We start from the raw sequence: 72,089 nt of genomic DNA, 5'->3' as shown, positions 1-72,089 counted from the left end.
AAGAATACAATACCTAGGAATATGATTCTGTGTTTTTTATGATGCATTTTATGGCCATTTACATTTTTATATCTTGTTGAATATTCTTAACTACTTTCTAAGCATTTGAAAGGCCTTTCTAACTCGGTTTCTGCAAAAATATTGTGTAAAAAATTTTGAAAGGCTTTCTTAATTATTTTTTTTCTTTTATTAATTTGGCATTGGATTGATACTGTGAAGAAATAATCCTCAAGAGCTGAGGAAATCTAAGGTATTGCTTAGCTTTAGATGTTCAAACCTGTGATTTGAAGAGAGAAAGGAAGAAATTGAAACGACAGCATTCTGGGAGGAGTTTAAGTAATTCAAGAAGGAATAACTGACACACGTGAATGACAAGTGTGGTTGTTAAGTTAGTTATGAGAAGCTTAACTGTGATTGGTCCACGCCAGCAAGGTTTTCCACATCAGCTCTAAATAGTTATACATCTAAACAGTTTTTCTTCTTCTTCGAGCTAGAGAATCACAGATTTACAGAACACATGTTGAATTGAGTTTAGGGTTTGAAAGAGAGAGAAAATTTAGTTGTTTCTTTTTTCTGATTCAATTCATTGTTAGGTTCTATAAGTAGAATTGTTGTTTTCTTTGTGGAAACGTTGAGCGAATCTGTGTGAGGGTGTAAAGGGATCACGAATTGGTGTTTGGGTATTCTCTATGTAAATCACCATTGGAGACTTTGTGAAGCTTGTATTTCCTCATCAGATAATAAAAGCATAGGCTCAGACTTGAGCATCAAGGACGTGGGCATTTTCTTGGCCGAACCTCGTTAAACTATTTGTGTTCTTTACGGTTTTTTCTTGTTCTTGATTCTCTGAAATCCACAACAAATATGCTATTTGTTTTACTTGTGTGATGTTATTATGGATATCTTTAACTACTAAGAGCCATTTTAAGTTTACTTACTGTGAAAGTTAAAAAAATTCAAAATTATAGATTATCTTTGAATATGAGTAGGCATTGTTTATGGTGCATTTAATTGGTTCATACATCTTTATTGCTTTATGCCCAGTTAAACATCATTAACTTATATTTCTAAGTATAATATGTATTTGATAAGCTTTTTTAATTTGGTTTCTGGAATTGCCAAGTAAAAACAAAAATTGTTCTTGTTCAATACATAATATGTTTTTCCACGGTAGGTCATTTTTTTGTTTTGAATTGTTTGCCAAAAACAAATAAAGTGTCAGTTACTAGGTAACTTGTAGAATAAAGTTCTCATTTTCTAAGTAAATTGTTTGAAATAATTTTGATAGTTTGGGAAATGTAGTAAGGTCTCATTTGGTCTTTTATTATTCTAAAAATATCTAAAGTTTTATTTTGAAGTTTGGTTTCAATCCAATTGTTGCTTAATGTTCCTATATTAAATCAAGCACTAATGTCACCAAGGTTTAAAATATCCGATATTTCCATTTCTTGAAAGGGTCAAAATAAAATTTAGGATCGAAATGGAAATGGATAAAACTTCCATAATATCTATCCAAATTTTTGAAATTTTGCCGAAATTTCCAATGAAATTTCCGTAAAATATCCACATTAAATCCTTAACGATTTGGTTAAAAAATTCATAATTTCCATAGAAATTTCTAAAATTTCAATGAAATTTCCAAAATATCCATGGAATTTTTAAATTTTTTTTTAAAAAAATTCATAAATATTATTTATATTTAGTAAAAAAATTTATCAAATTAGCTTCATTGATAATTTTTTTGCCATTTAATTGTTTTTTAGACATTTAGTGATATAAGTAAAACTAGTCTATTGTTATTATAATATGAAACTCAAGTTAAGGGATATGGAAGCTGAAGAAGAAAATCATTAAGACTTGGATCCAACAATAATATTTGAAACTATAATAGAAGATGATAATGAAGAGGGCAACCAAATATACCAATGGATTAGAGATGTTCATTTAGATGATCATGAAGAGAATCCTGATCCAAAGATTACTCAACAAGCTGAAAAAGAGGGAATAAATGTTCAAAAAGTGATTGCTGGAGAAGTAAATTCTAGTAATGGTGATTCATTTCAAAGGCTTATGAGAGAGACAACTAGAACTACTAGTGCTTCAGCTCCATCAGGTGGTACACATTCACAATTTGAGATTCTTAGTAGACACTTAGCCCTAATGATGATAAAGATAACTTCAATAAATTATCTGAATTAGCAGTTAGAAGATGAACAATATTACACATTGCAACACAAAATGTAGATCATGGAAGTATAGATGCAGGTTAAGGATTTGGTGCTATTGGAAAAGACTATATACGTAAAGAGAAATCTATAATGGAGATGTCACAATAAGAAGAATATTTTATTTCTATGAATTTTGGATCTATGAGGGTTGAAAGTCATTTTTATAACCCTTATTCAATGGATATTTATGGAATGTCATCAAGTAGTAACTCATGGGTACCATCTCAAACTCAACCATCAGAGAATAGTAGATATACACATAGTCAACTAATAATGCAAGACCCATATGGTTGGCATATTAATAATTATATACAAAATTATTAGGGAAATCCATCTTTTCATAACTACTTCTCATATTTCACATCTCAAAATCAAAATGAGGAAGAAACCGATGATTTTCAACCTCCCAGAAGTTTTATGTGGTATTAAGATGACTTTTATGAAATACAACGTAATTGTAATAATCGTTTTATATATTTTAATTGATAAATAATTTCATCATATATGTATTTTTTGACATATTTTTATTAATAATAATTCATTTATGATCATTAATGCTTATTATAAATCAATTCACTAAGAAGAATATAACATCCATTCAATATTTTAGCAAGTTTTATAATCAATTTGATAAAGGATGGATTAAATAAGCTAATTCTAAAGTTTAAATAAAAATTTTTATTTTTTAAAACAAATTTCCATCATTTTTTATAATTTTTTATCGATATTCGATATTTTCCTATATTTCCATGGAAATTTTCATATTTTAAACTCTCGATATTTCATCGATATCGATTTTTTGAACCTTGAATGTCACTAATATCAAGAAACACCTAAGTATGGCTTGTATAGGCAGCTAGCAGAGCATATGGCTTATATAGGTGGCTAGCAGAGCATTGCAACATGTAACTAAACACTGAGTCTTAGATTTTCCTTTCTGAAATATGGTGGGGGACACTCTGCATATTGACTCATTTTAGTTTGACTGGTTTTGCTAATCATTGTGAAATTGCTTAATATGGATTTATTTTATTTTCTTTTCTAGGGAAGTGGATTGTAATATATCTAGTAAGGCAAGATTTACGGGTTCATTGTCAAATTTTGGTTATTTTTTAAAATTAAAAGTGCAAGTACTCTGCTCCATAGAACAGATAGCGGTGCCTATTACTTGTATAAGCTGAAGAAGTTCAGCTGCATCTGTTATTCATGTTTATATATAACTTGATTCATTACTAGCTTGCTTTGTTTCCTTTTAGTGCTGGGCTCCAACAAAGCCATTGTCGTAGTTAATTTATATGGTTCTGGCATTTGTCTGTAAATCACATGAGCTGTGAAGTCTTTGACATGGTCTTGAAGTTAATTACAATATTGGCATGTCCACTTTAACTTTAAGCAGTGTTTCTTCTATAGTCACTAAAATGTATGAACACTCCCAAGTATTTTCTCTAAAACGTTTGTGCTGATTTCAACTAATATGCTTGACAGTGAGATTCAAATCTAAAAATTGACACTTTTTTTATTTACGCAGTGAGAAATTGGGTCTATATGTGTGGGCTTTGAAGATAATCAATAGGCCTTTAAACTTCCATTGATCTTTCAGATTGTTTGATTATTTATTTATCCCATGTGTTCCTTCTTTTTTTCTTTCATACACCAGAAGTATTCAGTTGATGCGAAGATTATGAAAGCAGTTAATGTGAAGTTGTTGCTCTAATGTACGAGGAAGAAGAAAATCATAAGATCAATCAAAAGTTAGTCTAGCAAATTTTTTTATTCTTAGGTAAATCAATTTAACTGATTTTGTTTTCATTGCAAAATTAATTTGTAGAAGTTAATATACTCTGTTTACAACATTCTATGCACTTAACATTCTCAGTTTACAACATTCATTTCATAGTATTTTCATTGTATTAATTTATCTTCTACTTTTACAAATTATAAGGTAATTTCTAAAGGAAAGGTTTATTTTCTTTTGTTTGAACTTATTCGTTGGGAGAAGTATTTTGACAGATTTTTCATGTATATTTATTGTGAATTTTGTTGATCCACAAATTTGGCGTGTCTTTTTTACTTTCAGGTTATGAAGAATATTTTTGTGAGCTATGCAGACACTAGCTTCGAATGACTGGTGTGGTACCTTGGAAAAGTTCTCTCTTCCTCTTGTCTGATTTCTGATCATGGCATTTGGATGGCCTGTTTTTGTGATATCAGTATGAATTTCTTTAACCACTATGAGCCACATGCATACATTTGCTGAACTAAGTAAACAAAATAAACATTAGAGTACACTATGATTCCGATTTTAAGATGACTTCCAAGGGTAAATACATCTTTTCATCCAGTTGAACTTCTTAAACTTTTTTCAGACTATCATACTGTGTGTGTATTTTAAAGGCTTTCTAATTTGTTACTAAAGTACTCAATAAGCAGCAAAGTAATTTCTTACTGCAATCTTATATAGGATACATGTTAATAATCTAGTCTAGTACGAGTTTTGCTTTGTTGCCTTTTAGTAGTATTCCAACAAAGTTATTTATTTATTTATTTTTCGTAGTTAATTTATATGGTCCTATCATTGTCTGCAAAATACTTGCATTCCTATTTTAAACAGCGTATGTTCTTAGTCTCCACGCATTTTCTTTTTCTATAAAAGGTCTGTACAGATTTTAACAGCCACTTGACAGAAAGATTCAAACCTAGAAAATGTTACTATATTTCATGTGTTTCTTTCTGTTTCTTCCGTGTTCTAGAAGTATCCAGCTTCCTATGCAAAGATGCCTATGATAAAACACGGCCTTAGTGAAAGCAAACTTCATTTATGCCTATGCAAAGAATGTGTAAGATCTGTAGAAGGGCCTCAATTTCTTCATCATTTTTATGTTAAACATGTCATAAGGATGAGCACAACTAAAGCAAGAATCACGAGTCTCAGCATATTCATTACTTGACTTCCTTTCTTTTTGAACCAATTAAACAGATATCATCCAACTTAAGCTTGAACTAGAATTCATCAAAATTCTGCAAAGTCATATGTATGATCCAATTCTGAATTCTGAACTTGGAATAGAAATGGAGTAATGACTCCAATTGTGTCAATGAGGGCCAGGTAACCATATATATGTATATATGTATGAGTAATGGAGAGAGTGCATGAAATAGAAAGAAACAGATGTGGCACTGACACACCACATTCATATCAGGATCATACACTATCATTAAATTATTAATTCCAATGCTCAACTTCTGATAGTTACTTCAATATTAGAGGCCCCAGTAAGTATGCTAATTTGATTTCTATTCTCCTACTTGATCCAAGTTTATAATTCAGTTCCTCATCAAGTCCATTACTGGACCTATTTTTCAAGTACGTAACCATGGATAAGAGCTTAAGAATTGAATTTTAGTGGAAGCTAATGTTAATTATTTCTTGTGAGAGCTAACTTACATGTTGGGTCCATTTCTTAAGCATTAAAAAATTTCAAGCTAATGATAACTTAATATGGAGTCAAAAACTTTTTCCTCTGTGTCTTGAGGAATCCTGAGTTCGAGTGATTCAATTTGGTGGGAAACAGGTGAGATTCTAGTGAGCTTATACAATCAGTATGATCAACTTCCTTTCTACTACTACTTCCATACTACTCTGCCTCTCTCAGCCTGCTTCAAGGAACAGAGATCTTATAGACCAATTCAATATATGTAAATTTAGATAATCTTAGCTTAAGCCATGTGGTAATATTACAGGCGATACAAGTTTGGTTCAGGTACGTCCGTCCCTTCAAAATCTTCACAAGCTTACTTATCTATATTTGAATGCTTGCTCCAAACTTAGTGAATTTAAAGACATATCATGGAGCAGATGGTATTTGGATCTTGTAAAGTTTGGAGGTATTAAGAATTTTCTAAGCAACATTTGTCAGCAGAAGTTGGCATTTTTTAAAAGTTTTACAAACAATATTTCGTCACTCTCCTCACCCGGATCCCACATTTGCCAACAGTTTCCTGTGAATTTAGCAGTTTTATGTTTGCAAAGTTTACCTATAGAAGCAGTGCCTTTATCAATTGTGAGTCTCTTTGGTTTTGTTGAATTAGATTTGAGTTGTTGCAAAAGACTTAAAAGTCTTCCAACCAACATTTGCAAGTTGAGAACTCTTGAATTACTAAATCTGTATTGTTGCAGCGAACTGGAAAATTTTCCTTAAATCTTAGAGCCTATGGAACACTTGACAAATCTAACCATATTTGGAACAAGGATTAAAGAGTTACCGGAGTCCATTTATAATCTAATTTCCCTCCAAATACTCCAACTAGAAAGTTGCAAGGAAATTTTCTCCCAGACAGGTTGTGTGATTCAAGGACACTTCATTTCTTGCACCTCAGAAGGTGTTCAAAACTTCAAAAATTGCCTCCCCTTCCACCTGCTTTGTTATATTTGAAGGTCCCATATTGTGATAGCTTGAAATCACTACCAGATCTTCCATTATTTTGTGAAAGCGTGACATTGCACATCACTGGAGAAAGTATCAGATTGGAGTACTGCAATCCAACACATCATTGAACAAATTCCTTCAAAAGTTGGATCAGTATACCCTCAACACCATCATCCCTGATAATTCAATTTTTAACATACTTCAATCGGTATGCTTACCATCATCCCTGCTTGTCAAGTTTTGTTATCCAGGTTCTTAGTTTCCCATTGATATATGGTACAGGCCAATTCAAATTCAGATGCTGAACTTCGTTATCCGGGTGACCAAATTCCAAAGTGGTTCAGGAATCAAACTTCAGGGACTTCACTAAAAATTACGCTTCCTCTATTTTGGAATGATGACAACTTCTTGGGTTTGGCTCTCTAAGTTGTTCTTGATGCGAATAAAAAGAAACCTTATGCATAAGTTCGTATTAATTCTAAACTCAATTTCAGAACCATTGATGATGACTGTCCTCGTAAATTCCATTCAAATATGCTGGTTCCGGCAGACAAATGTTTCGATCACGTGTACATTAGGCATGTCCCAAAATGGTTATTCTCCTTGCCATCGCCGTTGCAACTTAAGAGTTGTGTCATCGAGGTCTCTTTGCATGTTTTCCCTTCATTCCTTGACTATGGTGATCCGTCTAATCCATATGGCTTTTCAACTTGGAGAATGAATATTGCGAGATAAAGAAGTGTGGAGTTTGGTTCATAAACAAGGAAGACGTAGAGAGATTTAATACAGAAACTGTTCAATGCAAGAAAAAGAGACAACGTTTTGATGATGAAGGTTGTGAAGCAAGTGGAAGTGGAAGTGGAAGTGATGAATTTGTTCCCTCTGGCTCTCATGACGAAGAAGACCATCATGATTAGTCACATTCTACCATTAATTCAATGAAATACAAGGTTATGTGACGTCACTACTATAGTGTCTTACAATTGCAAACAAACGAGTGGAGTTTGCTTCATGTGAATGATGAAGAAGCAGAGCAATTGGATGAAAGACACCGACAGAAAATCCTAAAGATTACTTTGTCAAAAATTAATCATATTCTGTGGCTGCTTTGGTAAATCAATTTCAAAACAAAAATTTAATTTTACAAGTTAGTATTCTTTATTTTCAATATGCAATTTGAGGTATTTTAATTTTATTTATTTTGTATGCTTAGTTTACAAATTATAAGGTTATTTCAAAATGGAAGCGCATTTTATTTCATTTGAAATGATACAAGAAAAAGATAATGCTTATTTGTATTTTCTATGGATTTTTCAGTTTCAGGTTATGTAGACATTCTGTGAGGTTTGCAGGCACCACAACATTTAATAGAAAAGTCCTCACTCTTCCTCTTTTTTGGTCCTGGTATTGGAATTGGTATACCCTGTATTTGTGCATATATCCATATGAATTTCTTTAAACATTCTTATCTTTCTTAATATCAGGTTAAAGAATGTGTATTTGAAAGGCTTTCCAACTTTGGTTTCTGGGAAAATTTTCGGAATAAGAAAGAAACAGTATTCTCGATTGATTTTTAATCCCCGCCCACCCCAGCCCCCCAAATTCTCCGCCTCATGGTTGGCAAAATGTGTTTGTGTATAGTTGGCGATCATTTCTGTGTTTGGATGTTTCCTTGAATGATACTGTATATTTTCATTTAACAATTTGGTATACATTTTTTTTTTCTCTAAAACAAATGTGGCCTTGGGAAAAGGTCCAATAGGCTTGTAAATTTCCATTTATCCTTATATGGGAAGGGAGAAAAAAAAAAAAGACGAAAATGGTTCACCACTGCAAAAACCCCTCAGATTCTTCAAAATTTGCATGTGAAAGTACATGGTATAAGGATAAGAACAACTAAAGCAAGAATCACCATTTTCAGCGTATTCACTATTTCTACATGAAGTCTGCACAGATTTTGACTACCATTTGACAGCAAGATACAAATAAAAAAATGATATTTTATTTCATCTGTTCCATCCTGTTTCGTTCATATATCCCCCACGGAAAGAATGGCTAATATAAAACAGGGCCTTAATAAAAAGAAAATTCATGACTACAAGATCTGCCAAAAAAAAGCCTCAGATTCTTCAAAATTTGCATGTCAAACATGTTATAAGGATGAGCACAACTAAAGTAATGATCACCAGTCTCAGCATATTCATTATTCTCCAGTGGAACATACATGTGACAAAAATGCAGATCATCAAAATTCTCCAAAATCATATATATGATCTCTATTTGAATCCTGATCCAACCTGAACTTGTGAATAGGGACTTATTTGCTTTTGTATAAATCAAGATCAGCTAATAGCTAGCTACAAATGAATGGTGTGGTGCCTTCGTACAAATGAAGAAACCGTGCGTGAAATGTCAATGCAGACACGTTTGACACTTGGCTACAAATGAACGGTGTGGTGCCTTGCCTTTCTATGTAAGGACGTCGACATTTTCTAGCAGGGTATAATAAAAAATTAGATATATACACATTTGGAAGCCATATATCTTTTTTTTTTCTTGTGGGGAACACTAAAAATGCATATTGACTTATTTCATTGTGACTGGTTTTGTCAATGATTTTGATTGCATGAAAATGTTGTTGGTTTTTGAGGCAAATAAAATGAATTATAATATTTGGTAAGCAAGTTTTTCTGTTTTTGTAATGTATAAAAAAAAAAAGTGTAAGTATTTTCTCCACATATGTGGCAACAGTGCAAAGGTTATACTGCTACATATTAGCAATGAGAAGATAAATATTTTATCAAAAAAATAGAAGGGAAAATGAATAACCAAGGAGGTTTTTTTTTTTTTTGTCATAATAATTACAATAATTTCCTAATATAAAAGTGAGGAAAGCATTACTTGAATCTGACTAAATATATGGATATGGATGTAAAGAAACATAGGGTCAACCTCATCTATCGAACAACAGACAACTACAATTGTACATGACCAAAGGGAGGATAACTATTTTTTTTCCGAAAACCTGATATGTGCAAAAGAAAAAAAAAATAGAATTTCAAATCAAAACGTTAATTCACCTGTGGAATACCAGCAAAAGCCAATATGGGTGGTGCTCATATGGAATTTATTTTTCTTCTTTTTGTTCCTTAAAGCTTAAACTTGCAATGAAAGATTTTTTTTTTGTTTTCTTTTTTTCTCTTTTCCTTTATCAGCAATGAGAAAACGAATGCTAGAATTAAAGAATAAGAAAAGCACTAAAGCAGTAATTGAGAACAACAAGAACTAAGAAACTAAAATGTCAAACAACAAGAACTAAGAAAATAAAAAGCAATCCAGGTTTTTGACCTTTTTATACAATAAGTGAAGCTATAGAGCAGTCAATCAACCACCAGAAACCAGATAAGATAAAAGACTATCAACCAATCAAAAGAGGGCAGTGAATTGGAATGACTAAAAGCAGATGTGGAATTAATGCTTGATGTGGAATGCAAAGGTGGACAATTTCTAAGTCCCTCTCTCAAATGAAACTGCACCAAGCACCAAAGCAACACAGAAACAGCAGCTCTACTAACTACAAATAACGAATGAAATGAGGTAGAAAGCAAAATTGTACAAGCAGACGTATAAGAAATCAATGATAACTTCTAGAATGGAAAAACAGGAGAGTCCAGCCTAGATCTTCATATATATATATATATATATATGAAAAATTCTATTATTCAGGAATTTTTTTGTCCAAAGTTACACTAGAATCGTTGTGATGTTTAACTTTTAAACAATTATATATATAGATCTACAAAAGCTAGTACAAATATATGAACTTGAAGAACGGTTCAAGGACATAGTGGAGAAGGTTGGAACGATGCTTTAACAGAAGCATCCATTATATATCTATGTGTCTTGGATTCATATATATATATATGGACATATTTCCATGCTACCTCTGAAAGTCTCTCCAAAATTCCCATCAAAATTATAATTAAGACCCTCTTGTCTTTTTTCTGACAGAAAATAAAAAAAAATAAAAAAAAATAAAAAAAAAACCTCTGTTTCTGTCTCTGTTTTTGTTTTTGCTTATTTTTGACTTCTCTCTGTTTCTGCCTCTGTTTTTGTTTTTGCTTATTTTTGTATACTAATTTTAACAGTGCTTTTCTTACGGACAAATGGGCACAACAAACGCAGCAATCATCAGTCTCGGCTTATTCATTATTTGACTTGCTTTATTATATTATTTGAACAGATATGTGATCAAAATACAGATCATCAGAATTCCACAAAATCATATCTATGACCTAAAGTTTAAATCCTGGTTCAACCTTAACTTGTAAAAATGGACTCATTTGTACATAAAGTTTGACTTTTAAACTTTACTGTTGTCGTATAAATCAAGACCAGGTAACAACTAGATTTTACTTTTGTGTGGGAGACAAATAAAAGCAGTGATACATCAATTCTATCTCTTGTTAAAAACAATAACTTGTAGTTCTATAAAATTCAGCAACTTATTCATATAGAATGAAGTGTTTCACTTGGGTACTTAATATGGAAGAAAACTTGTGATTGGCTAATAATATTACTTAAACTTACTTATTGGTCTTTTGGTTTGTTACTTGGTATAATAATAATTTATGTAATTGATCAAATGAAAATTTTCAACATTAGCGACTATTGCCTATGAGATATTCATGTCATATAGCAGTTCAAGGAAGATTTTCACTAAAAAACTGACCAGTGTTCTTGAAAAGCACCTACAAAGGTATTGTTCCATCCCCCATTAAAGGAATATCCGCAATTTAAATATGAAGAGAATTTAAGTTATTTGGCAGAAAATATGTCCATTTGCTTTTATGAGTGGTTTCCAAACAAGCCCAGAGATTAAGTGTCTAGCCAATTTCGATAAAGCAAAACACTATCGAAAGGTGAAGAGTTTTCTGAGCTCAAACTCTATCAATCTAAAACCATTTTTTGCATTTGTATTCTGAAAGAACTTTTGGCTTGATTCTCTCAGCTTAGAGCTAAGAAGGAATCCAGTAATAAGCCCCTTGAAGTTTTCAAAGAGAATAAGCTACCAGCAATAACTCCATTTCATCTGATACAAAGTGTAGTTCGAAATCAAACTTTGGATCCTTAGATTTCCCAACATTCGTCAATGTAATCTCTGTCTGTTCTGGAGCCTGGACCGACCTCATTGTAGAATATATTGCACAAGCCTCTTCATAGTCAGGACCAAGGTATGGCTGAGGCAAAACAGTAGCTCTGCAACGGTCCAAGCTTGCAAGATACAGAGCCATTGTTCTCTCTGCATATTTAATAGTTCCAATGACGAAGACTAGAATCGTTGGAGCCCATAGATCGTTCTTTGGAAGTGTTAGGAAGAAGCTACAGCCAGCAGCAATAACCTGCAAAATCAATCCAAACAAGTGCCTCAGCCAAATGTAACAGCCCAGACCACCCGCATCAGGATATTGTCCTCTTTGGCCCAGGGTTCACACCCTCTCTCCCCCCTGGCCTCAAGGTTTTGCTCACAAAACGCGTCCTGAAGGGAGAGGTATCCACAGCCTTATAAAGACCGCTTCGTGCCCCTCTCCAAACGATGTGGGATGTTACAATCCTCCCCCCTTGGGGCCCAGCGTCCTCGCTGGCACACCGATCCGGGTACTGGCTCTGATACCACTGTAACAGCCCAGTCCACCCGCATCAAGATATTGTCCGCTTTGGGGTATTCCAGGCCGTAGCCCCCCTCACGGTTTTGTTTCTGCCAGTCCCACTGGCAAAAGGCCTCTTGAAGGGAAAGATATCCACATGCTTATAAGCCATGCTTCGTTCCCCTTTCCAACCGATGTGGGATGTTACAATCCTCCCCCCTTGGGGCCCAGCGTTCTCGCTGGCACACCGATCCGGGTACTGGCTCTGATACCACTGTAACAGCCCAGACCACCCGCATCAGGATATTGTCCTCTTTGGCCCAGGGTTCACACCCTCTCTCCCCCCTGGCCTCAAGGTTTTGCTCACAAAACGCGTCCTGAAGGGAGAGGTATCCACAGCCTTATAAAGACCGCTTCGTGCCCCTCTCCAACCGATATGGGATGTTACACAAAACTCATTGTCCTCAAGAGCAAAAGAAGTAATGCTATCGGGACCGCCGAGATGAAGCAACAGAAAAGAAGCCCAGAAAGCAAAATGGTCTTCATTTCTTCTGTGAGGGTGACAAGTGTTGGTGTGAGTTTTGGTCATCAGTCCAATAGCAACTGCGGCCACTCAGTCGGCCATCAAGCACACCGACCATATGATCATGAGAAGAAATGTGTTTCTACTTCTTTGCCTTAACGATGAAAAAAACACTAAGAAAACTTGTAGTGAAAGGCTTAAAAGAATGAACAACCGGACGTCCCACAAATCCCATAGCTTCTTGAGATTTTGGCGGATTAGTGTCTCCATTCGTATCCTATATCTTCTTCCTTTCTTTCTCTGCCCTTTGCCTTTCTCAGAGAAAAAGTATGAATCAAAAAATGCAGCAAATGGTTAGCAATGGCTGAATTATGGACGGAGGAAGAAGAAGATACAGGGGTTATGGCCTTATGGGAAAAAAACAAGGGCAGGGCATGGAAAAGCAGAGTAAGTGGAAAGAGTGAGAGAACAAGATGGATTAATAATTAAGAAAATGTATAAGAGAATAACAATTGAGTGAAGAGTTAATGAAATCATATTCTTTGTTAATAATTTAGTCCCATTAGTATTCTTGTGTGTGTTTCACATTAAATATATAAATTTTAACTTCTAAAAAACAACCTTTGCATATATATACATGGATAGGTGGAAGAATGACCAATATTTCATATAATGTAATATAATATAAATACGCAGTGTTTCAAGGTCAGGTAATAAAGGAGTAACAGATCATTTGCACAGCAATGGCAATGCTGCAGTGCTTAGTTAAAGACTATTCCTGAAGAAGTTTACTTGCATTTGTTCCACTATTTTTTTGTTACTAATACTACCTCATAAGCAATAGTGGAAACTATTTCGCTACAAATTTGTTTGTGATTGAACTGATTCTTTACAGTTTCTCTTGTTGCTTCTAGCATAACTTGGCTCCCAAGAAAGTTTTTTTTTGGTTAATTTATAGGCTATGCTTTCATAAGCAGCGAGATACTTCAAATCTTCTGGACATTTCACAAGCAATGGGAATTCTTGACAAGTCCTTCATGTTAATTATAGATGACACAAAATTTATAATATTTCCACCAATATTTATGAACTCTTCATGTGTTTCCCTATATAAGCTAAATTGTAACAAATCTCAACTGCAACTTGATGATAAGATTCTAATCCAACAAAGATAGTTTGGATATGCAATGAGAAATTTGGTTCATATATATGGACCTACAGACTTTCAAACTACCATAGCTTCATCCCTTCACCAATGCATGCAGAGTCTGCTACTGTTCAGATTGTAGGGGTTCTCTTCCATAGAAGTCCTGGTATTTCGACGAATAAAACCACGTTTCTTACTGCAAGATCTGCAAAACGGCACCAGATTCTTCGTATGATGTATGTAAAACATGTTATAAACTTACAAAAATAAGGTCTTTATCTTTGAAAATATGAGTATCAAATCTTCAAAAACTAACAGCTTGAATGATGCCATGGAGGCATGTTCACAAAGAGGGGATTCACCTTTCTTAGGGACTTGTAGCTACATTAAGCTGAAATGGAGCACAAGTGAGTCTAAATATGCAGAATGACTTCTTCCATTGCTCTTGGCAACTAAAATTTGTTATCACCAGAAGGTCCTTTCTTATCCAATATACTTGAACAAAATTGTCTAAATCTAGACCCAGATAACCAGCAATTTTAGGCACAATCCACATCATATGTCTCATGCATCATCAAGATCTTACTTACAAATATTATTTGTTTAACGCACAAAATTTTGGTCACTAATTACTTCTTACTTCAATATTGGGGTCGTTGATTAGTAAGTTTGAATTGAATTATGAACTTTGATCTAAGTTTTTTAAGTATAATTCGATCCTTCAAATGTATTACTAGACCTGTTTTCAGTACTTAATCTTTGGCCCAAAAACAGCTTATAGAATTTCTTTTAAGTTACTTTAGCCAAGTTGTCTAATTGATGTTCTGTTGGTATCCTGAATTGACCTTAACTTCACAAAAAGTTCAAATATTTTCAAATTGTAAAAGGTAAGAGGACTACTTGGGAGAGGAAAATTCAGTTGAGTGTCTGATTCGATTGGATGAATTAATAAGTGTAAGTGAGTTTATTTTACAAACATCAACTTTCTTTCAGGTTTTTCTCCCTCAGACTCATAATCAACTGCTAGATCCTCTAGTTTAGAATAAATTAAAAAAGCAATCATTTAAGATATACTATACAAATGACTTTTAGAGGGTGGTTTTCAACAACTAAATCATCCCACCATTGTAAATTTTGAGATAATTTTCCCTCTAAATAAGGTTTATATTCAAGCACAAAGACATTATACATTTTCTTTAACATTGAAGAGAAAAAGCAGCATTCAAATGCACTCAAAGAAAGCATGTCTTACATACATTAGAAAACTAAGGATATGCAAGCATATATTGATGAACTATATACCAAAACAAACAAACAAGCACAACAAAATCACAAACAGAAAAAAAAAAAAAAAAAAAAAAAAAAAAAAAAAAAAAAACTTAATACTGTATATATCCAAAGAATCCGTGTGTGTGCACTATGCAGGCACCAAAACACTTGTTTACGAATGAATGGAGAGCTGTCAATTTTGACATGAACTATGCAATCTCGACACATTAATTTTGTCTACATGTTCTTGATGTAAAATATACCTATCTTTTTTCTGATCATGGCATTGGAATGCCTTGTTTTTGTGATAGCAGTTTAACCACTAGGATCCAACCAAGCTTTTGTTGGAGTTAATTTATATGGTTATCTACAAAATACATGAATTGGAAATATTGGCAGCAATTTGATCCATGTGTTCCTTCCTGCGAAATATTCTACTACTACTCGACAGCAAGATTCAAATCTTGCAAGATTCAAATCTAGAGAATGACAATTTATTCCATGTGTTCCCTCCTGTTTCTTTTATGTCCAAGTAATATCCAGTTCCTGTGGAAAGAATGCCCAAAATTAAATAGACCCTTAATAAAAACCAACTTCATTAGTGCAAGATCTGCAGAAGGGCCTCAATTTCTTCATAATTTGTTTGTTAAACAAGTTATAAGGATGAGAACAACTAAAGCAACAATCATGAGTCTCAGCATGTTCGTTATTTCACTTGCTTTCCTTTTATACCAATCAAGCAGAAATCACATCCAACCTGAACATGAACTTGAAATCATCAAATTTCTGCACGATCATTTCTATGATCTAAGCTTGAATTCTCAATTAAAGATTTTCCAAATATAATTGAGTAATGGAGAAAGTTCATGAAGTAAAAAGAAACATATCTGACATTGACACACCACATTCATCAACACGATCATACTAAAATAAAATTATTAATTATCACCTACCGTTTGTACGAGAGCCATCTTTGACAGGATCCACCCCGGGAACCCTCCCAGGATCTTCCGAGTGATCCCGCCTAATGAAGTCTCACTAGACAATCCTTAAAGAATATCCAATGGAACCTCACCTTAAAACGTGTACAACGAACACAAACAATAACAATAATACCTCAATATATAAATATATATATATATATATAAACAAATCCATAATAGTGTAAAATCCATAACCGGCTTACTGTACTACAGGCCATAACTACACACATAAGTACCATGGTCTCTACTGAGTCCCATATTTAAAATCAGAGTATTCTAAGAGTGTCAATGATGTTTAGGAGTACAAATAAGTAATAAATAAGTTCAGAAGATAACAATAGATAAAGAAAGGATAAATACAACTGCTGTCGTGGAAGGAAACAACCCATAAGTTGTGTGCGAGTTAGATTGCTACTAGCTACCTGGGTCTAGAGGAACGAATTTAAAACAAATAAAATGTGAGATAAAGAAATCTTAGTGAGTGGCATAGTATAATAGAAAAATAATAATTTATTTATGAAAAATCTTTCTCTCAAGACCTCTCGTTTCACTCGTTTAAAAAGTTTCCCATTTAAAAATCATTTCACAAAATCCAAACTTGTACCCCAATTTAATATCATAAAAACCGATTCTCAAAAGTATAAATGAACGATCATTGTAATATTATAAAATGTCTCAAATCAAGATATAAATATTTGAGCATAAAATATAATAAACATAGTTCCACCAAATAAATATGAAAATGAAGAAATCACCACAATATTTGTAAATCAACGATATATTCAAACGTATACAATGTACCATACGATGTACCAATCTGTAAATTGTGGGATACACCCACCTCAAGACCTTCAATATACGAACGGTGTCATGGAAATAATAAATAACCATCGGGACATATCCAACCTCATGGTCCATGGCAATAATAAACCGTTGGGTGAAACCAACCTCACGGCACCATGGTAATAATTATAAACCATCAGATAAACCCGACCTCACAATCTGTGGTAATAATAAACTGTTGGATAAGACCAACCTCACGGCACCATAATAATACTAATAAATTGTTGGATAAACCCGATTTCATGGTCCATGGCAATAATAAGCCGTTGGATGAGACCAACCTCACAGCACCGTAGTAAACCCAGCGCGCTGTAATATAATACTGAATCGAAACTCTAGTACTACATGGTACATCAATTAAAAACAGCCAATACAGTATCCCTAAAATAATCTCGTAATATCTCAAATACTTTTCCAAACAATACTATATCATGAGTCCTTAATTGATTTCCAAATTTATCTGCTTATTTAAATATTAAAAAAATTTCAAATCATCATTTCATATAAAACCAAAAATACGACAGTGAAATATATTCACCATAAACCAATTTTAAAATATTTGATCATGCTTAAAATCATATGATTTTCAATATGCTTTCTCAAATCAAATAGTTTCCAAAATGATTTAAAACCTCGATTTAATTACCAAGATATTTAAATACCATAAGTCCATTTATGGACCCATTAAAATTGAAAATCACTTAAAATATTATCAAAAGTCATATAAAATGATAGCACATATATGTGAAAGCAGATATTTATATATGCACAAAACAACATTTCAATCAAATGGTATATACGTAAAATATTTAAACTACATATATATTATACTATATACCCAAAACATTTAAAAATGGTATAAACACTCACAGTACTATAGATGCTCATTCCTGCTCCCCTGTAGGACCGCCTCCAAACTCAACATGGAGTGTCTGTAATATAATAAAATATTTTTTAGGCCCCAACAACTAAACCCAAAGACACTTGTATGACCGAAATGTCTCAAATTGATTTATACTACTATAAAATTATATAAATTGAATACTGGAAGGTCCAATTATACTGCCTGTCCTTAGGACCCGGTACCCAAAATTGGGGCTTTTCATCCGGAAGCTAATTTTTTGAAATTGAACCTTCTAATGGATCCTAATAATATCTAATTTCACTAATCCAACTCTAAGCTTATAGAATTAACCAATTTTGTCTAAACACAATCCGAATTTATCCGAAAATTAACTAATTCATCCAAAAATAGAAAAATTATCAAATGACCTCCAAAATTCATAAACTTTATATTAAAAAAAATCCTAAGAGACAAGGAACTTGCCAGTATGCTCACCTTGGTCCAAAAGTTCCTCTAATGGCCGAAAAACTTTGTTGAAGCTTTTACCAAAGTCCAAGTTAATGTATCTCTCAAACGGTGAGGAATCTTGGAAAATGGACTGCGGAAATGAGTTCAAAGGGCCCAAAAATGGTGGAAAAGGTCTACGGTTTGGCCTGAAGTGGCTGGAAAACGGCCAAACGGTCGAAAAACATCAAACTGTTGCCGCCGGCTTCAAATGGTTGATCTCGACTCATCTAGCGGCGGTTTAACCTAAAAGTTTACCCGTAAGGTTGCCCGGGGGTGTCTCAGAAGGTTATCATGTGCATGCATAAGGAGGGTGGCTGGAATCAGGCAAAACAGCAATGACCCAGTTAGGTGAAAAACAGGTTCGAAACGGCCAAGTTCGAGTCCGTGGGTCAAGTTTGTGTGATAAAATGGTTATTTTGGAACTTGTTTCTTATAGAGCATGCTTTGCCACATTTATATAAAATCTTGGGTCACTAACAGATGAAATCTGAAACTAGTTTGGACACTAATATAAAACTTATATTGAAAACTTCTCAGAATCATAACTTTTTATCCGTAACTCAGAATTTGGCATGCCACTAGTCTATGAACTCGTATCGAAGAGCTCTACACAATGGTAGATCGGTCAAATAACAATATTATCCATAAAAAAAGTTAACTTTGGCCCCACATACTATTCATTGGTCAAACTTGTTAAAATATGTGTATTTTTGGTACGGGGTGTTACACAACTTACATAATATGCGTCATTTCTTAAGAGTTTAAATTTCTAAGCTAGTGATAACTTAATATGGTATCAAAAACTAGTTGTCTAACTAATCTTCTGCTTGGATCCTAAAGTTCAAATTGTATATATAAAAATGATGCGGTTATAACTTACAACCTCATCATTTTGAGCTGTTTTTTCCCCTGTGTCTTGAGGAGCATGAGTGATTCAATTTGGTGGAAAATAAGACAGATTTTTAGTGAGCTTGCTAGTTGTGATTTAATTGAGAGGTGTTCAAGGTCAACAGTTGTTGTATATATATATATATATATATGTGCTCCAGTTATGAAAACGGTGCTGTTACACTTAAGGAATTGGTTAGGATGAGTCAGCAAAGTTAGTTCTCTTTTTTGGAGGCATATAAAAGTGGCATAACTATAGAAACAGAGCAGTTAGTAACACAAGCTATTAGTTCTCGATAAAAGCCTTTGTTCTTTTTTTTTTTTTCTCTTTTCTTCTTGTAGCCTATTTCTCTTGGTATTGTTTAGGATCATTCTGGGTGAGTGATTTGTAAGAAAGAGAGAGGTTGTAAAGGGTTTTCTGGTTTGGTTTCTGGGTGTAAAGAATCTGTATAACCAAGAGAAATTGCTGCAATGGTGTACCTGATCTTTGTTCACAGTGCAAGAACTTCTTGGATGGAGTTCACCAAGGATGTAGGTCATTTCTAGACTGAACTCTAAAAGTTGTGTGTTCTTTCTTTCTTTCTTTATTGCTGCTTTGAGTTGATTTAGTATTAAATTAAGTTTCCAGTGGTATCAGAGCAATCCTACATACTCATTTCATAAGAAAGAAGCTTATATTTACCATCTGTTTGAAGAAATTCCTGAGTGACGAACCAGAAGTCTAAATGGGATCCAAGGTAGAATTAGAAGTCTTCAACAGAAAAGGACATTTCCTTTTATGGAGGTAGAAGAGGAAGGCAGTTCGGGTACAACAAAAAGTTGCTAAAGCCATAGATGAGTCTTTTCCAGAGAGTCTTAGGGAAGAGCAGAGGAGAGACATGGATGAGATTGCTTACAGCACCATCATATTGCATATCTCTGATAGCATCTTGAGGAAGGTAAATGATTCTAAGACTGCATCTAAAATCTGGAGTAGATTGGAGCAATTATATTTTGTTAAATCTCTGCCAAATAAAATATACTTGCTGGAGAAATTCTTTGGTTTCAAGATGAATCCAACAAAGGATTTAGAGGAGAATCTTGATGAATTTAACAAATTGGGTTTAGATTTGGCTAACTGTAATGAAAAGTTCACTGATGAACATCATGCAGTGATTTTGTTAAATTCTCTTCCTGATAGTTATAAGGATATTAAGAAGGCAATTAAATATGGAAGAGAGATCTTAGCTATAGATATTGTTTTAAATTCTTTGAGAGCAAAAGAGTTGGAAATGAAAATTCAGAGGCCTAACACTAGTGGGGAAGGTCTGATTACTAGAGGAAGAAATCCTCTTAGAAACTCGAAAGGCTTTAATGACAATTTCAGGGGAAAATCCAGAGACAGGTCTAAATTTAAGTGAAGAGGTAAAGGAAGGAAATGTTATTATTTCCAGAAAGAAGGTTATCTCATTAAAGATTATTACAAGAGGATAAATAAAGAAAATAGAAGAAAATGTTCTGAAAATGGAGATGCTGCTGTAGTAAGCAATGAGGATGACATTGGAGATTTCTTGGCTGTTTCAATGGATCAAACTAGTCAAGAATGGATTATGGATTCTAGATGTACCTTCCATATGTGTCCAAGACATTATTGGTTTATTAATTTTCGAAACTTAAATGGTGGTCAAGTGCTGTTAGGCAATAATCAAGCTTGCTTCTGGGCTACAAAGAAACCTCATTTCACTTGGAGTCTTGGATGAATCTGGTTATAGTTGTAAGTCTAAAAATTGCTCCATGAAGATCAGTAAAGGTGCTTTTACTGTTATGAGAGGAATCAAGAGAAATGGGTTGTATGTTTTGCAAGGAAAAACAGTAACTGGGATTAATGCAGCAGTTGTGGGTTCGAATCATGATGAGACTCAACTTTAGCACAAGAGATTGGGACATATCAATGAGAAAGGTCTTCAGATTCTCAACAAGCAAGGGCTGTTTGGTAAGAACAAAATTAGTAAGATGGAATTTTGTGATCACTGCATATTGGAAAGCAACACCGATTAAGTTCCAAGTTGGAAACTCATAAAGCTACTTCAACACTGGACTATACACATGCAGATCTATGGGGACCAGCCAGAACACCTACACATGGAGGTAACAGGTATTTCCTTTCAATTGTTAATGACTTTTCTAGAAAAGTTTGGATTTTTCTGTTAAAGCATAAAAGTGATGCTTTTGTTAAATTTAAACATTGGCATTCTTTAGTTTAAAACCAAACAAGAAAAAAATTGAAAGTGTTAAGAACTGATAATGGGTTGGAGTTTTGTGATCTAGAATTTGACAATTTCTGCAAAGATGTTGGAATTCTTAGGCATAGGACAGTTAGTTATACCCCTCAGTAAAATGGAGCTACTAAGAGGATGAACAAGACCTTACTAGACAAGGTTAGGTGCATGTTGGTAAGTTCTGGTCTACCAAAACCATTTTGGGGTGAAGCTATCATGACAACAACCTATTTGTTTAATAGATGTCCATCAACTACTATAGAATTTAAAACTCATGAAGAAATGTGGACAGACAAACCCGCGGATTATACTAGACTAAAAATCTTTGGATGTGCAGCATATGCTCATCAAAGTGAAGGGAAAATTGAGCCTAGATCATTAAAGTGTGTTTTTCTAGGTTATCCCGAGGGAGTCAAAGTATATAGGTTGTAGGTGAGAGACTTGAAAGGCTTTAAATCCATCATAAGTAGGGATGTTATTTTTAATGAAAATATTATGCCTTGCTTGAGTAATAAAGATACAGGGACTGAAATTTCCACCAAAGATAAGTCAGTTCAGTTTGAAGTGAAGCCATATATGAAAGCAAAAGAGGACCAAATAACCCAAATGGAAGCTGAAGCTGAATACAACTTCCAGAATCTGTAGATGAGCAACTAGATCAAGAAACTAAAGAAGAATCAATTGGTGAAGGCTCTAATCCTCTACAACAATACCAGCTGACCAGAGATAGGCAAAGAAGAATGGTAAAACCCCTTGTCAAATTTATTTCTTCTAACTCCACTATGTTTACTCTAGTATGCTTTCAGAAACTTGCAGATGAGGAACCTAAAACCCAGTCTGAAGCTATGAAAAGTAAGCATTCCAGATTGTGGTATAAAGCTATGTTGGAAGAATTGAAGTCCTTACATAAGAATAAGAAATGGATGTTGGTTCCTGAACCTGCAACTCAGAAGGTAGTCAATTGCAAATGAAATTTTAGAGTGAAAGAGGGGATATCAAGTGCTGATCCAGTCAGATTTAAGGCACAATTGCTTGCCAAAGGATTCATACAGGTACAAAGGATAGATTATACTGAAATTTTCTCACCTGTGGTGAAGTACACAACTATTAGGATGATAGTAAGGAGATGGTTTGCTTGCTGAAGAGGTCATTATATAGTTTGAAGCAATCACCTCGGCAGTGGTATAGAAGGTTTGACATTTATGTGTTAAAAGTTGGATTTAAAAGGAGCAGCTATGATAGTTGTCTGTATTACAAGGGTGATAACTATCATGAGTCAGTCTACTTACTATTATATGTAGATGACATGTTATTAACTGGTAAAAATTATAGAGAATATCAAGGTCATTAAGGATGAGTTGAAGGCTAAATTTGACGTGAAGGAGCTTGGACCAGCAAAGAAAATTTTAGGCATGAATATTGAAAAGGACAGATTGAAGAATCATCTTTTCTTGAATCAAAAAATATTGTCTAAGTTTTCTATGAGTGCTACAAATTCAACAACTGTACAACTTGAGAATCACTTCAAGCTATCTGCCAGTTTGTGTCCTAAAATCGAAGAAGAAAAGGAAGACATGAATTGTAACATCCCGTCCCGAAGTACATCAGAAATTTTTGTCACATTGATCGAGGTTGATTGGGTTTGATTGTCGTTGACAGAGAAGGGTAAAAATTTGACTTTTTGCAAAGTCTGCATCGACCCAAGTCTATAGACTAGTAGCAAGTCAAAAACAGAACTACAGTTTGAAAGGTATGAGCAAAAAAAGTTGAGGTCCGAATTGTTCAAGGGGTGCCGAAGTTGACTTTTTGTTCGTGCAAAGTTGAGCTTTGACTCATGCATGGTTGTAAAGTACTCATCTATATGAGTTCATAGACTAGTGGCATGCCTGAAATGGATATATGGTTTAAAAGTTATGAATTTGCAAAGTTTTCTAATACATCATTATTTTATTATTATTTTATTAATTTCTTTTCCTTTTATTTTTTCTTTTTCTTTTTCCTTTATTTATTTTCTTTCTTTTTCTTTTCTTTCGGGCACGTGAAGGAAAAAAGGGGAAAAGGGAACACTATTCATCACCCCCTCCCTCTCCTTCTCTCTCTCTTCCCTCTCTCTCTTCTTCTCCCTCTCTCTTTCGGGTCTTCCCATTTCTAATTTCTCCAGCCATCGAAATGAGGCACAAGCTGGCCAGTGTGACATTCCATGGCTGGGCGACTTCGGCGGCCAAGTTTCTGGCCGAATGGCCGACTGACATGCCGGGATCAGCTCCCCAAAGTCGGCGGTCGGCAGTTCTCCAGTCGGCCATTTTTCGGCTGTTCTTGGCCGTGAGACCGGTCTTTCCCCCTAGATTTCAACCCCCTAGTTCCAAAAATAACCTTCATTTGCCTAAATTTCGAGCCGTTTGTGAGATAGAAGAGGGGGAAGTTCTACCAAAACCTTCCGTTCACTTTCCGGCTACTTCCAGTTTAGTTGAGTCCAATGGAGGTCGGTAATGTGATCCTCATCCCCTTAGCTTTCTGTTGATACCTTATTTACAAATCTTGGACACCGTTTGTGTTAAACCCCTAGGTACCGGGTATTATTTATTCGAATAAAATATTAATTTATTTGATCCTGTGTAATATTATTATTCTAGGAGCACATGTGAGTCGTAAAATTGATACTATAGAAGATCTTAGTTGGATTGCATGCTCGAGGTGAGTGATCCACCTTCAAATTTAGTTTTGGATGTTTAATTATATGTATTTTGTGATAAGTGATTATTTGAAAATGTAATATTTCATGTGTTAATTGTTTAGTAAATTATAATTGGAATTTATGCCAAAATTGAAGGAAATTAAGTTATTTGTGTATTATAAATATTTTTTGGGTTTTAAGAATTTTCTTGAATATGAGGTTTAATTAATAATTATTGAATTTTGTTGTTGGAATATTTTATAATTAAATATTTGAAAAATATGTTTTATGTAATTAATATTAAGAGAATTTCCATCTAAATTAGATTGCCAATTTATGTTATTTTAATAAATGTTTGGGTGCCAAAAATATATTTGGGAATTAAAAGAAATTGTGATTTCAATTTCCTTTAATAATTGTTATGTTTATTATGTGATTAATTATATTTTGAATTTTGAGGAATTGAAGGAATATTTATTTTAAATTATTGTTAATTTCATTGATGGATTTGAAATTGATGGAATTTATGCGATGGATTTATGGCGATGATTTATAAAGGAATTGTGAAAAATTTACGGGTTTAATTGGATGGAATAAACCAGGTGGTACTTATGAAATTTTCGAGATTTTGAAAATGTATGAATTTTATGATTTTTAGATGCACCATATACGTACTGGTATTCTGTATACATAGATATGATTAGCACACAAGTGGATGTGATTAGTGCACAGGTGGGTGTGAGTAGCGTACAGCTGAATTATGGGGTTGTCCTATGGTTACCATCAAATGAGGGTAGGTCGTCCCTCCATGACCGGGACACCTATTAGCAGCAGTACAGTAGGACGTCACGCGACGGTATGCCAGTTTTTCTTTTTAACCTTCTGTCTGGCGATGCTTAGGACGCTGGATACCGTTGGCGCCACTGGTATATAGTTGATGCATCAAATTGTTTTCATGACATGATTTTAAATTAAATGTATTTAATAATGTTTTTACTATTTATTTAAATTTAAAAGTTTTACATAAATTTTATGAAAATGTTATCGTGATTTTATTACCTATTCTCATTAATGTTTTAAAAGGTATTTGCCTTGATTTTATCATTTAAATCGATTTGGTATTTAAGATAATATCTATTATATTTTTATCATTTATTTTAAATAGATGTTTAAATTGTTTTGAAATGTTTCTTTGATTATTTCATTGATTTAATTAATAAATTTTAAAATTTATATATTGGGTTTATTTTTGTTTTTATACCAAATTTCTTGAATACAAGTTTATGTATGATTTTATTTTATTTTATCTAAAGATATTTTATTTCCATTATAATTTTAGATCCTTAAATTCTTGTATTTTATTTGAAATTTATTTGACTAATTATTTTCTGAATCTTGGGGCATAAAATATCGGGTTTTGTGAAATGTTTTTAAAAAGGAAATATTTCAAATTGAGTGAAAAGTAAGGGTTTTGAGAGAAAATATTATTTTCAAACACTTAGTAATTAATTACTTATTTATTATTAATTAATCAAGTTTATATTATTGCTATACGATTATTATTTGTTTCTCTGATTAGTAGATTGGGTCACTCACTGAGATAATTACCATCTCACGTTTTTAAATTCCGTTCCCCTAGGCCCAGGTAAGTCAACGTTGATTGTCCGGGGGCGAGCTCGACATCTTGGTTTGTTGCCGAAAGTCCAAGAGGCTTGTCCTTCCTTTGCTTTCTATCTTATATTATTTCTTTTATTCTTTTATTGTATTAAACTTCATAGTCAATTGTATTTGATAATGCTCTGTATACTATTTGAACAATTATTTATTTAATTATGCATTGGTTCCTTGTTGATTATTGAAATGCTACAAATTGGTGGAATTGAATTGTAGTAAGAAGGGAGGAATAAGGTGGTGTATGTAGAAGTGTGTTTTAAGTATGGGGGATTTGTGATAAGTCCAACCCTTAGGGAAGTTTCTACCGGATTTTCCATTGGAGGGGTCGATAGGGTTTTCCTGGGATCAGGGCTTGTCTAGGGTTCCGATGAGGGATCTTGGACGGATCCTGACATGAATAATGTGCTTTATGCAAGTGCAATAGGGTCTATCATATATATGATGATCTGTACAAGGCATGACCTAGCTCATGCAATCAGTGTTCTTAGTAGATATATGGTAAATCCTAGAAGAAAACATTGGGAGGCTCTTCAATGGCTTCTAAAATACCTTAAGGGAACTTGTGATGTTGGCTTGATGTTTAGTCACTGCAAAGAAGGTGTGGTTCTCAAAGGATATGTAGACTCTGATTATGCAGGTGATAGAGATAGAAGAAGGTCAACTAGTTCTTATGTATTTACACTTAGCAATAACTGTATCAGCTGGAAGTCTAGGCTACGGTCAAGAGTGGCATTATCATCAACCAAAGCTGAATATATTGCTACTGCAGAAGCTATGAAAGAGGCTTTATGGTTAAAGTGTTTGCTGCAAGAATTGAAGCTTTTAGATGGTGAAGTTACTATATATTTAGATAGTCAAAGTTCAATTCATTTGTGTAAAAATCCAGTTTATCATGATCAAACAAAGCATGTTGAAGTGAAGTACCATTTCACAAGGGATGTTGTGAATGAAGGAGTTATAGGCTTGGAGAAGGTTGCAACAACATATAATCCAGCAGATATGGGAACCAAAGTCCTTCCAGTTAGCAAACTTGAAACTTGTAAAAGTTTGCTAAGAGTTGAACTTGGTTGATAGGTTAAATCAGTGAACTGAGAAGTCCAAGGAGTCTTGCACACAATTTTTCCCTCTCACTTGAATCAAGGTGGAGTATACTGGTTGTGATTCAATAGAGATGTGGTCAAAGTCCACAGGTATTATATATATATATATATATATACATATATGCTTCAGTTATGATAACGGTGCCGTTACACTTAAAGAATTGGTTAGGATGAGTTAGCAAAGTTAGTTCTCTTTTTTTGGAGGCATATAAAAGTGGCATAACTGCAGAAACAGAGTAGCTAGAAACACAAGTTGTTAGTTCTCGATAAAAGCCTTTGTTCTTTTTGTTTTTTCACTTTTCTCCTTGTATTTTCTTTCTCATTGTTTTTCTCTTTCTCTTGGTATTATTTAGGATCATTCTGGGTGAGTGATTTGTGAGAAAGAGAGAGGTTGTAAAGGGGTTTCTGGTTTGGTTTCTAGGTGTAGAGAATCTGTAAAACCAAGAGAAATTGCTACAATGGTGTATTTGATCTTTGTTCATAGTGCAAGAACTTCTTGGATGGAGTTCACCAAGGATGTAGGTCATTTCTATACTGAACCTCGTAAAAGTTGTGTTCTTTCTTTATTGCTGCTATGAGTTGATTTAGTATTGAATTAAGTTTCAATAAAGCTTATTCAATTAGTATCATCAACTTCCTTTCTACTAGTTACAAAATACTCTGCCTCTCTCATGCTCCCTTAAAAAACAAAGATCTAATTGACCATATTCAATGTATATAAATTTAGATAATCTTAGCTTAAGCCGTGTATTTCAGGTTTTCTTTCAAAACTCGAGTATTTTGGACTTTATTCCGACACGATATTATTTGTAAAAAGAATAAAAAATAAAAAATAAAAAATGAACAATATCAATTCTCAACAGCCAGCTCGCAAAAAGATTTTAACATCAAAGACTTTCATATACTTATTCCAAATTTGTGGAAGAGCTTTCAGCGGGAAAAGAATTCAACAAATAAATTAAAGACAGTGGGAAACCTGACCGTGAGTAAGGGTAAAGGGGAAAAAGGAAGAGAATCTTTTGCAAAAAGTTCGAAACGTGTGGAAAAACACAGAAAATTTGGTCAATTTTCCGATCCAGCTACCATGCACACAGCTGATAAATAATGGATTTAGAAAAATTATAAATAAAATAAAATAGAGAATGTATTTTAAGCTTTTTTTTTTTTTTTAAATAGATATACTATTTTTTAGATATTAAGAAAAAAATCACTTAAATATATATTTGACCCCCCTAAATAAAGAATTAACTTATCTATAGACATTATATTCTTTTTATATTATAAACACTTTTAGTTAAATACAAGACATTATCTTTTTTTTTTTTTGGATAAAAGATACTATTTAAATTATAGACTTAATTAATTTAATTATTAGATAATATTGTAATTATTTATTAAGTTATTAGTGATAACTTTCAAGAAGTGATCAGTGATAATTATTCATATTTACATATTTATTACTCAATATTAGTTTCCAAAAAAACAATTATAGCTAAATATTTAATTTAGTTAATATTCATAGGAACTTCTGGTATTTTTTCCTTAAAAAAAAAAAGATTTGGTATTCTATTGTAAAATAAAATTAACAACTTTTTTGTGTTAAATATTAAATTATATTATTATTTCTTAAAAAATAATAAATTATAGTTTGAGCCTTCAGAATTATGATTGAGTTATTTGATGAGTGCTGCAGAACAAGCCAACTTGAAAATTATTAATTATATATTAAACAATTGGCACTGACAGCGTGTTATTTATTGATGTGTTTATTTTTTTAAAGTGTATATAGTTTGTTTACTTTATTATGATTATTATTATTATTATCAGTATTGGTATTGGTTACGAAAGTTAGATATTTTTATTAGTTGTAAACGTAAGAAAAAAATATATATATAAATACAAAATCAAAAACAATTTTAACTTGTGTTAGTTTTTAATTTTTTTTTCCTTCCTTCATATTTGGTAATTAATTAACATATTTTATCATTAACTAATTTTAATAAATAATTAAAATAAATAAATTATATACAATTTAAAAAAATGTATAAAAATTAAACATGTTAACAACCTCAGATTTTTATTCAAATTAACTATTCTTTGTCTGGTTATGTAATTTATTTTATTGTTTGTATTGTGCTTTAATTTTAAACCAACAAATCACAAGGATATTCCATGTTTATATAACCTTAAGCGAATAAATAAATTTTGGAAACATGTCTGATCTGCCGTGGGCTCCACCTTTCATTTTATTATAATCAGAACCGAATGACCAGTCAATATGTAGTACAAAAGTGGGTCTTCCTTGATAAAGCTAACCTCAATTATATTGTTCTCCGATCTAGTCTATAGTGAAGTAGCGTAACTATTTTCTGATAACTTTAATTAATTATCTCTGCGCATCTTCCCGGAAGAGGAGAGTTTTCGATCTGTCATCTCTGAGTGCATCCTAATATACATAAAATCTGGCTGAGAAAACTTTGATTTTACCATTAACATTTTCCTTCTACTTGTGGATTTGCTGCTGGTTATAGCAAGAGCATGGCTTCTTCTTCTCTTTCTCTTGAAGAAAAGTACGATGTGTTTCTCAGTTTCAGAGGTGAGGACACGCGTCATACTTTCACTAGCTATCTTTATGCAGCTTTATCCGCAGAGCAAATATTAACTTTCATGGATCACGAGCTTGAGAGAGGGGATGAAATTTCACCAACACTTAGCAAAGCCATCGAAGAATCCAAGATTTCGGTGATCATTTTCTCGGAAAACTATGCGTCATCCACATGGTGTTTGCATGAACTTGTGCATATACTTGAATGCAAGAAAACAAGAGGGCAGATTGTTATGCCAATCTTCTACGGCGTAGATCCATCGGTTGTACGAAAACAGAAGGGAAGCTATGGAGCTTCATTTGCCGAACTTGAAGAATGTTTCAAAGATAGAATGGAGAAGGTGCACCTGTGGAGGTTTGCTTTGACAGAAGCCTCTAATCTATGCGGGTTGGATTCGAAGGATTTCAGGTAACTTTCTATTCTACAATCATTAACTACATCTCCTTAAATGAATGATAGAAAATTGATAAAATCCATTTTAAGGTGATAAAAGATATTAAAATAATCTAATAATAATGAAACGTAGTCAATAAAAAAACTCTGTTCTCATTTCAAATTGGTCAGAACCACAATGAAAATAGCTAAATTGCTTATTTCAAATAAATTAATAAATATATTACTAAAGTTGCTACATTTCTTTTTTCACATAAGACACTTTATATCTATATGAATTTATGTCAAGTTTTATTTTTCTAACAATTATATATCTCTTTCGATCATTTTTGTAGGCTTGAGAACAAATTAGTTCAAAAAATTGTTAAAGATATTTCAAAGAAATTGCCAAAATATCTTTCATTAAATATGCATATCAATGGACATCTCATTGGAATTGAAAAAAAGATCAAGGAAATTGAATCAAAATTATGCATTGGCATAAAAGATGTTCGCATTATAGGTATTTGGGGCATGGGAGGTATTGGCAAGACAACCCTTGCTAGTGCTGTTTTTCAAAGATTGTCGTATTTTCAATTTGAAAGTTACTGCTTTCTTTGGAATGTTAGGGAAGAATATTTAAGGCGTGGACCAAATTATTTGAGAAAAAAACTTTTGTCTGAGTTATTAAGTGATGAATCTATTTTGAGGATGGATACCCCATTTGTAGCATCACCTTTTATTCATGACAAACTCAGCCGCAAAAAGGTGCTCATTGTTCTAGATGATGTGGATAGTTCAATCTACTTAGAAGCCTTAGTAGAAGGATATGATCACTTTGCACCTGGAAGTAGAATCATTGTCACAACTAGAAACGTGCAAGTACTGATTAAAAAAGAAGCTGATGATATTTACAAGCTTGAAGGGTTAAATGAGACTGAATCTTTAGAGCTGTTCAATTTGCATGCTTTTGGAAAAAGTTCCCCTTCAAAAGATTATGAACTGCTGCTAAACCGTGCGACAAGCTATGCTGATGGAAATCCATTAGCTCTTAAAGTCTTAGGTTCTTTCCTTCACTCCAAAAGCACAGATGAATGGGAACGTGCATTAAAGAAACTGAAACCACTCCCAACAAGGACATTTTAGATGTTCTGAGAATCAGTTGTGAGGGACTAGATGATAAAGAAGTCAAAAATCTATTTCTTGACATTGCATGTCTAATTAATCAGTCTTTTACTAGAGATGATGCAGAAAACATGTTAGATGCGGGTCATTCTTTTGTGAAAATAGGATTAACTGTTCTTATTGAAAAGTCTTTAATTGAAAGTCGTAAAGACAACAAGTTATGGATGCATGATTTGTTGCGGCAAGTGGGCCGGACAATTGTTCTTGATGAACATAGAGAACCTGGTAATCGTAGCAGATTGTGGGATGCCAGAGATGTTTGCCATGTTTTCGAAAGAAATACGGTAAGTGCAAACGCATTATTGATTTTTTCTTTCTTTTTTAAATGACAGATAACTTCTTACAAAAGAAATAATAAATACAAAATCATTTCCAAGAAACAAAATTATGAAGTGTATATAAGATTTCTTAATAGATATCCTTAATTATCCTTATCTATGTTAGTGTTCATATGATCATCAGGGAACTGCAGCAGTTGAAGGCATCTCATTTAACATGGTCGAAATTAGTAAAGATGTAACATTGTGCCATGCAGCCTTCTCAGAGATGTATAATCTACGAATTCTCAAAATTTATTGTGACAATATTGATGAGAACAAGTTCAAACTGTACATTCCCCGAGGTCTTGGTTCTTATCTTTCTGATAAGCTAACATATCTTCGGTGGGATTTATACCCTTTAAAATCTTTGCCATCAAAGTTTTCTCCTGAAAATCTTGTTGAGCTGATACTACGTGGCAGCCATGTTCAAAAACTTTGGAATCATCATGAAGTTAAGGTATGCTTTATATGTCTACTGTAATTAGATATTAACTTGCATTCTAATTAACTCTAATCCTTTTTTTTTTCTCCTCCTATTACAGTCGCTTCCAACATTAAGGAGGATCGATCTTAGCTATTCCAAGTTCCTTACTCAAATACCAAATCTGTCTCTGGCTCCGAATCTGGAAAGTATAAATCTTAAAGGGTGTAAAAGTTTGGTTTAGGTTCTTTCATCTCTTCAAAATCTTGACAAGCTTACATATCTAGATTTGAGTGGCTGCTCCAAACTCAGAGATTTTGAAGAGATATCAAAAAGAACAGAGGGGTACTTGGATGTTGCAAGGTTAGGAGGCATTAAGAATCTTTTAATTAATTTCACATCTCTCAGAAGTTGCATCCAAAGTTTTACGGGCAATTGATGTCTCTGCTCATCTCAGGGTCACATTTCTCAAAAGTTTGCACCCAATTTAAGATGCTTACTTTTAAGTGAGACACCTATAGAGACAGTGCCCCCATCAATTGGGCATCTTTCGGGTCTTGTGCGATTAGATTTGAGTTATTGTAAAAGTCTTAAAAGTCTTCCATCAAGCATTTGTCATTTGAAATCTGTTGAATCACTGAATATGTCTGGTTGTGAGAAACTGAAAATGTTTCCAGAAATCTCAGAGCCTATGGAACACTTGACATCTCTTAATTTAGATCAGTCGGGGATTAAAGAGTTGCCAGAGTCAATTGAAAATCTAGTATTCCTCAAAGAATTATCTATGCATGGATGCAAAGACCTTGAGTTTCTCCCCAACCGTCTATCTAAATTAACGAACCTTGAAACGATAAGGCTCAACCACTGTTCAAAATTTCTAAAATTGCCTTCCCTTCCACCGTTTTTGCTCTACTTGTCTCTGGATTATTGTGAGAAATTGAAATCTTTACCAGAGCTGCCATCACTATGTTTGGATTTGTATGCAAGAGGCTGCACGTCACTGGAGAAAATTTTAAAATGGAGGGCTCCACTATTAGACGATCTGGATATTGATATCACTGGAAATAGGGGTGATTCTGTTCAAACTTTTGACTTTTATGGATGTGAGAAATTGGAACAGAACACATGCAACACCATGCTCGATAATAGTGCAGTAATTCAAATTCTGTCTCGTCTAAAATTTGTAAAAGCTGTATGTATATCTATTTCTCTTCGTTTGCTGAGATGCTTTATGATTTTTAAGCTAGTTTATTAATTTCCCACGTTCATGAAACAGGGCAACGATAACATTAATGTTCCAGTTTTACGCTATCCGGGATATGAAATTCCAAAGTGGTTCAGCTATGAAACTTGTGGGACTTCAATCAATAATATTATGCTTCCGCCATATTGGAATAATGATGACTTCTTGGCTTTGGCTTTCTGCATTGTTCTTCGTCGGAATATAATTGACCCTGAGATAGACTTCGATATTCACTGTGAACTAAATCTCAAAACTATCGATGATGGTCATCTTTACAAATATCATGATTATTCTTGGTGGGTATCGGAAAACAATGTTAGATCAGATCACGTGCTCATATGGTACGTAGAAAAACGGTTTTTGCAATATTCTAAATGGAATATACTTAGCAAAGAAATGGATGGACTAAATTGGCCATCTACTTGTAGCACTGAGACCTCTTTCCATGTCTGTCCTTGTTATTATGATAGTGAACAAATTTTAGACATTGGAAGTGATCAAACAAGACATGGGTATGGTGAGATTAAGAAGTTTGGGGTTCGGTTTGTGTACAAACAAGACATGGAGAGATGTAATGCAGAAACTGAAAGAAAGAATAAGAGACACTTCAATGAATGTTGTGAATCAAGTGGAAGGGATGCTGTTGACTCTCTTGAGGAAGAAGACTCTGATCATGAATCACATTCTAAGAAACTAAAAGTTATATGACTGTTTAGAAGATGCAGAGCAATTGGACGTTGAGGAACCTAAAAAACAGAACAACTTGTGCTACAACTTCAAGAAATGCTCTGCTACTAATTATGAAATCATTGTTAGCTCTGATATATATGGAACAAGAAAATCAAAAGCATATTCTGTGTATCCTAAGGTATATCCATTTTATTTTATTTTTTTGGCAAATTAATGTGTATGAGTTAATATACTGTTTACAACATGCATTGTGTAGTATTTTAATTGTATTAAGATATAAACTAATAAATTTACAAATTGTAAGGTAATCTCTTAAGGAAAATTTTGTCTTTTGTTTGAAATGATACACACAAAGGGAAAATAAAAATATTTGCTATGAAAAGTATTTTGATGGACTTTTCATGTACATATTGGTGAACTTCGTTTATCACCATTTGGCATGTCTTTTTTAGTTTCAGGCTTCGAAGAAAATGTGTGTGAGCTATGTAGACACCATGGCACGTAGCTTCAAATAAATGAATGGTATGGTAAGTTGGAGAAGTTCTATCTTCCTCTTGTTTTTCTTCTTATTTTGGCATTGCATTACTTAATTTTATAATATCAATATGAATTTCTTTAATAACTATGAACCATTTTACATATATTTGCAGAGGAAATCAAATAAAATAAGAATGTATTGCATAAGAATTATGAGCCTGAGTTGTTTTTGATGCATTTTATGGGTAAGTACATCTTTACATCTTGTCGAACATTCTTAACTTTCTGAATATAATATTTATCTATTTGATTTAATTTCTTGCTTTGTTATTATTCTCTGCAAAAGTGTTTGATAAAACGTGTTTATGAATGGTTGGACATTTTTGTGTTTTTGAATTGTACTTTGTCATAACAAATACTCTTTCCATTACGAGCTAAATAGTAGATTTCTGAGTCAGCATAGATTTGGTTTTGAATTAGATGATGTCATTTTGCCAAAATATATCGATTTTATGATCAATTGCATTCAGTATGCATGCATTTGAAATATTAGCTTGATTACTACCAAGAAGTTAAACAACCAAGCATGATATATGGGTTAGCTAGGAGCTCTTTTCTCTTCTAATTTGTCCCTTCAACTAATTATTTTCTCTACAGAGTTACATCAAATATCTTTCTACATGAGCAGTACTACCATTAAGTTAATACATGGACAGCATTGTAACATCAAGCTGAACAATTGGGTGCCTTTGTTTTTTCTTGATAAAATATGGTGTGAGTTTCTATCTATAGTGACTCATTTCATTTTGACTGGTCTTGTTAAGATTATCGTGAAACTGCTCAATACGAATTGTATTATTTTTCTTATTGATGGAAACAAACTGTAACATTTAGTAAGCAAGTTTTATAGGTTCATTGTCAAGTTATGGTTATGTGTCAAATTAAAAGTGTAAGGATTCTACTTCATATTGAACTGGCAGCGAAGCAGAGATGCAGTTCCTTGGATATAACTTAATCTGTTTCAATAATTTTGTTACTATTAATACCGAATAAGCAGCAATGCAAATTTTTACTTCTTTCTTTTCAGAATTCTGATTATGTTTTTATGTATAACCTGATTTAGTACTTGTTCGCTTACTGGGCACCAGCAAAGCTTCTGTTGTAGTTAATTTATATGCTTCTGTCATTGTCTGTACAACATATAAATTGGGCAGTCTTCACCAAATCCTAGTTTTGTTTTTTTATTTTTTTCCTTCTCTCTTTTTTCGGTAATGACCAAATTCTTGAGGTTAAGTAATTACAATGATGTATGAACTCTCCAAGTGCTTTTCTATATAATAAAAAGAGGAGAGACAAGAAGATAATACTTAAAAGGAATAAATAATTGAGACTAATAATTTATAATTAAAGCCATATCATATGATTAAAAAAAATTGGTTGTCTCTTGAGTCTTGGGAAACGATTTTTTTGAGATAAAGAAGTGTGGGATTTGGTTGGTAAACAAGGAAGATATAGAACAATTGATGCAGAAATTAAAAGTAAGAAGAAGAGACACTTTGATGAATACTGTGAAGCAAGTGGAAGTGAAGTTGTTTGCTCTCATGAGGAAGATGATGATGATGAATCGCATCCTGCAATTAATTCAAAGAAATTCAAGATTATGTGACTGCTTACAAATAAACGTGTAAAATTTGGTTGTTGCATGTATAATGCAGAGCAATTGGATTCTGATGAGCTAGAAAACAGAGCAACTTGCTGCTACAACTAGGGGACATTTTTTGCTAATAATTATGTAACCAGTGCAAGTGAGTTTTTTGTTGATGTATGAGGAAGAAAAAAGGGACAGACAGATTATATCCTAGGATTAATTTGAAAATAAGCCATCCTCATCCTGTGGCTGCTTGCAAATTAAAGGTAAAAGTTAATTTTCTTTTGTTTGAAGTGTTATACTTAAAAAAAAAGGAACACAACTTATTTGTTTCAAAAATTGTTTTATGGACTTTTTCATGTGTGTGTGTATATATATATATATATATGTGGGGGAACTTTGCTTATTCTTAATATGGCTTCTCTTTTGGTTTCAGGTTATGAAGAACCTGCGTGTCAATTGTGGAAATGCTTTGACACTATGCTTCAAATGAATGATGTGGTACCTTTGAAAAGTTCTCTGTCCCTCTTGTGTCTTTAGTTATTTATTTATTTATTTATTTATTTATTGGGGCTTGGAAGCAGTGCTCCTTTCTGCAGTCACCAATATCTAAGAACTTTCATAACGGATTTCTGCGTGACAGTTGGATTCAAATCTTGAAATGACACTCTAGATAGGGGAATTTGGCCCAATACCCTTGTTTTAAAGGCTCTAATGAAAACTACCCACCCGTTTCCAACCTTTTTTGTTTTACCCTTCTATTTTCAAATATCCCCATATTACCCTTTGCAAATGTGAAAAGGAAGAATGAAGATGTAAGGTTACGCCATTTTTCCCCTAAACGGAGCACGAAGAAGAAGAGGAAGAGAAAGTGAGAGAGAATGGCGAAGCGTTTTGGGACAATTGGAGTTCTTCAGGAGGAGGAGCTAGTGGAGGAAGCATCCAAGGCTCAGCAATCAGCTCTGTCATGCCCTTCTCGGTCTTAACCTCAGAGTCGACGAGCTGGTCTACAACAAACTCCTCCTTCCTCTTCTTCTTCTGCTTCTTCTTCTTCTCACCACTCTTCCCATTCCTCTGCTTCTCACTCACTCACTGAGACAACTAAAACAATAACCTCATCAGGTGACGATGATCATTCAGCCCCCTTAAATCTTCTTTTACTTTTTGTTCCGTTCAGTTTTTTGGGTCTGCTTTTACTTTTGTTTTTATTAGCTGTTCTGGAAATTTTGTTAATTATTACAATTGAAAATATTAAGTTAATGGATCTTATACATGGGATATAGTAATTATTAATTACTGAACTTGTTTTTAGAATGCTATAATTTTTGGGTTTTATTATTTGGGGCCAAAATCATATGCATTTTAACTGTTTGTTGATATGTTTTATTGGGTTGCGTGTGTGTGGTAGAAATTATATAATGCTTTTGCTCATACAAATGAAGAGAAAATTTTAGTAGTGAAGCTATTCCATAACCTATTCTGTTAAAGTCTTGGATGTGTCTATATGCTCAGATCTTCCTAAGATCTTATTATTGGCTATTTCCTATGCGTCAATTACGAATTTCAATCTCCAGTTCCTCTAATCTAAGAAAATTTTATCATATATAAATACATGATATGTTGATATACTTTTAATTGGTATTTTAGGATGATGGATCTGTTATATGTATATTTTCTCTTTCTGGAAGTAATGCCCAAGATGGACATTTAGCCGCTGGTCGTAATGGTGTAAAGCGCCTCAGAACTACAAGTTCTCATCTGTTTTACTCTTTGATGTGGTTAGTATTTTTCTTGAGAAAGTTCTTATTCTCTTTGGTTTCTTGGATCGGTTTAAATATTCTTCTATTTGCAATTTTCAATATTTTGGTTGCTACTTTTTTGAATTTAGATATTAGCGGATTGATGCATTGTGGATTTTCTTGTCACATTCACCTATCAAAATCAAAGAGGGAACTGATATGAAAGATTCTCACATCCCTGAAATTTGAAATCCAATAATCTGATAAAATTTAAGTGTAATATTTTTGTAAAAAAATGTTTAAATTTTTGATTTTATCAAGCATTAACTCAACATGGTTGTTTTTTCAGAGTCCATAGATTTTGTTTGATAGTATGTCTATTTTTCTAAAGCTTTAATACATGTTTTGTTTCCCTGTCTAGCTACTTTATCCTTCTGTTACTAGCCTTCTGTAAAGGAATTTTTCGGCGATACCTACTAGTATAAAAAGGTCACATTTGTTCTTTTCAGGTCAAACAACCAAATATTTTATCATTCCTTTATAGTATGGAGACTAAAACTTTTTGTGGTAATACGACAAAGGTTGCTATCTATATTGTCATAGAGCCTGTTGTTCCACTATTAGAAAAGATCAAGGAACTAAATTTGGAAGGTACATAAAGGTATAAACAATCTGGTCTTCCTGGTTGGTATTGGTTGTTTGATTGGATTAATCTGATTGCATGATACACTTAATTCTTCTTGTGCTAAAAAATGTTTAAGGTACTTGCATTAATGGTGATAGCATATGAAGAATCTTGGAGAATTTAAAATTACTCTTTGACTTTTTCTTTTGAAAATGGGAAATCTAAATCAATATTAGCCACCCGTTTAGTAGGTTATTGGAAACTCTTCCTGGCCAACTTGGTTTCTTTGATTCATTTAGAGAATATGTTCTATCAGTGTGATGTTAACTTTTGTTTTAGTGCTTCTCTTTATTTAAAAATTGAAATTTCCATCTAAATGCAAACAGTAACACGTAATATCTTTTGGTTTCTTTGTATGATTGTGCATACATAGGACGTGTGCCAATCCTGTTTATCACCATCTTGAACAATTTTGTAATGATCCTATTCAGAATGGTTTTCAGTGGTTTGGCTAGGAATATAGATTGAAGAAAATGGATAGGAAAGTGAAGTAATAGAACTCGACTACAAAAACTATTGTCAAATATTTGTTAAGGCTGTTGAGTGTTTGCACTGATGCCTTTTAATGTTTTCTCCAAAATAGTTTTGTCCTCCAAACAATTGGAATTCTGAAGCTGTTGTTAATTAGATTTTCTATATCTATTCTTCAAGTTTTTGAGTCCACTTTCAGCTGTTCCTTTGGTAGCTTTAGTTGGATTTGGGCTCTACGAGTTAAGTTTTCCTGGGGTAGTGTTATTCTGCAGCATTAATCATGGTTTATGAAGTGAATTGTTTAGTGATATTGTTTTCAGTGCCTTTCTTTGAGTTCTATGAATGAGTTTTTCGATTTAAAGTATTTGCATTCGTACCGCTTCATAACACTTAATATCCAATGTAAATGCACTTTGTTTTTCCTTTATTTTTTTGTATCAGCATGCATTTTTCTTTCTATTTTTATTTATATTATTATTATTACTTTAATATCTTTTATTCAAGTAAATTATTCTTGTGTCAAAGAGATACTTCACAAATATTGTTCTCCATTTTCTTTGTTGATTATTATCTTCTTGGGGACATATTAAATGTTTTATATGAGAAATCTACTTGCTGTTGATGTTTTATGATATCTAAATAGCCACAGTTATAGTCTTTAGTTAACTTTTAATGCTTTTATTATGTGATTACTGTGTTTAATATTATATTGGTTGATATTATATTGGTTTTGTTATAATTTAGCAGTTTTTTTTCCTTGCGTTAGGAGGCATGGTCTACTATAATTATCATGAGGAGGAAGGGCAATACTAGAGTTTGTAATGTTTTTGAGCTGTTTTGTTTGAAGACATGATTGAAGAATTAATCAACAAGGGGTATGAACGTCGAAATAACGCAGCTGTAATGCAAACTCTTGTTACTAATTGGTTGGAAAATATCATGCAAGAGAGCTCAAATAATGGCAGAGGCTTATGTGTTATTCCATTGAACTTATACAAGTTTCAAATTGTTGGCTATGTCATGTTCGTTGGAGTAGTCAACTTAGAAAATAAGACATGCTCATGCAAGGAATTAGACATTGATGGATTTCCTTGTGTCCATGCAATTGAAACATGTAAGCATCGACATATTTCTCCATATATCCTTTGCTTGGTGCATTACTAAGTTGACTCACTCTGCGACGCATATTCAAAAACCATATATCCACTTGGAGATAAATGTCAGTGGTATGCTCGAGATGATGTCATAAACCAGCTTGTACTTCCACCTAAGCTTGGCAAATAGTCAGGAAGACCAAGAAAGAAGAGGATTCAATCTCAAGGAGAGGAGCATCTTCAATATAGATGCGGGAGGTGTAAACAGGTTGGTCACAGCAGCCGATCATGCTCCGCCGCCGTACCTCTTGATAGCACTAACAACCAACAGCACCACTGAAACGAATGCCCATCAATTGTATGATGCTATATTCAGACAATGAGGCCATGTTATGTGGTATGCGTGTGTATGAAATGTAGTCAGGAATGCAATTAGTTGGTCAACCGCGTAATGTGTGTTTTGGCGTAATAGACGTTGGCTTTATGTGTTCTTTTATTGTCAAATTCATCTATCGTATTGTTTTGATAACATATCATTCCGTCTTCAATTTTTGGTTCAGTTGTTTGTATGTTTCTTACTATTGCATGGATGATATTACTGCCCAATGGTAATGACCAATGCATCATCGGTAATTGACATTTGTACACCGTCGTAAAAGACTCACAACAATTCTATCCGGCAACTTCAATCATGTGTGTTCCAACCAATAACATGCTAAATGTAGCATTATTAATGATAAATTCTAGCAAAGTAAGTGATCAAACGGCATTAAAAAATGAAAACGTTCAATTTGTTTTTGATTCAATAATTACTGAAGGTTTCGTCGGTAATTACCGAAACCCTATGACAATCACATTTTACCAATTTTTTGGGCCCCACAAGTCCCCTAAGGTGTGTTGAATGCAAAACAATGAAAAATATGGATTCTAAAATTATACTAAGGAGAGAAAATCCCAAAATTGCTTAAAAAGTTCACAAATTTTCTAAAAAAATTGGATGACTGTTCACCCTCGGTAATTCCCGAGGAAATCGTCGGTAACCAACAAATACCCTCTAGAAAAATTACCGACGGTTTCGTCGGTAATTCCTGAGGGTGTATAGTCCATAACATTTTACCAATTTTTTGGGCCCCACAAGTCCCATAACGTGTGTTGAATGCAAAAACATGGCAAATAGGGATTCTAAAATTATGCTAAGTAGAGAAAATCCTAAAATTTCATAAAAGTGTATCAAATTTTGCAAAAAATTTGGATGACTATTCACCCTCGTTAATTCCCGAGGAAATCGTCGGTAACCAACACATACCCTCTGGAAAAATTACCGACGGTTTCATCGGTAATTACTGAGGGTGTACAGTCAATCACATTTTACCAATTTTTATGTGCCCCACAAGTCCCATAACGTGTGTTGAATGCAAAAAAATGAAAAATATGGATTCTAAAATTATCCTAAGGAGGGAAAATCCCAAAATTGCTTAAAAAGTTCTCAAATTTTGCAAAAAAATTGGATGACTGTATTCCCTCGGTAATTCCCGAGGAAATCGTCGGTAACCAACACATACCCTCTGGAAAAAGTACCGACGGTTTCGTCAGTAATTACCGAGGGTGTACAGTACATCACATTTTATATGTTTTTTGGGCCCCACAAGTCCCATAACGTGTGTTGAATGCAAAAACATGCAAAATAAGGATTCTAAAATTATGCTAAGGAGAGAAAATCCCAAAATTTCATAAACGTGTCTCAAATTTTACAAAAAAAATGGATGACTGTACCCCCTCGGTAATTCCCGAGGAAACCGTCGGTAACCAACCACATATCCTCTGGAAATATTACCGACGGTTTCGTCGGTATTTACCGAGGGTGAACATTCATCATATTTTTTTGCAAAATTTGAGACACGTTTAGGAAATTTTGGGATTTTCTCTCCTTAGCATAATTTTAGAATCCCTATTTTGCATGTTTTTGCATTCAACACACGTTATGGGACTTTTGGGGCCCAAAAAACTTGTAAAATGTGATGGACTGTACACCCTCGGTAATTACCGACAAAACCATCAGTAATTTTTCCAGAGGGTATGTGTTGGTTACCGACGATTTCCTCGGGAATTACCGATGGTGAACAGTCATCCAATTTTTTTGCAAAATTTGATACACTTTTATGAAATTTTGGGATTTTCTCGACTTAGTATAATTTTAGAATCCCTATTTGCCATGTTTTTGCATTCAACACACGTTATGGGACTTGTGGGGCCCAAAAAATTGGTAAAATGGTATGGACTGTACACCCTTGGGAATTACCGACGAAACCGTCGGTAATTTTTCCGGAGGGTATTTGTTGGTTACCAACGATTTCCTCGGGAATTACCGAGGGTGAACAGTGATCCAATATTTTTGCAAAATTTGAGACACTTTTATGAAATTTTGGGATTTTCTCTCCTTAGTATAATTTTAGAATCCCTATTTTGCATGTTTTGCATTCAACACACGTTATGGGACTTGTGGGGCCCAAAAAATTGGTAAAATGTTATGGACTGTACACCCTCGAGAATTACCGATGAAACCGTCGGGGTAATTTTTCCAGAGGGTATTTGTTGGTTACCGAAGATTTCCTCAGGAATTACCGAGGGTGAACAGTCATCCGAATTTTTTGCAAAATTTGATACACTTTTATGAAATTTTGGGATTTTCTCTACTTAGCATAATTTTAGAATCCCTATTTGCCATGTTTTTGCATTCAACACACGTTATGGGAATTGTGGGGCCCAAAAAATTGGTAAAATGTTATGGACTGTATACCCTTGGGAATTACCGACGAAACCATCGGTAATTGTTCCAAAGGGTATTTGTTGGTTACCGACGATTTCCTCGGGAATTACCGAGGGTGAACAGTGATCCAATTTTTTTGCAAAATTTGAGACACTTTTATGAAATTTTGGGATTTTCGTGTAATTGTGTGTTCGTGTAAAGCCGTTTGTTTGGTTTTTTGTATTTGTGTGTTCGTGTAAAGACGTGTAGAAAAAGTTGATTTTTGTTTGGTTTAAAATATAATAGGATATGTAAGTAATTTTTTTTTGTTTGAAGGTTACAATGGATATTGAGGGGTAGCACAAAAAAGATATCAAGTGAGGGGGCAAAAATCATTAACCTCAGTCCTATGAGGGTATTGGGCCAAATTCCATGTATATGGACCAAAATTGCCTAAGATGAAATAGGCCCATAATAAAAGCCCAATTTCTTTACAACAAGACGTGCAAAAAGGCCTCAGATTCGTCAAAAAATTTGCATGTCAAACATGTCAAGGATGAAGCACAACCAAACCAACGGTGACCAGTCTCAGGGCATATTCATTATTTTACTTGCTTTCATTTTGTTCCAATGAACCAGGAATCATCCAAAGAGGAAGGTAACAAATTGCAGCTATTGAAATTCTGCAAAGTCATATCTATGATTTGCGTCTGAATTATGACCCATCCTGAACTTGTAAAAGTGGGGACTCAAGGTTAATCATATATATTTGAGTAATCGAGAGAGTGGATGAAATAGATGAATAAGCATGTGACACTGACATACTATATGTCCTATATATGTCTCATTCATCACTGGGGTCATACTAACACAATTTTTAATTACCAAAAAAAAAAAAAAGAAAGGATCAAATCAAACATAAAGTTGTTAATTCCAATGCCAAACTTATGGTAGTTACTTCAAATAGTAGAGCCCCCCGTTAGAAGTTAATTTGATTTCAATATCAAAGTTTATAATTCAATCCCACAAGTCCATTATCAGATCAGTTTTCAAGTACCTGACCATTTACAAGAGCTTAAGAATTTAATTTTAATGAAAGCTACTGTTATTTTTCTCTTGTCAGAGATCATCTAGCTTTCGTGATTTGGTCCATTTCTTAAGAGTTTAAAGTTTTGAAGCAAATGATACCTTAATATGGTATCAAAAATCTAATTTTTGGAGCACTGAGTGATTCAATTTGGTGGAATATAGAAGAGATTTTGGTGACCTTATTCAATTAGTACGGTCAACTTCCTTTCTACTACTAGAGGCTCTCCATGATGCTCTGCCTCTATCAATTTCCCTAAAGAACAAAAATTTTATTGACTATTTCAATATATATAAATTTTGCTAATTTTAGCTCAAGTTGTGGATTTTAGTTCCATTTTGACAGCACCTGAAACATGAGTCTTGTCTATGTCATGCCCATGATTTGGAATATTAATTAAAATAAACAATTATATTTCATATGAATATGGCTCTGAATTGTGTATGGTGCATTTTGTTTCTATTTACTTATGTAACATCTTGTTAAACATTGTTAACATTTTTTCTTTCTTAATTTATATTAGAGATTCTAAAAGGGTCTATAAGGTCTTTGACCATTTTATTCAATGTAAATTTTGGTATCCCTTGAGTCATGAATTTCATTGCCACTTGAATTCTTGTGCTTCATATTGCATAAAATTATTTTTTATTCAAAACTCGAGTATTGTAGAAGTTTACAAACAGAACTTGATTTTCTTATTTTACGTTGAGTTCCATTTCTTACATAATTTAAATCTTACATGGTTTTGTCCATTTCTTAAGAGCTTTAAATATTTTGATAACTTAATTATGGAATCAAAAACTTCTTGTTTAAGTAATCTTCTTGTATAACTTATACGATTAGTATCATCAGCTTTCTTTCTACTTCTTCTATTATGCTCAGAGATTCTATTGACCATTTTCCATGCATATAAATTTGGATATTCTTAGATTTCTTTTTCTTTTTGTGTGTGTGTGTGTGTGTGTGGATAATCTTAGTCTAAGCCGTGTATTTCAGGTCTATTTTATACAACATTTAAAACATGACTCACGTGGGCGGATATGAAACATGTTATTTTTCCTTAATTACATATTATTACTAAAATTTAGGCAATGCGCCCCTTCTCAATTTATGATTTCCTATTTAGTATTCATTAATTTTCTTTATAAAATTTAATTTTTCCTTTTTAGCTTAATTAATTTGTCTAATATACTCTATTAAATATGACCAAAAAGAAAAAATCTATTAAACAGTCCAAAAATATTTAACTTTACATGTAAGCCTACAATTTTCTTTCTTTGACAAATAAAAATAATATCCAAAAATATCTTTCACCATTGAAACTAGTTTTTTTTATATACAAAAATATCAATTTCATTTTAGTTTTTTTGAGTATAATATACGTAAAATATTTTTCTTTTTAAATATTATTTCTATTATTAAACAATTTTATTATTTTAAATTACTATATTAAAATAGTTAAATTGTAAATATAAATTACTAACTGTGCCTTGATGAATAAGTTTTGTTGCTTTATTATGAACAATTATAATTTGAGGGATTTTTTTTTTTTTAATATTTTCATGGTGTCCCTCTAATCTAATTTTCTTCGTCTAGCACTGACGACTCAAACTGTTTATCTTATAAATTCAGGTTTGCACAGATTAATTTCTTTCAAAACTTGAGTATCTTATACTCTATTCCTACTCATATTTATTTGCAAAATGATTTTTTTTTTTTTAAAAAAAGAACAATTTCAATTCCCAGACAACCAGCTTCATCTTAACGCCATGGAAATATCATCATCATTATCATCACCGTATATATACTTATTCAAATTCTATGGAAGATTGTAGATTTCAGAGGGAATAGGAATAAAATGAATAAAGACAGTGGAGATGACAGGACCGTGAACGATGAGGAGGGGCAAAGGGGAACAAGGAAGAGAATCTTTTACAGAAGAGTTGAATCATGTGTAATAATCAGGAAAAGTGAGCGGCATTAATTAATTTTGTTAAATAAGATAATATTGTTCTTTCAGTCAAACGAGAATATTTTTATTAAAAAATAAACATTACCCATGGCATTTCATAGTCACTTTGAACTACTGTAGTTAAAAGCCTTTTTTTTTTTTTTTGACAATAACAAATAGCTTTTAGCCATAGCAATTAATTGTTGCCAAGATTGAGGTTAAAATCTTTTTACCACAACAAATTATGATTATAAACTTTTAACTATGAGATTAATTATTGGCCACAGCCTGATAAGTCTTTATTATGGATTAAAATATTTAACCATAAATTTTAGAGTTTTAATCATTATTTTCATTATGAGCTAATACATTTTTTTCTTCTTTTTTTTTTCAGTGATTATTTTTTATTTTTTAGGCTTCAAAACCTTTTTTTTTTTTTTTTAGGCTTCCAATTTTAGGAAAGTTAATTAAAGAAGACATGATGAGGGATTTCTGCTACGGTGGGCTCCGCTCGTCAGTTTATTATGATCACAACCACGTGACAGAGTCAACATGTTTGCGTTTTATTCATTTATTTTTATTTACCAAAAAAAAGAAAAAGAAAAAACATGTTTGGTTATTTTATTTTATTTTTATTTTGTAGTTTATTGTAAAATAAACAAATTAATATAACATGCAATGTGGTTTGTCTACTAAAGCTTTTGATTTGAAAAAAAAAAAAAAAAGCTTTTGATTTCCAACTTATTTTAACCGAAGAGAAGAATGTTTGGTAAATATTTATCTATGATCTAGTTTATAGTACTGCAATTATATTTTGGGGGTAAGAGCATCGTTTTAAATTACAAAAACAGGCATTTAGCCAAAAAAAAAAAAGGCTAAAACAGGCGTGAGAACAAATTAATTCAACAAATTGTTGAAGATGTTTCAAAGAAATTGCCTAAATATCTTTCATCAACTGTGCATATTAATAGACACCTCATTGGAATTGAAAAAAAGATCAAGGAAATTGAATCAAAATTATGTATTGGCTCAAAAGATGTTCGTATTATAGGCATATGGGGCATGGGAGGTATTGGTAAGACCACCCTTGCTAGTGTTTTATTTCAAAGACTATCATATTCAAAGTTCGAGGGTCATTACTTTCTTTGGAATGTTAGGGAAGAATATGCAAGATATGGACCGGATTATTTGAGAAATAAACTTCTGTTGGGGTTATCAAATCATGAAGCTATTGCAAGGATGGATTCGCCATTTGTAGCATCACCTTTTATTCATAACAAGTTACGCCGAAAAAAGGTCCTCATGGTTTTAGATGATGTTGGTACTTCGGTCCAATTAGAAGCATTAGTTGAAGGGTATGATCAGCTTGCCCCTGGAAGTAGAATCATTATTACAATTAGAAATGTGCAAGTGCTTAAGAAAGTAACTGAAAATATTTACAAGGTTGAAGGATTAAATCATAGTGATTCCCTTGAGCTTTTCCATTTGAATACTTTTGGAAAAAAACCTTTTGCAAGAGATCATTATGAAATGCTATCAATAAGAGTGGCCAATTATGCAAATGAAAATCCATTAGCTGTAACATCCCACATCGGTTGGAGAGGGGCGCGAAGCGGCCTTTATAAGGCTGTGGATACTTCTCCCTTCAAGTCGCGTTTTGACAAAACTTTGAGGCCAAGGGGGAGAGAGGGAGTGAACCCTGGGCCAAAGAGGACAATATCTTGATGCGGGTGGTACTGGGCTGTTACAGTGATATCAGAGCCGGATCCGGATCGGTGTGCCAGCGAGGACGCTGGGCCCCAAGGGGGGAGGATTGTAACATCCCACATCAATTGGAGAGGGGCACGAAGCGGCCTTTATAAGGCTGTGGATACCTCTACCTTCAAGACGCGTTTTGACAAAACCTTGAGGCCAGGGGGGAGAGAGGGAGTGAACCCTGGGCCAAAGACGACAATATCTTGATGCGGGTGGTACTGGGCTGTTACATTAGCTCTAAAATTTTGGGTTGTTTCCTTCACTCCAAAAGCAAAGAAGAATGGGAAGTTACAATAAACAAACTAAAGAAAGTTCCCAACCCTCAAATTCAAGATGTGCTAAGAATAAGTTATGAGGGACTAGATGATAAAGAGGCTCGGAATCTATTTCTTGACCTTGCATGTCTGCTCAATTGGCATTTACAAGAGATCATACAGAAAGCATATTAGATTTCAATGATTCATTTGTGAAAATAGGAATAAGAATTCTCATTCATAAGTCTTTGATTGAAAGTAGTGATAGTCCCTTAGACAATGAGCTAAGAATGCATGATTTATTATGACAAATGGGTCAGGCAACTGTTCGTAATGAACATAAAGAACCTGGTAACCGTAGTAGGTTGTGGGATGCCAAGGATATTTGCCAATTATTGGAACGAAGTACAATAAGCGCAAAACAAATTCATCATTGATGTCTTCTAACAAAAAGAGACAGTACCGATAAGATCATTTCCAGCTGACAATTAATATTAGGTGTTCATACAGAGTTGTTAATAAGTTTTCTTTTATATATTTATATGTATATTGTATCCTTATCAATATCAATGTTCATTTTGACTCTCAGGGAATTGCAGCAGTTGAAGGAATATCACTTAACTTGTCTGAAATTAATAGAGATGTAAAAGTGTGTCCTGCAGCCCTCTTAAAGATGTACAATCTATGGATTCTCAAACTTTATTGTGACAATATTGGTGAGAATATTGGGGATAATAACTTCAAATTATTGATTGCTCAGAGCCTTGATTCTTATGATCTTTCTAATCAGCTAAGATATTTTCAGTGGGATTTGTACCCTTTGAAATCATTGCCATCAATTTTTTCTCCTGAGAATGTTGTTGAATTGGTATTACGTGGCAGTCATGTGAAGAAACTTTGGAATAATAAAATTCAAGTATGTTTGATTTAGTTATATTTTATTAGCTGATGTCAAGTACATGCATATGCAAAATATTGTAACTCCTTTTCTCCATCTTTTGACAGTCTCTTCCAACATTAAGGAGGATTGATCCTAGTTATTCCAGGTTTCTTACTTAGCTACCAGATCTGTCTTAAGCTCCAAATCTTGAAAGTATAAATCTTGAAGGTTGGAAAAATTTGGTTCAGGTTCTTTCACCTCTTTAGAATCTTTAGAAGCTTACTTATCTAAATTTGAGTGGCTGCTCCAACCTTAGAGATTTCAAAGAGATGTCAAGAAGTATAGGGTACTCGGATCTTGTAAAGAGTGGAGACATTAAGAACCTTCTAAGCAACATTTGTTCGCCGAAGTTCACATCTCTCAAAGGTTTTATGCAAAGTTATACAAACAATTTAACTCTCTACTCATCTCAAGCCCACGTTTCTCATAAATTTCCAAAAAAATTAACTAATTTACATTTGCGTGGGACAAGTATAGAAGAAGTACCTTCATCAATTTGGTGTCTCTCGGGTCTTGTTCAATTAGATTTGGGTGATTGCCAAAGGCTTAAAAGTCTTCCAAACAGCATCTGTGAGTTGAAATCTCTTGAATCAATAGATTTATATGGTTGTTAAGGACTATAAAATTTTCCAAAAATTTCAGAGCCTATGGAGAACTTGAAAAAACTTGTCATTAGTAAAGCAGGGCTTAAAGGGTTACCAGAGACCATTGAAAATCTAATTTCTCTCACAGAATTATCTATAGGATGGTGTGAGGGCATTGAGAATCTCCCAAATAATCTATGTAATTTAAGGAAACTTAGGTGGATGAAGTTCAATGGTTGTTCAAACCTGGAAAAGTTGCCTCCCTTTCCACCTGCTTTGGAAGGCTTGGATGTACAATATTGTGGGTGATTGAAATCATTACCAGAGCTTCCATCATCTTGTCTTAATCTGGTTGCAAGCTACTGTACATCATTGGATAAAATATCAAATTGTAGGGCTCCATTCCTAGGCCTACACCACTCAGAAAAGTAGTTGGTTTAGCTTTTATGGTTGTTAAAACTTGGATCATAATACACACAACAACATAGTCATTGATTGTGCAGTAATTAGAGTTCTCTATGCTGCAGATTTTAAAAAAGATGAGGTATATATATATGTTCATTATTTCTCCTTCTGTGCTCTAATTTTAAGAACTCTGTGATAAAATGTTTATAATTTTCATCAGATTAGATTAATTTCTTATTCATGATACAGGGCAATGTAACTCTTAATATATGTTATCCAAGAGATGAAATTCCAAAGTGGTTCACCAGTCAAACTTCAAGACCTTCAATGAATATTATGCTCCCTTCATACTGGAATAACGACAACTTCTTGGGTTTGGTTGTCTGCGTTGTTTTTTATCGCAAGAAATATGAGCCTTTTTTATATGTTAGCATAGAATGCAAACTCACATTCAAAACTACCGATGATGACCATTCTTATGAATTTGATGATGGTTTAAGACTTAATCACAGCATCATTAGTCTAGATCACACGTTCATGTGGTCCGTCTCAAAATCATTTTTGAAAAATTTGAAAGAAATGATTCCACTAAGTTGGCCCTGTACTTCTAGCACTGAGGCATCAATTCATTTCCAACGTTCGTTCTTCGATCTTGAAGATTTTGGAGTTGAAAATTGGGATGTGAACATTGTGAGACAAAGAAGTATGGGATATGGTTGGTATACAAGGAAGATATAGAGAGATTTGATGCAGAAACTAAAAAAAAAAGAGAAAGAGAAGCTTTGAGGAATATTGTGAAGCAAGTGGAAGCCGTGAAGTTGTTGGCTCTCATGAGGATGATGATCATGATCAATCGCATCATATGATAAATTCAAAGAAAAACAGAACAATTTTGCTCCACAACTAAGAGAAACATGCTTATAGTTACTTTCAAATAATTTAACAAGCCATAAGGTAATATCATGTAACCAGTATTGAAAACATGTTTATTTAAAAAAGCTATTCTGTGAAATTTTCCTAATATATACTAAAAACATTGCTACAATGTTGATCATCAGATGAGCAATATTTCAAGGGACTCATTGGAATTATAGAAAAAATAAAGGAAATTGAATCGCTATTATCCATTGGCTCAAAAGATATTCGCTTTATTGGTATTTGGGGCATGGGAGGTATGGGTAAGACTACCCTTGCTAAAGTTGTATTTCAAAAATTGTCAAATTCTCAATCATTCGATTGTTGCTGTTTCCTTTAAGATGTTAGAAAAATACATAAAGGACCTGACGGATTAGATCATCCTACTATTTTTCAGAGACTTCGATGTGCAAAGGCACTTATTGTTTTGGATGATGTGGATAGCTCAATCCAATTAGAAGCTTTTATTAATGGATGTTGCGTACTTGCTCCTGGAAGCAGAATCATTGTTACAACTAGAGATGAGCAAGTGCTTAAGACAGCAACCGATAGTATTCACAAGGATGAGAGGTTAAATGACATTGAATCTCTTGAGCTCTTCCAATTATGTGCTTTTCGTGAAAACTCTCCAACAATTGATTATGAAATGGTGTTAAAGGCAACAACATATGCTCATGGGAACCCACTAGCCCTTAAGGTCTTGGGCTCTTCCCTTTGCCGTAGAACTAAAGATGAATGGGAAAGTGTATTAAAGAAGCTGAAAAAGAATCAAAATTTGGAAATTAAAGAAGTTTTGAAAATCAGTTACGACGGGCTAGATAATGGGAGCAAGGATATGTTTCTGGACATTGCTTTCTTATTTAATTGGTCTTTTACAATAGAACATGCAAAAAGCATGTTAGGTGATGCTGTGGAAATGGAAATAACTCTTCTCATTGAGAAGTGTTTAATTGAAGATGATGAAGGTAACGAGCTACGGATGCATGATTTGCTGTGCCAAATGGGTCACGAAATTGTATGTGATCAAGTTAAAGAACCTGGTAAACACAGTAGGTTGTGCAATGCTGTGGAAGTTTGTGATGTATTTGAAAATTGTACAGTAAGTATAAATGCATTATTCATTTCTTCTAAAAGTGATAGAATTCTTCTTACAAAACCATTTCAAACAAACAAAATTAGGTTCATATATATAACAACAAGTTCTGAATAAATTTAGCTTTATTGTATCCTATTTATAATATTGATGTTCATCTTGAATGCCAGGGAACCGCAGCAGTTGAAGTCATATCATTGGACATGTTTGAAATTGAAAAAAAATGTGATAGTGCATCCTGGAGCCTTCTCAAACATGCGCAACCTACGACTTCTCAGAGTTTATTATGGTCTGTAGAGATTCAACTTGTGTATAGCAAGCAATTTATATATCCACAAGTAGCACACAACCCACAAAAAGTCCACAAACAAGCAAATATAGATGAAATAGAAGATCTCAGAACAAACCCATATAAAATTTCAGAAAGAGAAAGACAAGCACATAAATATAAGAGGAGAGAGAGAGAGAGAGAAAAACACACAAAAGTTTTTACGTGGTTCGATCAAATTGATCTACATCCATGGGTAAGCAAGGAGATGATGATTCTCATTAACTTGAAGAGATTACAAGCTTAATCACCAAGACCATGGTATCATTGATGGGATTTTGAAAAACCCATTGTTTCTCTCTCTAAAACCAGTAGAAAACACTCTTTTTACTATTGTGCACGAATTCCTAGGCTAACATATCATTAAAGAGGCCAAAATCATAATTTTGGTTTTTTTTTTTCTCTTTCTTTATTCCTTTTCACTTCATCAACAAACATCATCCCATCAACTCCTCATGTTCACCATTAATTTAGAGTCACAAAAAACAACATTTTTTCACCTTGACTCTAAATTCACAAACTCTCCAAATCACTTCTCATCACTCCTTGCTTGCACAGTCATCCTCATCACTTGCTTTGCACATTGCTTAGACTCACACAGAGCCTAACCTTCTCCGTTGGCACTACCTTGGTTAACATATCTGTTGGATTCTTTTCACCCGCAATCTTCACCAAATCCACTTCACCTTTGTTGATCCATTCTCGAACAAAGTGGTACTTCTTCTCGATATGCTTTGTACGGTCCGAGAAGGCTTGATTCTTTGCTAAGAAGATTGCACTTTGGTTCTCACAATGCACAATAACTTGGTTTTGGGGAACACCAAGCTCATTTACTAACCATTTTAACCATAATGCCTCCCTTATTGCTTACATGGCTGCCATATATTCGGCTTTGATACTTGAGACTGCAACCACCGGTTGTAACGATGCTCTCCAACTAATTGTATTACCCCAAGCCGAAAATATATAACCCGTCAAGGACTTTCTCTTGTCTCGATCACCACCAAGGTCCACATCATAATATCCGACAACACAATCACCATTACCATTGTTCTCTTTCCGATAGAATAAGCCAACATCCATGAGTCCATGGGTCCCTTCAAATACCTTAGAATCCATCGCAAAGCCTCCCAATGTGGTTTTCTCGGATTAATCATAAATCTACTCACCACATTAACTGCATGAGTGATGTCGGATCTAGTACACACAATCAAATACATTATGCAACCTACAGCACTTGCATATGGTATCTTAGCCATGCTCTCCCTCTCTTGTTCACTTTTCGGGCATTGTCTGGATGACAATTTGAAGTGGGGTGCTAAAGGCGTGATCACGGGATTTGCACTGCCCATGTTGAACCTCTCCAAGACCTTCTCAATATACTTCCTTTGAGAGACAAATATCTCCCTATTCTCCTTATCCCAAAATATATCGATCCCCAAAATTTTCTTGGCTTCTCTAAGGTCTTTCTTCTCAAACTTAAAACTCATCAACTTCTTCAAATTATCAATCTCATCCATATGTTTGCACGCAATCAACATATCATCAACATACAGCAAGAGATAAATGAACTCCCCATTCGACAACTTTTTGTAATACACACAAAGATCAAACGTGCTCCTCTTAAAGCCAATACCAAGCATAAACATGTCGAATTTCTTATACCATTGCCTAGGAGATTGTCTTAAGCCATAAAGGGATTTTTGAAGCAAGCATACCTTGGCACCCTTTGCATATCCTTCAGGTTGAGCCATGTAAATCTTTTCCTCGAGGTCTCCATGCAAGAATGCTGTCTTGATGTCCAATTGATGCAACTCAAGACCCTTATGAACCACAAGTGATAACAAGATCCGAATAGAAGTGTGTCACACCACCGGAGAGAATATTTCATTGAAATCCACTCCCTCCTTTTGAGTATAACCCTTTTCAACCAATCGAGCTTTGAACCTTGGTGCCTCAACTTCGGGTACACCTTCCTTCTTTTTGAAAACCCACTTGCAACCTACAACCCTTCCACCGTTAAGCTTATCTACTAACTTTCAAATTTGATTCCTATGCAAGGAATCCATCTCCTCATCCATGGCCGCCTTCCACTCTATCGAATCTTTTGAAGCTAAAGCTTCCTTAAAAGTGTTAGGCTCTAAGTCCATTTCTTCTGCAACTTCAAGAGCATATACAATACAATCTGCAAAACCATATCTCACCGGTGCCTTGGATTGTCTCCTTTCTCTATCACGAGCCAAATTGTAATCATGGAGATTATCAACATCAACCACCTCCTCATCGATACAATCAACTACCTCATCAACTTGTTCTTGGGCCATTTGTGTATCACGGTGCTCCTCATGAGTCACTTTCTTCCTTGGATTCTCCTCAATCCCAAGATCAAATGTCTCCTTGACAACTTCATCTCCACTCGAAGATTCTCCATCCTTCGCCAACCCAAGCATCTCACTCTCCTTGAACACCACATCCTTACTAATCACACACTTCCTTGTATACAAATTCCAAAGTCTATAGCCTTTGAAACCCTCCAGGTACCTCAAGAAAATGCATTTCATAGATCTTAGATGTAACTTGCCTTCATTTACATGAACATACGAAGTGCAACCAAAGACCTTGAGATTACTTAAATCCGGTGCATGCTTGGACCACTTCTCCATTGGAGTCTTGAACTTAATATCACTTGACAGACACCTATTAATCAAGTACACCGCGGTATTCACCGCCTCCGCCCAAAAACTTGTAGGTAGCTTAGCATTGGAAAGCATACTTCTCACTATTTCCAAAATGGTCCTATTCATATGTTCAGCAAGACCATTTTGTTGAGGAGTCATCCGCACGGTCTTATGTCTCATAATTCCATGCTCATTGTAATAGGAATTGAACTCCTTATTGCAATGCTCGAGCCTGTTATCCATTCGGAGCATCTTCATCTTCTTTCTGGTTTGGTTTTCAACCATAGCCTTCCATTCCTTGAACTTAATGAAAGCATCATCCTTGGTTTTCAATATGTAAACCCATACTCTCCTTGAATATCATCAATGAGGGTCATGAAGTACCTACAACCACCCATTGAATTCATTCTTGCGGGGTCCCCATACATCAGAATGAACATAATCCAAGATCCCCTAAGTTCGATGCACCACGATGTTGAACTTCACCCTAGCTTGCTTGTCATAGATACAATGCTCACAAAAGTCAAGTTTCTCCGCCTTATGCCCACACAAAAGCCCTTGTTTGCTAAGCTTAATTAGTCCTTTCTTGCTAATATGGCCTAGCCTTCTATGCCAAGGTTTGGTGTCGCTCACATTCTCATTTACCAAGATCAAAGCTTCACCTTGAACCACACTTCCATCTAGCACATACAAGCCATTCTTCTTAGAAGCCTTCATCGCTACCATTGAACCCTTTAAGACCTTCAAAATGCCTTTCTGGGCCATATAACTTTATTCATGCTCATCCAATGTACCAAGAGAAATCAAATTCCTCTTCAACCCGAGAATATACCGCACATTCGACAAAGTTCTCACAACTCCATCATGAAGCTTCAACTTTATCGTACCAATCCCCTCAACATTGCAAATCGCATTGTTCCCCATTCAAACATGTCCTCCATCTAGTTCCTCAAATGTATCAAAATAACTCCTCATTGGACTCATATGGAAAGTACACTCAAGTCAAGTATCCATTCAATGCCATTGTCTCGGTCGGTTACAAGCAATACTTTGGAGCTTTCATAACCTTCTAAGGCAACACTTGCATCTCCATCAGATTGCTTCTCCTTCCCCTTTCCAAGCTTCTCTGGACAATCCTTCTTGAAATGCCCCAGTTGATTACAATGGAAAAATCTCATTTTGTCCTTTGATTTTGATCTACCTCGACTTTTACCTTGCCAATTTCTACCACTAGGCCGATCCGAGGTTCTACCTCTCACCGTGAATCCCAACTTATCATTACTCTTGCCACTCAAGCTCTTCTCTGCATCCTTAGCAACTATCGCTGCTATAACTTCCTTCACATCCAAGGTTTATCTTCCGTACTTGAGAGTATCCAGAAAGTGCTTGTTTCTTCGAGGCAAAGAATTAAGCAAAATCACTGTTTGGTCCTCACCCTTAATTGATATTTACATACTCTTCATATCTTGAATCGACTTAGTGAAGTCATCAAGATTATCACTCAAAGACCTTCCCTTTTTCATTTTGAAGCCATATAGCCATTGCTTCAAATTGATGTGGTTCGGTACCGATTTAGCCATGTACCTCTCTTCCAAAACTCTCCAAACATCCGTCGCCGTTGTTTCCTTCGACACCTCTCTCAACACGTTGTCTCCAAGACTAAGAATTATTGAACTATATGCCTTTTTCAATAATTCCCTCCTCTTTCTAACATCCATTGTTTCCAATAAATGTTCCTCACCTTCTAAAGCCACATCTAATCCTTCCTTTAATAATACCGCCTTCATTTTCATCTTCCAAAGGCCAAAAGTATTTGAGCCCGTGAATTTCTCCACCTCAAACTTAGTAGACATGGTCAAGTTTGCTTGGGTACACTACAATCAACCTAGCTCCAGCCAATGGGAGTCATACCCTTCGAAATCATTGCCATCACAATTTAATCCTGAGAATCTTGTTGGACTTCTACTTCGTGGCAGCCATGTTGAAAAGCTTTGGAATACGCGTAAAGTTGCGGTATGCTTAATTTAGTTATATTGAATTACATGTTAACGTGCATGCATATATGAAGTAATAATTAACCCCTTTTCTCCCTTGTTTGATAGTATCTTCCAGTGTTAAGAAGGATGGATCTTAGTTTTTCCAAGTTCCTTACTCAAGTACCAGATTTGACATGGGCTCCTAATTTGGAAAAGATAAATCCTAAAGGTTGTATAAGCTTGGTTTAGTTTCGTTCATCTTTTCAAAATCACTATGCGAAAATTAAGATCTAGCGACACACTTTTAACGACGCTATGAAATAAATGCGTCTAAAAAAACAAAATCGCGACTCTGAGGTTAATGCGTCAGTAAAAATTTAATAAATAGACGACGCATACGAAAAATGTCGACGTCAAGATGTTGCTAGAAGCAACAATACACGACGCATCCATTAAGAGTCGCTGAATATTCAGCCCAACAGAGTTGCCTTTAATGGAGTGCGTATATTTTATATGAATTGTATTATTTAAATGCTACACTGAAGAAAAATGTTAATCAATCTGATTTTTTTTCAACTTTAAAAATAGGTGAAAATATTTAAGAAAAATAACAGAGCTGGATTTTAATTTTTTGGTCGTTCCACATTATTGATATCCGGCGACGCATAACAAACTTTATGCGTTAGCAAATATTTTCACTGGAGATTTGATGCTGAAAGAAAATCAGATTGATTAAACAGAAATATCACACAGACAAAAAAAAAAAAAATTATTTGCTAACAAGCGACGAATAAGTAGTTTTATGCGTCGCTTGTTACCATGATTTAAAAAAAAATGTGAATTTAATAAGTTGCTTCAATAGTTTTACAAGATATTTGATGTTGTAAAGAAAATCAAATTGAGTTAAAAAAAATTAAAAAAAGAAATTATATTTGCAAATAGGCGACGTGGAAATATTCTTATGCGTCGCCTATTATTGATAATTAAAAAAAAAAACACTAGTTTATGTTGTTTAAATATTTTCACTGGTGATTTGATGCTGAAAGAAAATCAGATTGATTAAACAGAAATATCACACAAAAAAAAATTATTTGCTAACAAGCGACACATAAATACTTTTATGCGTCGCCTGTTACCATGATTTAAAAAAAAATGTGAATTTAATAAGTTGCTTAAATATTTTCACTGGATAATTGATGTTGTAAAGAAAATCAAATTGAGTTAAAAAAAAAATTATATTTGCAAACAGGCGAAGTGGAAACATTCTTATGCGTCACCTATTACTGATAATTAAAAAAAAAAAAAAACTAGTTTATATTGTTTAAATATTTTCACTGGTGATTTGATACTAAACGAAAATCAGATTGATTAAATAAAAATATCACACAAAAACAAAAAATTATTTGCTAACAAGCGACACATAAAAGTAGCCTGTTACCATGATTTAAAAAAAAAAATGTGAATTTAATAAGTTGCTTAAATATTTTCACAGGATATTTGATGTTGTAAAGAAAATTAAATTGAGTTAAAAAAAATGAAAAAAAGAAATTACATTTGTAAACAGGCGACGTGAAAACATTTTTATGCGTCGCCTATTACTGATAATTAAAAAAACACTAGTTTATGTTGTTTAAATATTTTCATTGGTGATTTGATGCTGAATGAAAATCAGATTGATTGAATAGAAAGATCACACACAAAAAAGAAAAAATTTATTCGCTAACAAACGATGCATCCTGTTACCATTATTGAAAAAAATGTGAATTTAATAAGTTACTTAAATATTTCCACAAGATATTTGATGTTGTAAAGAAAATTAGATTGAGTTAAAAAAAAAAATTATATTTGCTAAGAGGCAATGCGGAAACATTTTTATGCGTCGCCTATTACTTATAATTAAAAAACAAAAAAACACTAGTTTATGTTGTTTAAATATTTTCACTGGTGATTCGATGCTGAAAGAATATCAGATTGATTAAACAGAAAGATCACACTTCCAAAAAAACAAATTATTTGCTAACAAGCAACGCATAAAAATATTTATACGTCGCCTGTTACCATGATTTAAAAAAAAAAAAAAACACTCATTTATTTTTTTTAATATTTTCATTGGTGATTTGATGCTGAAAAAAAAAAATCAGATTGATTAAAAAGAAAGAGCACCCACCAAAACAAAAAAAAGATTTGCTAAGAAGCGACGCACAACTATTGTTATCTGTTGCCTGTTACCATGATTTTTTTTTTAAAAAAAAAAATTATGTTTAGTTAATAAGTTGCTTAAATATTTTCACTAGATATTTGACATTAAAAGAAAATCAGATTGATTGAAAATAAAAAGAACCAAAAAAAATATATATATTTGCTAACAGGCGACATGTAAATATTATTATACGTCGCCTATTGTCTTCGAAAGGGTCGCCTTATATGATATGGAGACCCATGTATCATTTAATGCGTCGCTTGTTATTTGAAATGACGAAACAAATGTAATCTATTATTTTATTTGAGTTCAAATAAACTATCACTAATAGCCAAAAACATGAAAGTTCAACTCGTTGAACATACTTACGTCAAGCAATTGGACTATGGGTCCTTGCTTTAGATCAATTTACAATTGTTATATCCTATCTCAAATTATGTCGTGAGATTTGTTTTTGTGTTTGTGTATACACATATATGTGAATAATTGAAAAGAGCATTGATAAAACTGTTTTCTATTTTTAGATTAATTGACTTGATGTTCATTGGAATGCTATGTGGAAATATTTTTAGATGTAATTTAAAAAAAAGTAACTAAAATTAAAAAATAAATTTTAATTACTATTGGATAAGGCGACCCTTTTATATGTAAATGTGTCACCTATTTATTTCAATGAGTCGCTAGTTCATCTAGTTTTTTAAACGAAAAATTACAATTTTAGAGTTATTGCTAAAAGTTTACGAAGGAAATAAATAGTATTTGGAGAAAATTTTTTGTTTTTAAAGAATTTAAAAAAAGGGCGTCTATGAAATTGTTTATCCTTTAGCGACACATTTATCTCAATACGTCGCCTGTTTATCCATTTTCTTAAAATTTTTGGTGCGTGATTTTGAATACCATTTCTTTTCACAAAATATGTGTTAGTACACTTCATAATAGGTGTTAGAATTGGAAGCAATCTAAAAGAGACTTGAAGAGTGGGATATTTCGTGTTTAAGTTTCCATTTGCTTGCGTTGCTATCTGGAAGTTGGATTTCTCTGTGTCGCCCTTGTGGTTAGCTTGGCTTCTTCTTTCTTCATCTCCATGGTTTCGGTGAGTTTCTTTTCGCTTTATGATTGGCGGTGACATGTGGTGGATTGGGTTATTTTTTATTTATTTATTTATTCATTATAACCGAAGGTTAGGTTTGCTGGGTTTTCTTAATCTTGCTTTTGTCGATAATTTGTTTGCGATGGGTTTTCTTAATCTTGCTTTTGTCGATAATTTTTTTTTGTGATATTGTTTGATATTGTTTTGCTTAGATTGGTAGGGAAATGGATAAATCGTGGATAACAAAGGATAGAACCTCAAGCGATTTTGCTAAGGGGGTGAGTGAATTTTTGAAATTTACCATGGAGAATGCCAATGATTGTAATGCCATATGGTGTCCTTGCATGCAATGTGGGAATATGAAAATCCATACCATTAGGGATATTAAAGGCCATTTATGTTGGAATGGGTTTGATGTCAACTATCGGCGATGGATTTGGCATGGTGAGTCATGTGCTGATGGTATTGGACCATCTTCTCATTTTGGGAATATTAATGTAGAATATAATGAAAATGATAGTAGTAGTAAGGAAGACGTGAATTTCAAATAGCTTAGACATGACCTGTGCTTCATTAGAAACTTTTGATAATGATCCTAATGAATTTGCTACCTTATTGGAGGATGCAGAGAAACCTTTGTACCTAGGTTGTACCAAATTTACCAAGTTGTCGGCCTTGGTTAAATTGTATAACTTAAAGGTAAGATATGGATATTCTAATAAGAGCTTTGATGTACTGTTGCAATTGTTATTAGAGATGTTGCCAAATGACAATGTGTTGCCAGCATCCATGTACAATGTTAAGAAGACTTTGAGTGCTTTGGGAATGGAGTACATCAAGATTCATGCATGTCGTAAAAGTTGTATTCTGTTTGGGAAGGAATATGTGGACCTTAATGAATGTCCTAAATGTGAATCTGCTAGATGGAAAATTGATAAGAAAGGAGTTGCTAACAATATTCCAAATAAAGTTTTATGGTACTTTCCTATTATTTTGCGTTTTAAACAATGTTTCGTAGTGTTGAAATGGCTAAGAATTTGACATGGCATGCCAATGGGAGAAAGGTTAAGACAGGGGAAATGCAACACCCTATGGATTCTCCATCTTGGAAGTTGGTTGATCATTTATGGCCAAACTTTGCATCCGAAGATAGGAATTTGAGACTTGGGATCGCGGCCGATGGAGTTAATCCACATAATATGTTAAGTAGTAGGTATAGTTGTTGGCCTGTGATGACGATTGTGTATAATCTTCCTCCTTGGTTGTGTATGAAGCGGAAATTTATGATGTTAAGCCTTCTAATTTCTAGACCGAAGCACCCCAGAAATCAAATTGATGTATACATGGAGCCGTTAGTTAAAGACCTGCAGCGGTTGTGGAATGAGGGTGTTACGGTCTTCGATGCGTACGGTCAAGAGAAATTTACTTTGAAGGCAGTGTTGCTATGGACAATAAATTATTTCCCAGGTTATCGTAACTTGTCCGGTCATGCGGTGAAGGGATATTATACTTGTCCAATTTGCAGTAAAAATACTTTTGCTACAAGGCTAAAGCATGGAAAAAAATGAGTTTTACCGGGCATAGAAGATTTCTTCCTCCAAATCATCACTACAGAAGGTAAAAGAAGGCTTTCAATGGATTTCAACAATTTGGAGTGCCTCCAAAACCGTTGATTGGAGAAGAAATCTTAGATAAGCTTAATGCAATGATATTTGATAACTCAAACAAGAGGAAAATGATTGTTGATTCTAAAGAATGTTGGAAGAGGAAGTCCATTTTTTTTTTTAATTGGAATATTGGAAATTTCTCCATGTGTGACATAATTTAGATGTCATGCATATTGAGAAAAATGTTTGTGAGAGCATATATGGTGCATTGCTCAATATTCCTGGTAAGACGAAGGACGGAGTTAATGCTCAATTAGATTTACAAGAAATGGGTTTGCGGAAAAACTTGGCCCCTAAGCCTCAAGGAAATCAAACTTTCCTACCACCGGCCTGCTATACATTATCAAAGCATGAAAAGAAATTGTTTTGTAAGTGTTTAGTGGACTTAAAGGTTCCAGATTGTTATTCTTCAAACTTTAGGAATCTTGTTTCAATGGAGGACTTAAAGATGGTAGGATTGAAATCTCATGATTGTCATACATTGATGCAACAACTCTTGCCTCTTGCAATTCATGTAATCCTTCCTAAACATGTGAGACATGCAATTGCAAGACTTTGTTTTTTCTTCAATGCAATTTGCAAGAAGTCTATCATTGTTGCTGAATTGGAAAATATTCAAAATGATCTTGTTATAACTTTGTGCCTTCTAGAGAAATTCTTTCCAGCATTGTTTTTTGATGTAATGGTTCATCTAACTATACATTTGGTTCAAGAGGTAAGATTGTGTGGACCAATACATTTCAGGTGGATGTACCCGGTTGAAAGGTAAATGAAAGTATTCAAAAGTTATGTTCGAAATAAAAATCAGCCAGAAGGTTGTATTGCTGAGGGTTACATATGTGAAGAAGTGATTGAGTTTTGTAGTGAATTTAAGAGAGGGTTAGATGCAGTTGGAAACCCAATTGGTAGATATCAAAAGTTAAATGATAAGGATGATGTTGGTGCACCCATTAAAGGTGGAAAAAATCAATCAATTGATCAACAACTTTGGGAGCAAGTCCATAGAGGCGTACTTTCGAATACACCAGAAGTGGAACCATATGTCAGGTGCGTATATACATGTTAATGTATAAATTAGTTGATATTTTTAATATATATATATATATATCAACATGTATAATTTAGTTGATATTTTGAATATATTAATATGCATTAATAGTTGATATGTTGGATATTTTTATTAATTACAACAACTTTTATTTGTTTTAGTATTCATTTTGAAGTCTTGAAGTCAAGCAAAAAAAATCGAGGAAAAAAAGCAAAATTGTTTCAAGACGAACACAAACGTACATTTATGTACTGGTTACATGATAAGGTACAGGAAAGTTAAATATTCAATATATAATATCATTGTTTTAGCTTTAATTTTTCATATTTTTTTCAGTTGACTAGATTGCACAAGAGCGAAGTCAACCTAATCACACAGTTTCTGAAACATTAAGATGGTTAGCCCACGGTCCGCAATGGGTGGTAACGAAACATGAAGGATATGCCCTTAGAGGGGTTAGATTCAACACTATAAATATAGATAATAAGAGGGTCATCTAGAATAGTAGTGTCAAAGTTATTGCCAAAAGTGAGCATTTTATTAATGCTAAGGATGATAACCCAATTTTAGCTGAGATGGCATACTATGGGATCATAAGAGAGATTTGGGACATCAATTACACGATGCTTCAAATTCCAGTGTTCAAGTGTGATTGGGTTGATAGCAATGGTGTGAAAGTTGATGAGATGGGGTTTACATGTGTTAACTTTAGTAAAATTGGATATAAATCTGACCCATTCATCATGGCTTCACAAGTTCAACAAATATTTCATGTTGAAGATCAACTTGATTTGAGATGGTCTGTTGTTTTAACTCCACACGACATTGTACTTTTGTTGAAGAAGAATTGGTTAAAGAAGATGTTCTTGGCGATACCACAATGGCTCACAATCTATTTGCCATACAATTGCCAAGTGTTGATGAAAATGATCATGAGGATGAATGTGAAAGTGGCTATGTTCGTAATGACTATGAGGGGATATGGATAAACAATATCTTCTAAATAAATTGATACGTATATTTATTAACTTATGTTTTAAGTAATATTTTTTTATTCATTAATTATTTTTTTCTTATGTGTTTTCTACTTTAATTAGGAGAAATGTGTTACGCCAAATCTTAAGAAGGTAAATATTCATTAAATTCTCATTTACCAAATTACAAATTAATTTATTAATGATTAAGTTTTTATTAACTTATTTTGCGTAAGTGTTAATAAATTTTTTTATTTTTCCATATGCAGTATGAGGGTGTAATATCATCAACACGAGGACATCAACTTCCATCTCAATGAGTATGCATATGTAAAAATATGTCAATGAGATGATATTTAATTATATTGATAATTGTTTTGTTATGAACAAGTATTTATTTTAAATTTTTATATTCTAATTATTTTGGACGAATCTAGTTTGGGTTTTTTTGTATTATAGTTACTTTTATATTTTAATAAATTTTTAAAAATTAAAAAATATAAATCTAAAAAAAATAAAAAAAATGGCGACTCATTAAGATACTAAAAAGTCGCCTAACATATATAATGACACATAATAAGATAAATTTAGCGACTCATAAATTTCGCGACTCTACACAAAATGTTGCTAAAAGAATTTTTTCCATTTTAGCGACATAAATATATAGCGACCCTAAACGAAAACGTCGCTAATAAATTTTTAATGACTTTTTCGTAAAGTGTCACTAAATCAATGAGTCACTTTAAGTTAATTGCTGAATATGTCGCTAAATGAGAAAATGAGTCTCTAAAAACACATAAATATGTGACTCTTATAATTTGTCGCTAAAACACGGATGCGTCGCTAATTTAGATACACTAAAAAAGAACGCTAAAAATATATAGGTCGCTAAAAAGGAGACTCACATAATTCGTCGCTAAAACATCATGCGTCGCTAAATAGATGACAAACAATGGGTCGCTAAAACTACACGAGTCACTATTCAAAATCTATTTTTAGCGACACAAATAATTTCACGACATTTTATGAACAAGTTGTTAAAAAATTTTTAGTGACAATATTTTAAAGAGTCGCTATAAGTTCATTGTTGTATGCGTCGCTAAAAATTAATTGTGCGTTGCTAAAAATGTTAATAGGCGACTGTTATGATACACCATCCGTTGTCTTACATATTTGGCGACAGGATATTTGGCAACTTCGTCGAATGCGTCGCTATTTATTTAGTGCGACGCAGTACTTGCGTCGTGTATCAGCTCGATTCTAGTAGTGAATCTTGATGAGCTTACTTATCTAAATTTGAATGGCTGCTCCAAACTCAGATATGTTGAAGGGATGTTCAAGAGAACACAGGAATTTTCTGAAAGTTGGATCCAAAAGCTTATAACCAATGTATGGCCATACCGATCTCAGGGTCACATTTCTCAAAAGTTTGCACCCAATTTAAGATGTTTACTTTTACGTGAGACAGCTATAGAAACAGTGCCTCCATCAATTTGGTATCTGTCGGGTCTTGTTGAATTAGATTTGGGGTTTTGCAAAAGACTTAAAATTCTTCCAACAAGCAATTTTCATTTGAAATCTCTTGAATCATTATATCTAAGAGGTTGTTGATGGAATTTGGTGTAGGTTTATGTTGTTGTACCCTAGAGCACAATCATTCAAGGTGTTAGTCAAGAATGATTGTTGTTGGTTCTTGGTTATTGGTTCTTGATTTTGTTTTGTTTTTTTTTTTTTGGGTTTGTTTGGGTTTTGTTTCTGGTTTTAATGGAGGTTTAGGGTTCTTGAGAAGGTTGTTAGCTTTTGGGAAGAAGAAGAAACCAAAAATGTAGTAGTTGAGAGAGAGAGAGCCAAAAATGTTGTTTTTCAAAATCTGTTTTTTGAATATTTTCTTTCTCAACGTTTTTCATTACAATTTTCATACTTTTAAATACATCAAAAAGACAATAAGGCATGCTGCCATATTGAGCAATAAATACAAAAGCATTAAAAGTAACCAACCAAGCCAAACTACCTCAACTAACTCTAATCAATGTGCTGGGCATGCAAGAAACCTTCTTTAATGGGCAGTTCAGCTTGTCTAAGGCATTGAATTTGAAAACCAGCTCCATTTGACTTGAAAATTGGAGGGAAGCCTTTTTGAATATTAAACTATGTTCTACCCAAAAACCAGATAAAACAAAGTCCATTTACCCATTCAAAAGTAATCAAACCCGAGGCAGTTTTGCCCAGTTTTCTGGGCAACAACACTGCACAAGGGTCAGATTGTTTTGGGCTTAACTCAGCCTTCCCAGCTCCAAATTGGGCCATTCTTTTTGATTCTGATTACTCTGCATATCTAGTTTATCATATCCAAAATTCAGGTCCAAATACCAAACCTACTTTAAACGACATCCAAGGAAGTGGACTTATGTTGCTGGAAATACAATTCCAGCAACTAGACAAAAAAGGCCTTAAGCTAGATAATGAGCTTAGGGCATTACAAAAAGGATATTGTTCTTGAACATTACAAGATAAAATAAAATGCATAAACATAAATAATGTTTGGTCTTTGATGTTGCAAAACAAAGAGTGCAAGTGTAACCGAACTACCTTGCACATTGTGGCAAGATCACCACATTTCAACACTCCTCCTTGGTGTTCTTGCTTGAAATATTTAGAAGCTTCCTCAAGGTCTCAAATCTTGCTTTTGGAAGTGGCTTGGTGAAGAAATCTGCAAGGTTATCTTCGGTCTTGATATATTCCAAGCTTACTTCTCCATTTTCTTCAAACTCCCTCAAAGGGTGATACTTCACCGGTATGTGTTTTGTCCTTCCATGTTGAACGGGGTTCTTGGCTATTGATATGGCTGAAGTGTTGTCACATTTGATAATGGTTGAACCCTCTTGAGGATAACCAAGGTCCTCCAATAATTTCCTAAGCCAAATGCATTGATTTGCACATGAAGAGCAAGCAATGTACTCGGCTTCGGCGGTGCTTTGAGCGGTTGTTGCTTGCTTCTTTGCATTCCATGAGAATGGTCCACTACCAAGTGAGAAAAATACCCCGAAGTGCTCTTCATATCATCCAAGCATCCAGCCAATCACTATCCGAGTAGGCCATTAATCTCATCACATCTTACCTATCATACCAAACTCCAAAGTCTTGTGTTCCTTTTAAGTATCTAAGAATTCTTTTGGCACCTACAAAATGGTTTTGGGATGGTGCTTGCATATATCTAGACAAAACACATGTGGCATGCATAATATCCGGTCTTGATGAACATACATAGAGCAAACTTCCTATCATGCTTCTATATAGGGTCGGGTTTACCTTTGGTGTGCCATCCTCCTTGTATTTGTCTCCTTGGCTCATTGGTGTTAACATTGGCTTGCATTCATCAATGTTGAACTTTTTCAAAAGATCTTTGATGTATTTCTCTTGAGATATGAAAATACCCCTAGAGCATTGCATCACTTCCACTCCAAGGAAGTAATTCATTTCACCAAGGCTTGACATGTCAAACTCTTTTTCAAGTTCATTTTTTAAAACTTCCACATTCTTTTCATTTTCACCCGTGACCAACAAATCATCCACATAGAGTGAGATAACAATCATGCCTTCTTCATTCCTTATGTATAGTGTTGGCTCATTTGGACTCCTCCTAAAGCCTTGGTAGGTCAAGTAACCATCAATCTTGCCATACCAAGCCCTAGGTGCTTGCTTTAACCCGTAAAGTGCCTTGTGTAGATGGTAGACTTTGTCCTCATGTCCTTGAACAATGAAGCCCTCGGGTTGCTTGACATAAACCTCCTCTTGAAGCACACCATTCAAGAAAGCCGACTTTACATCAAGGTGGTACACCTTCCATGACATTGAGGCCGAGATGGATAGGATGAGCCTTATGGTCTCCATTCTTGCAACCGGTGCAAACGTCTCTCCATAATCTACACCCACTTGTTGTGCATAGCCTTTTGCCACAAGCCTTGCCTTGTGCTTGCATATTGTTCCATCCGGGTTGAACTTGGTCCTAAAGATCCACTTTACACCAATTGGTTTCTTGTTTTTAGGTTTAGAAACCAAAGACCAAGTTTCATTCTTTTCTATCATATCCATTTCGGTTTGCATGGCCTCCATCCACTCTTTCTTTTGCATAGCTTCTTGAGCATTGGTAGGATCACTCAAGGCAACATTGCACCTTTCATATATTTCAAGCAATGGCCTTTCTCCTCTAACACCATCTCCAATCTCCAATTCGGCTCCAATGGTCTCAAGTGCATCCTCCTCATCATCTTCATTTTCTTCATTGTAATTGTCATTGGTTTCTTCTTCTCCATCATCCAACCGAGCATTATCTTCATGGACAAGAAGCTCCTCCTTTGTCCAATCCCAAACAGCATCTTCATCAATCTTTGGCATGTCCTTCACAATGGCATTGGTGTTTTTCATGGCACCATAGCTAGAATGCCCAAGCCTTTTATGCCAAAGTTGAGAAATGGACTCCACTTTGGTTTTTAAGGCTTGTTCATTCCTAACTAGGTCCAATCTATAGCTTTTTTCCTTCAATGGTACCTTAAACAGCTCATTACCACAAGCATCATATATGATACATCCATCTTTTGTAAAATTTAAAGCAAAGCCTCTTTCTACCAATTGTGCTACACTAAGCAAGTTTTCACACAAACTAGGAACAATAGCACATCTTTTATAATTTTGGTACCTTCCTTGGTGTTCAAGCACACATCTCCTTTGCCTTCTACTTTCATGAACCGGCCATCACCAATCTTCACTTTGGTTTTGTAGTTTCGGTCAAGCTCCACAAAGCCATCCTTTTGGAAACTCATGTGGTGTGAGCAACCACTATCAACAAGCCAACCGAGACCACTACTTGTGACTTTAAGGCATGTGGCCACAAATAGGTTCTCGGCTTCTTCATTAACCACATTGGCTTGTTGTCTCCTTTGCTTGCATACTTTGGCAATGTGGCCTTTTCCTCCACATCTTTCACAAGATGCATCCGGCCTCCAAAAACACTTGGATGGTGGATGTCCAAGCTTCTTGCAATGAGGGCAAGGTGGATGCCCTCCTCGGTTTTGATGGCTTTGTTGTTGTTGTTGTTGATTCCATCCATTTTTGTTGTTGTTTGTGTTGTTGTTGGTTGTAAAACCGGTTTGGTTGGTGTTGTTGCTCTTCCTTCCTTTATTCTTTTTTTTGTTGCCGTGGCCACCATAGAATGCACTCTCTATGGTCTCCTCCTTTCTAATGGCTCTCCTTTGTTCGGTTGCTTGAAGAGCATTGATGAGCTCACTCAAGGTTATTTCACTAAGATTTCTAGATTCTTCAAGGGAGGAAATCTTAGCTTCAAACCTTTCGGGTAAGCTCACTAATACTTTCTCTACTACCCTTTGATCGGTCAATTGCTCACCAAGGACCCGAATTTGATTGACCACTTTGAGCATCCTTTCCATAAAATCCTTGACAAGCTCATTCTCCTTCATCTTCAAGGTCTCAAACTCTCTTCTTAGGTTTAAAACTTGCATTTGCTGAGTTCTAGTATTTCCATGGAACTCCTCTTGAAGCTTTATCCAAACCTCTCTAGCACTTGTGCATGACATTATCCTTGTAAAAATGGAATCACTCATGGAGGAGTGCAAGGCAGTGAGGGCCTTGAACCCCTTGGCAACTTCAGCCTCATGTGCATTTCTTTGTGCTTGGGTTGCATTAGCTCTCAACTCTTCCACTACATAACCTTCTTCTATGACTTCCCATAAACCAAAGGCTTGAAGGTAGGCTTTCATTTTTATACTCCAAATGGAATAGTTTTGGCCTTCAAACTTAGGTGGTGTTGGGGTTGCAAAGGATTATGAGGCCATTTGAAAAAATGGTTTTTGAAAAGTTTTGAAAAATGGACACAAGAACAAGCTCTCGGGTGGTGGTGTTTTGGTGAGTTTCAACTAGTCTTTTTGGGAGGTTTTGGTTTCAGTTGGAAGGCTTTAGGTGGGGGATCCTCTCACAAATAAAATGGTCTAGGTTGAAAGCTCACAAGGTCCTAAGAAATTACACTGTGCTCTGATACCATGATGGAATTTGGTGTAGGTTTATGTTGTTGTACCCTAGAGCACAATCATTCAAGGTGTTAGTCAAGAATGATTATTGTTGGTTCTTGGTTATTGGTTCTTGATTTTTTTTTTTTTGGGTTTGTTTGGGTTTTTTTTCTGGTTTTAATGGAGGTTTAGGGTTCTTGAGAAGGTTGTTAGCTTTTGGGACGAAGAAGAAACCAAAAATGTAGTAGTTGAGAGAGAGAGAGCCAAAAATGTTGTTTTTCAAAATCTGTTTTTTGAATATTTTCTTTCTCAACGTTTTCATTACAATTTTCATACTTTTAAATACATCAAAAAGACAATAAGGCATGCTGCCATATTGAGCAATAAATACAAAAGCATTAAAAGTAACCAACCAAGCCAAACTACCTCAACTAACTCTAATCAATGTGCTGGCATGCAAGAAACCTTCTTTAATGGGCAGTTCAGTTTGTCTAAGGCATTTGAATTTGAAAACCAGCTCCATTTGACTTGAAAATTGGAGAGAAGCCTTTTTGAATATTAAAATATATTCTACCCAAAAATCAGATAAAACAAAGTCCATTTACCCATTCAAAAGTAATCAAACCCGAGGCAGTTTTGCCCAGTTTTCTAGGCAACAACACTGCACAAGGGTCAGATTGTTTTGGGCTTAACTCAGCCTTCCCAGCTCCAAATTGGGCCGTTCTTTTTGCTGCTTCTTCCTCTGCATATATAGTTTATCATATCCAAAATTCAGGTCCAAATACCAAACCTACTTCAAACGGCATCCAAGGAAGTGGACTTATGTTGCTGGAAATACAATTCCAGCAACTAGACAAAAAATGCCTTAAGCTAGATAATGAGCTTAGGGCATTACAAAAAGGATATTGTTCTTGAACATTACAAGATAAAATAAAATGCATAAACATAAATAATGTTTGGTCTTTGATGTTACAAAACAAAGAGTGCAAGTGTAACCGAACTACCTTGCACATTGTGGCAAGATCACCACATTTCAACAGTTGTGAGAAACTGAAAACGTTGCCAGAAATCCTAGAGCCTATGGTACGATTAAAACAACTTTATTTAAGTGAGAGTGGGATCAAAGAGTTGTTTATTTAAGTGAGAGTGGGATCAAAGAGTTGCCAAAGTCGATTGGAAATCTAGAATCCCTTAAAATTTTATGTATGGATGAATGCCAGGACCTTGAGTTTCTCCCCAACAGTCTAGGTAAATTAAGGAACCTTAGCCTGATGTCGCTCTACTACTGTTCAAAAATTCAAGAATTGCCTCCCATTTCACCATCTTTGAACACCTTGTGTGAGAATTATTATCATAGATTGAAATCTTTGCCAAAGATTCCATCTCAATTTTAAAGATCTTTGCCAAAGATTCCATCTCGATTTTTAAGTGTGTGTGAACGTGGCTGCACATCATGGTCTGATTACTTTACATTTTACGGTTGTGAAAAACTGGATCAGAACACACGCCACATGCTTGCTGATCAGGCACTATTTCATATTTTATCTCGTCTGAATGGATTCTCTGTATGTATATCTATTTCTCTTCTTTTGCTGAGATGGTTTTTAATTTTTGAGCAAGTTGATTAATTTCCCGTTCATGAAACAGGCCGTTGTCGTTCAGATTATTTTTGCTATCCAGGAGATGAAATTCCAGAATGGTTCGACCATCAAACTTGTGGGACTTCAATCAGTAATATTATGCCTCCTCCAAATTGGAATGATCCCAACTTCTTGTCGTTCGCTTTCTGCATTGTTCTTCATCAGAATACAGTTGTCTTGGGTACAGATTTTAAAATCAAATGGAAATTCAATTCCCAAACCATCTCTTTTTGGAATTCATTTCCAAATCTTTGGCCAGACAAAGTTAGGAATAGGGAGAGTTCGGATCATGTGTTCATGGCGCATGTAACAAAATCGGTTTTACGACAGAAAATGGATGAACTAAATTGGCCAAATACTTGTTGCACTGACGTCTCTTTCCATGCCTATTTGGGTCCAAACGAGTCTCGCGAGATTAAGAAGTTTGGGGTTCGGTTTATATACAGACAAGGCTTAGAGAGGTTTTATGAAAAAACTGATAGAAAGAATAAGAGACGCTTCAATGAATATTGTGAATCAAGTGGAAGTGAAGCTTGTTGATTCTCTTGAGGAAGAAGACGATTATAAACGACATTTCAAGATATTCAAAAATATGTAAATCGCATTTACACCTTTTTTTTTTTGGGGACAAATTAATTTGCAGGAGTTAATATACTCTGTTTTAGCATTTTGTAGAATTTTGGTGGTATTAATATATAAACTAGTAAGTTTAAAAATTGGAAGGTAATCTCCAAAAACAGTATGTTGTCTTTTGTTCAAAATGTTAAACACATA

General features: G+C 34.1%; 1 pseudogene; it reads left to right on the top strand.

The window, feature by feature from the left end:
- The first annotated feature begins 29,290 nt into the window (after window positions 1-29,290).
- Window positions 29,291-40,460, top strand: LOC125420855 (TMV resistance protein N-like; annotated as a pseudogene).
- Window positions 40,461-72,089: the final 31,629 nt, after the last annotated feature.

This window comes from Ziziphus jujuba, chromosome 6 (assembly GCF_031755915.1).
Source record: "Ziziphus jujuba cultivar Dongzao chromosome 6, ASM3175591v1".
Taxonomy (NCBI): Eukaryota; Viridiplantae; Streptophyta; class Magnoliopsida; order Rosales; family Rhamnaceae; genus Ziziphus; species Ziziphus jujuba.
The sequence above is the reverse complement of the archived record's forward strand: the minus strand, read 5'-3'. Positions and strand labels throughout refer to the sequence as shown.